At 39.2% G+C, this 72,089-nt stretch overlaps 4 protein-coding genes across 5 annotated transcripts; all 4 read left to right on the top strand.

The window, feature by feature from the left end:
• Positions 1-18,794: 18,794 nt before the first annotated feature.
• LOC131524694 (extracellular calcium-sensing receptor-like) lies at positions 18,795-22,486 on the top strand. Its single transcript, XM_058751962.1, has 6 exons — positions 18,795-19,119; positions 19,235-19,526; positions 19,687-20,485; positions 20,712-20,920; positions 21,343-21,466; positions 21,591-22,486. Exons 1-6 carry the CDS (start codon positions 18,836-18,838, stop codon positions 22,484-22,486), a joined length of 2,604 nt encoding a protein of 867 aa, XP_058607945.1. The 5' UTR covers positions 18,795-18,835.
• A 13,153-nt stretch (positions 22,487-35,639) lies between these two features.
• LOC131524701 (extracellular calcium-sensing receptor-like) lies at positions 35,640-42,120 on the top strand. 2 transcript variants are annotated; one of them, XM_058751969.1, is made up of 6 exons: positions 37,698-37,918; positions 38,023-38,314; positions 38,744-39,532; positions 39,613-39,846; positions 40,530-40,653; positions 40,807-42,120. In XM_058751969.1, the coding sequence occupies exons 1-6, from the start codon at positions 37,698-37,700 to the stop codon at positions 41,718-41,720; spliced, it is 2,574 nt and encodes an 857-aa protein (XP_058607952.1). In that variant the 3' UTR covers positions 41,721-42,120. The 2 variants fall into 2 exon arrangements, with proteins under 2 accessions (XP_058607951.1, XP_058607952.1); XM_058751968.1 differs by lacking the exons at positions 37,698-37,918; positions 38,023-38,314 and adding an exon at positions 35,640-36,007.
• A 6,670-nt stretch (positions 42,121-48,790) lies between these two features.
• LOC131524697 (extracellular calcium-sensing receptor-like) lies at positions 48,791-52,110 on the top strand. The gene is made up of 6 exons (XM_058751965.1): positions 48,791-49,011; positions 49,112-49,403; positions 49,650-50,438; positions 50,509-50,736; positions 50,950-51,073; positions 51,215-52,110. Exons 1-6 carry the CDS (start codon positions 48,791-48,793, stop codon positions 52,108-52,110), a joined length of 2,550 nt encoding a protein of 849 aa, XP_058607948.1.
• Positions 52,111-60,764: 8,654 nt separating this feature from the next.
• LOC131524442 (extracellular calcium-sensing receptor-like) lies at positions 60,765-64,529 on the top strand. Its single transcript, XM_058751569.1, has 6 exons — positions 60,765-61,444; positions 61,555-61,846; positions 62,095-62,883; positions 62,957-63,181; positions 63,369-63,492; positions 63,634-64,529. The coding sequence occupies exons 1-6, from the start codon at positions 61,113-61,115 to the stop codon at positions 64,527-64,529; spliced, it is 2,658 nt and encodes an 885-aa protein (XP_058607552.1). The 5' UTR covers positions 60,765-61,112.
• Positions 64,530-72,089: the final 7,560 nt, after the last annotated feature.

Raw genomic sequence — 72,089 nt, 5'->3', positions numbered from 1 at the left:
GGCCAGGTATTAAGGAGCTGCCGCAAATAACATTTCCATACATGATTTCCTTCTATTAGTGGTGTGAGCTTACAGTTTAATGCAAATCACTGTATCTATAATATATTAAATCTACAGAGATGAATTAGTACTTAGTACTACACGGTATCAGTCAAAGTTGTGGAGACACTGGTATTGTTGGTTTTGTTGTAACTCTTTATGTTTGTGATAGATGCTATGGGTTGTATATGTTGTCTACTGTCTTTTTTAAATCCTTGAGTCTGTAATAAAAGTTTGATTGATTGATTGAATTATAAAGCCACATTTTATTTTAGATGTTTACCATAGGAGTTTCGGTTTAATTTTCATCTGAGTTCCGTAGTGAATGTAGACATATTTAATGTTTATTATTCAACTTAGATCGCGTTGGAATGATCAATTGCCATAGCCCTTATCATCAATGTCTGCAGGTAAAACCTCTGCTTTTTCGGCTTTCTAACGCGGAGAAAGCACGTTTTTCACACCGGCCGTGCAAAGGGATGTGGCAATTGATGATACAGTAAGCCTTAACCACTGCAACACGATCTTAAGTAGATTAATATAAACATTAAATAATATAAAAAGTCTACATTCACTACCACTCAGTCTCCGCTGTAGCTCCCGTGACCTAAATTCCCAGAATGCATTGCCGCTGTGACGACACATTCCCAGACTCTATAGAGTGGGGGAACTATGATGTCACTTTGTAGGCGAAAACCCGGAAGCGAGTTAGCATTTTAGCACTTCCGGTGTTCTGACGATCTGTCCTACCCGCTCAGGATGTGCTACCAGTAGTTCAAGCTGTTGTGCAAATCTAACGACATGAGCTTCTTTATCAGAATGAACTACCATCTTAATAAATGATAATAAATGATGGAGAAACAGAGGTAGCACAACTTGTCAGCTATAAACGTCTATCAGAATGAACTACCATCTTAATAAATGATGGAGACACAGAGGTAGCACATCTTGTCAGCTATAAACGTCTATCAGAATGAACTACCATCTTAATAAATGATGGAGAAACAGAGGTAGCACAACTTGTCAGCTATAAACGTCTATCAGAATGAACTACCATCTTAATAAATGATAATAAATGGAGAAACAGGTAGCACAACTTGTCATCAGAATGAACTACAAACCTAATGGTACCTTAAGGTACAATAATGAGAATATTTTGTCAGACAAACATAACATTTTATTTTCACAAGATAATTCATTTTAATTAATTTGTTTTAATTGAGCATTTAATGCTCGAAAAGTGTAAGCATAGTATATTATGGGAAAAAAAAATTAAAATCTGTACACAACAATTGTCACGGTCCTGCTGGAGCCAGGGAAACGCGGGGACCAAGAGTTTCTTCCAACATAGACTTTATTTTTGAAATAACAGGAACACAGGAATGCAGGACCCACGGAACACAAGAATGACAATTAACAGCTGACACGGAGACAGGGAAACACCGGGCTTATAAACATAAGGAAATCAGACAAGGAGAACTCAAACAGGTGGGGAACAATCAAATACGTCTGGGGACAAATCAACTAGTAATCACGGGAACAGGAACAAACCAAATATGGGCACGAGAGGAGGGGAAACACAAGACAGGACTGACATTACTCCCCCCTCCCACAAGGCGCGTCCCGCGCCTTGCAACATCCAACGGGGAGGGGGGGTGGGCGCTCTGGAGGCCTCTAGGGACCAGGAGACACAGACGGCCTCCAGGGCGGCGCCCGTTCCAGGAGCCATGGCGGATCAGGGGAGTCCGGCGGCCATGGCGGATCTGCCTCCGAGACCTCGGCCCCAGCCCGAGGACCAGCGGGAACTCTGGAGGGCTCTTGCAAGGGGCCGGCACTGGCTCTGGGCCGCGAACTGCGGCGGGCGAGCGTTGGCCGTGAACGGTGGCTGGTCAGAGGAAGCCGTGGCTGGTCAGAGGAAGCCGCGGATGGCGGCTGGCTTACGTGAGCTGCGGCTGGCGGCTGGTGAGGGGGGGCCGCGGATGGCGGGCTAGTTCCGGCTCGGGCCCGGACGCTTCCCAGACACCGGTAAATAGCCTCTCTCCAACACAGTCCCGTGGTGTCTGGGAGCTCCATGGGATGGTGGAGATTGGCTCCGAGCCGGAAGATGGCGGAAGATTGTTCCGAGCCGGAAGATTGTTACCCAAGATGGCGGCGCGAGTACATCGCGAGGCTCTGGGTCTCTCCAGATTTTGCAATTTTGCAGTATTTTTCTTACTCATCTCGGGCCTGTTCGTGCAGAACAGTTGTGCCTTTACATCGTACACCCGTTGTGAGCTTTTGGATATCGGTTTGCGAATTTCCGACACTTTTATGGACAATCTTCGACTCCTTCCTGAGATCGCTAGGACACCCGAGGCTATGCACCCTACCCGGCCGGGCGGAAGTGCTCGCAGGCGGCGTCGAGATCGTAAACAAAGGCAGGGGAAGCGCGGAGGACTAAGAGCTAAGCTAAGGCTAACACCACACCGGCTCTCTTTACCCAGCATTTTCCTTGCCAATGTACGGTCGCTAGTGAACAAAATGGAGGAGATTCGACTCAGCATCACACACAGCAAGAAACTTTTGAACTGTAACGTCCTAATCTTCACGGAAACCTGGTTAAACAGCGGAATACCGGACACCGCTATTGAGCTAGCGGACGCCACACACCGGGCGGATAGAACATTAGATGGCTCCGGTAAGACCAGAGGTGGTGGATTGTGCATTTACATTAACAAAGCTTGGTGCACAAACTCTGCTATTGTTGGGAGTCATTGTTCAGCTAACCTTGAGTTTCTCATGGTTAAATGTAGACCGCTTTATCTACCGCGGAGTTCACTTCCACCATTATAACTGCAGCCTATATTCCCCCGGATGCTGATGCCAAGCTTGCTATGAAAGAACTTCACGCAGCCATCAGTAAACAACAGACTGATCACCCGGAAGCGGCTTTTATTGTTGCAGGTGACTTTAATCACTCAAACTTAAAGTCAGTGCTACCCAAGTTTCACCAGCATGTTTCCTGTCACACCAGAGGAAACAAAACCTTAGACCATGTTTACACAAACATGGCTGGAGCTACGCTATGACACCCTCCCCACCTGGGACAGTCAGATCACCTTTCTTTGTTCCTCACCCCAAATATGCACCCTCATCAACCGTGTGAAGCCATCAGTGAAGACCATCAAGGTGTGGCCTGCGGGGGCAGATTCCACACTCCAGGAAAGGTTTCTACACACAGACTGGAGTATGCTTGCTTCTCAAGCCACCAGTGGCGCTCACACAGACATTGACTCTTACACCTCCTCTGTATTGGATCATATCAATATCACCATTGACAGTGTTACAACCCAGAAACAGATCACCACATATCCAAATCAGAAGCCCTGGATGAACAAGGAAGTGCGTCTCCTGTTGAAGTCACGCAACACTGCCTTCAGATCAGGAGATGCACAAGCCTACAGCACATCCAGAGCAAACCTGAAGAGGGGCATCAAAAAGGCCAAGCACTGCTACAAGCTAAAGATAGAGGGACACTTTTCCAACTCTGACCCTCGACGCATGTGGCAGGGCATTCAGGCCATCAGTGACTACAAACCCACCCACTCCACCCCCGCAGCCACTGATGTCAACTTCCTGAACGAGCTAAATTACTTTTATGTTCGCTTTGAAAGAGACAACAGAGAAACTGCCACCAAGCTCAATCCCTCAGCTGACCACCCACCAATCATACTCTCCTCCACAGATGTCTGCAAGGCACTGAGCCGGATCAGCGCGCACAAGGCTGCTGGACCAGACAACATCCCTGGTCGTGTTCTCAGGGCATGTGCGGAGCAGCTCGCTGGGGTTTTACAGACATTTTCAACCTGTCTCTTGCCCAAGCAGCCGTACCAACACGCTTTAAATGCACTTCCATTGTGCCAGTGCCAAAACACTCTAGTCCGAGGTGCCCTAATGACTACCGCCCTGTAGCACTCACACCCATCGTCATGAAGTGCTTTGAGCGGCTGGTCCTGGAACACCTAAAGACTCTCTACCATCCACATTGGACTCACACCAGTTTGCCTACCGTAGCAATAGGAGCACAGAGGACGCAGTTTCCATGGCACTGCACTCTGTGCTCACTCACCTGGACAATAAGAACACTTATGCACGTATGCTGTTTGTTGACTTCAGCTCAGCATTCAACACTGTCATCCCAACCAAGTTAATAGCCAAACTTGGAGACCTGGGCATCAATACCTCAATGTGTAACTGGATTTTGGACTTCCTGACCAACAGACCCCAGAATGTTCGATCAGGATTCACCTGCTCCACATCCATCACACTTAACACTGGTGTACCACAGGGCTGTGTGCTAAGCCCGTTTCTCTACTCCCTCTTCACCTCCAACTGCAAGCCTGTGTATGGATCTAATTCCATCGTCAAGTTTGCAGACGACACCACGGTGATTGGCCTCATCAGTAACAACGATGAGACTGCCTATAGGGAGGAGATCCAGCACCTGGCCACATGGTGCACTGAAAATAACCTGCTCCTCAACACCACCAAAACGAAGGAGCTCATCGTGGACTTCAGGAAGGAGTCAAGAGGCACACGACACCATCCACATCAATGGAATGGCTGTTGAGCGTGTCTCCAGTTTCAAGTTCCTGGGGATCCACATCTCGGCGGACATGTTGTGGAAAACCAACACCTCCAGCCTGGTCAAGAAAGCTCACCAGCGCCTCTTCTTTCTGAGGACACTGAGGAAGAATCAGCTCTCCTCAGCTATCCTGGTGAACTTCTATCGCTGCGCAATAGAAAGCATCCTGACCAACTGTGTCACAGTATGGTATGGGAGCTGCTCTGTTGCGGAGCGCAAGGCACTGCAACGGGTGGTGAAAACTGCCCAGCGCATCACAGGGACTCCACTACCTGCCATCGAACACATCCAGAGGAAACGCTGTCTGCATCGAGCTCGCAGCATCCTTAAGGACTCCTCTCACCCAGCCCACAGACTGTTTTCTCTCCTGCCCTCCGGCAGGCGTTTCAGGTGCCTCCGGACCAGGACCAGCAGACTAAAGAACAGTTTCTTCCCCAGAGCTGTCTCTTTACTGAACTCTACCCCGTTGATCCACTTCCTCATATATTATTAACTCTTCTCTCCTACCTCACATCTGCCTTATTTGCACTACTGAATGTAAATTTTATCACAGTAACAACTGTTTACTTTTGTATCTTGCACTACCATACCTAAATTGGATTATGCTCATTTGCACTGCCGACTGTTGTTACATTATCAATGCTTACATTAATATTTTGCACCGTATGTCTAATTGTAATACGCAATCACTTCCACTGCACTTTTACACCTTGTTTATAGTAACAGTCATCTGTATATATATTATATTGATAGTACATATCACCTGTAAATTCTGCCTATAGTAATAGCCATCTGTATATTTATTCACTATACATATTCACCTGTAAATTCTGTATATTTATTCACTATACATATTCACCTGTAAATTCTGTATATTTATTCACTATACATATTCACTTGTAATTTCTGTATATTTATTCACTATACATATTCACCTGTAAATTCTGTTTATATTAATAACCATCTTTCTATATATATTTATACATATACTCAGTACATATCCTTGTCCTGCACTTATTCAACCATTGTATATACTGCACTTGCTACTATTGCACTTCTGGTTAGACCTAAACTGCATTTCGTTGCCCTGTACCTGTACTTGTGTAATGACAATAAAGTTGAATCTAATCTAATCTAATCTAAAAAGGTGGAGGATGCCCGCGTCTTCCAGCGGCATTCCCCTCGCGAGCTTACAGAACTCGGCCGCATACTCATAGAAATGGAGATCCCGTTGGGCAAGGGCGAAGACCTGCGCGGCGACCTCCATCGCCGCGGGAAACAAAAAACAGGAACAAAAAAAACTGACAAAAACGTGGAAAACAAAACGGGGTAAAAACGGAAGAGGTTACGGTTTTGGTCAGCTGTTCTGTCACGGACAAATCAACTAATAATCACGGGAACAGGAACAAACCAAATATGGGCACGAGAGGAGGGGAAACACAAGACAGGACTGACAACAATATACACTACATACAGTGAGGAAAATAAGTATTTGAACACCCTGCTATTTTGCAAGTTCTCCCACTTAAAAATCATGGAGGGGTCTGAAATTGTCATCGTAGGTGCATGTCCACTGTGAGAGACATAATCTAAAAAAGAAAAATCCAGAAATCACAATGTATGATTTTTTAACTATTTATTTGTATGATACAGCTGCAAATAATTATTTGAACACGTCTATCAGCTAGAATTCTGACCCTCAAAGACCTGTTAGTCTGCCTTTAAAATGTCCACCTCCACTCCATTTATTATCCTAAATTAGATGCACCTGTTTGAGGTCGTTAGCTGCATAAAGACACCTGTCCACCCCATACAATCAGTAAGAATCCAACTACTAACATGGCCAAGATCAAAGAGCTGTCCAAAGACACTAGAGACAAAATTGTACACCTCCACAAGGCTGGAAAGGACTACGGGGAAATTGCCAAGCAGCTTGGTGAAAAAAGGTCCACTGTTGGAGCAATCATTAGAAAATAGAAGAAGCTAAACATGACTGTCATTCTCCCTCGGACTGGGGCTCCATGCAAGATCTCACCTCGTGGGGTCTCAATGATCCTAAGAAAGGTGAGAAATCAGCCCAGAACTACACGGGAGGAGCTGGTCAATGACCTGAAAAGAGCTGGGACCACCGTTTCCAAGGTTACTGTTGGTAATACACTAAGACGTCATGGTTTGAAATCATGCATGGCACGGAAGGTTCCTCTGCTTAAACCAGCACATGTCCAGGCCCGACTTAAGTTTGCCAATGACCATTTGGATGATCCAGAGGACTCATGGGAGAAAGTCATGTGGTCAGATGAGACCAAAATAGAACTTTTTGGTCATAATTCCACTAAACGTGTTTGGAGGAAGAAGAATGATGAGTACCATCCCAAGAACACCATCCCTACTGTGAAGCATGGGGTGGTAGCATCATGCTTTGGGGTGTTTTTCTGCACATGGGACAGGGCGACTGCACTGTATTAAGGAGAGGATGACCGGGGCCATGTATTGCGAGATTTTGGGAACAACCTCCTTCCCTCAGTTAGAGCATTGAAGATGGGTCGAGGCTGGGTCTTCCAACATGACAATGACCAAGCACACAGCCAGGATAACCAAGGAGTGGCTCTGTAAGAAGCATATCAAGGTTCTGGCGTGGCCTAGCCAGTCTCCAGACCTAAACCCAATAGAGAATCTTTGGAGGGAGCTCAAACTCCGTGTTTCTCAGCGACAGGCCAGAAACCTGACTGATCTAGAGAAGATCTGTGTGGAGGAGGCCAAAATCCCTCCTGCAGTGTGTGCAAACCTGGTGAAAACTACAGGAAACGTTTGACCGCTGTAATTGCAAACAAAGGCTACTGTACCAAATATTAACACTGATTTTCTCAGGTGTTCAAATACTTATTTGCAGCTGTATCATACAAATAAATAGTTAAAAAATCATACATTGTGATTTCTGGATTTTTTTTTTAGATTATGTCTCTCACAGTGGACATGCACCTACTATGACAATTTCAGACCCCTCCATGATTTCTAAGTGGGAGAACTTGCAAAATAGCAGGGTGTTCAAATACTTATTTTCCTCACTGTATATATGTACTACTGTGTTTTTGATTTTTTTTTTACCCCTGATTTAGAACAAGAAAGTCTTCCCCCAAAATGTTTATTATAAGATGGCTATTTCTATCTTTTGCTTTAGTGTGCCAGTGTAATTATAATTATTACAGTAAATGGAAAAATGATTGTTGGGAAATGTAAACTGGTATTTTCTATTGGCACACTAAAGCAAAATATAAAAATAGCCATCTTGAAAATAATTAAACAACACTAGATTATGATTTGCAATGGCTGCAATTGTATTCTGTTGGAAAATCCTCCGTAGTCACGACACCAGGGATGCAAGTTAGGTGTTCCCACCTTGAACACAAATTGCACTGCACCTATAAAGAGTCAAGTGACTTAATTAAATCAACAATACATCAAGTATGTTAAAGTTTATCCTGTGAACATAGTGGGAATCTACATGTTATTTACCATGGTAAAGCTGTCAGAAATATTTTCTGGGTTTGTCTTGTTGCAAGCTGTGCAGATGTAAGAGATATCACCTTGTGGAATAAATGGGTATTTATCAAAAGTACTTTATCAATATGTTTCACCTTATTATTAAATTGTGTTTCGGTATGGAATCCTGATAATAAAGGGTATTAGCAATGCAGAGTGTATGCTGTTGAAACACAAAAGAACCTCAACAGACCATCATACCAGTCTCCAGCTATGACTTTATAATGCAAAAGTAAATTTGATTACAAATAAAAAATAAAACTTACCACCATATTCAATTATTGTGCATGCTATACATAATCTGGCCCTTTCCACAGATGTGTATCTGTGTGGATGTTCAGAGCTCCGCCTGTGCTTAAGTAATCCTCTGCAAACTAGCAAATCAAGTTATGAAAGAACATTGTTATACACAACAAACAAAATCTTCACTGAAGATAAATACTTTTGTTTCCCTACTTTTAAAATCGAGACTCCACAGCTGCTCCCATCTTTCTGCAGCTCATGATGTAAACTATGTGTAGCCCAACTTGCATGCATCTCATTGTGGCATCGCATCTTTAGGAAATTTCTTTAAAAAATAAATAAAACATTAATAAACTTACAAGCATACATCACATTTGGTGAGAGCATACGTAAATTATAATAAACTCTAATACGCTCTAATTATTATACACTGCTTATAAAAAGTCAATCTTTTCAATGTTGATGTTTTGTTTTGTTTCTCTGCAACAGTTAAAGATGCACTGCCCAATATGAAAGTGATCTACTTAAAGCTACCAGCATGGATATAAAATAACCCAAAAAACGTTTTGGTTTGATTGCAAGTTTACTATAGTACTGGTCTATGCCACTCAGTTAATTTACTACATGACTAACAGTAATTTGCTTTCTTATCGGTGCACCAAGCCTCTCTGTATTTCCCAGTAAAACAACCATGAATTTACTTGTGCAAGCACTGACCTCCAGTTCCTATGTAGCTTCCTTTTATAAGAATCTTTGTGTCCTTGAGGATCTGCAATTATAATCTTTCTTTCTGAAAATTTAATAATCTGAAACAAATATATGCAAAAAAACAAAACAAAAAACAACAACGTGGCATGTAAATGTAAACATGGCATACATATTCAAATACAACAGCTATAAAAAGTATACAGCCCTGTTAAAATAGCCAGTTTTGATGTAAAAAAATAAGTCAGTCAATTATCATTTTTAATAAGTTGCCTATTATCCTGAATTTTACTAGCATATTGGCTGTTTATTTGTACTTATAAGGTCATATTAATGCCTTACATCCCCTAATCCTACCCCATACCAACACCTAAACACTACAACAACTACCTAACATGGTATTAATTTCCCATACTAAAGTATTACAAAATATATTGTATACGTTCAATACAGTTCTCAGTGGATAAATGTGTCTGCCAAATGAATAAATGTAAGTGTAATCAGTATTACAAAGACAAACTGAAATGTAATAATTTCATGCAGTCTGTTATTTAGAACGGGGTCCCCAAAGTCGGTCCTGGTGGGCCGGTGTCCTGCAGAGATTAGTTCCAACCCTAATCAAACACACCTGAACCAGCTAATCAAGTCCTTACTAGGCAGGCTAGAAACTTCCAGGCAAGTTGGAGCTAAACTCTGCAGGACACCGACCCTCCAGGACCGACTTTGGGGACCCCTAATTTAGAACAAGAAAGTCTTACCACAAGAATCCAACGCACCAATGAATTCATGGTGTTGAATGGACATAACCAGATATCATCATTTGGGATGGCCATCTAAAGACATTGAAACCACTGTATGTATTTTCATTATAAATGAGCAATGGGTCAGCTGATACATTTTGAAGTCACTAAATGTATGGATTTATCACCTTGCATACAACTCCAAATCGACCTCCAAACAGTGCAGTAGACACCACAGAGGACAGAAGAAATACTTTGGCCTATATAAAATATACACACATTTTTACCTCAAAATCACTAAATAAATATTTCCCAAACAATATATTACAGAAATGAAGTATTAAAACACATTTCTTCTAATAATTACCTTCATTTTCTTTTTAAGTATATGTAGGTAACTATCGATTACCTGTTTGAGAAAGCAGACACAATTTGTCACAATTTCAAAACATTATGTGCAAAGCAATCTTTGTTCCTAACTTCCTACCTCATCTGATAGTGTCACAAATCTGGTCTGCACTTCCGTTCATTCACCACCAGAGGTCACTCGCTCATTATATTGACTTTCACACCACACATCACAATGGACTGCGTTTCCCATCGGCCATCTCACCAATCACACGCTCACCTGATCACACGCACACAGCTGTAACCAATCACACACTCTATTTAAGCCATGGACTTTCTCTCCCTCGTTGCCGAGTATTGTATGTGTTTACCGCTCCCCTAGCCGTAGCTACTCTACTGAGCCCCTGGTAGTTTTCCCCTGCCTGTTTTGTATTGTGTTTTCCCGTGTTTGTTTTCTAGCCCGTGTTCCCTGGATTAACTCTTGCCTTGCTGTTTGGACACTTTGCACCTCTCTTGGATTCTTGCTCGTGTACCTGGATTAGCTCTCTGCCTTGCTCCATTGGACACTGTTCGCCGATCATCGACCCACGCTTGCCCTAGGATTACTCTTTGTCTTGTCCCTGCCATACCTGTTTGCCATTGTTTTGACCCTGCCTGTTATGACCACGTCTCTTGTCAATAAAAGCTTGCACATGGATCCGCACGTCTCACGTCTCGTCAGCCACGTTACAGATAGCCAGTTACTCCCTTGCCAAGTTTTCCAATTTGTATGGCCCAACCACAGCTTCAACTCTATCAACAACATTGTCTGACCAGATCTGCTGAACTAATAAAAATAAAAACATATCTAAAACCTGGACATAATTACACTCATAATATGAACAGTTCTTCCATATCTTTTTAGCAGGGCAGGAGGAATAGGTTTCAATGCACCCGCTTGGCAGTTTTTTGGAACCTGTTTTTTTTTTTTGAAACCCTAATGGTGTTTAGTTAAACATTTTTGATGTTGCCGAGGTCAACTAACGTCCCATGGGGTTCGTTTGGCAGCCATCTTGAAATGTCATTGTGAGTGGCAAAAAACACAAATTTTCATAACTGCTGTCCTGAACCATACAACAAAGACAAATTAACCCACTTTTTCATATAATTGTGACACCAGAAAAAAGATAAAATGTTTTATGCCTGGTGTCAGAATTATATCAAAAAGTGGTTAATTTGTCTTTGCATGTTGTATGGTTCAGGAGTTATGAAAGTCTGTATTTTTCACCACTTGCGATGACATAATTTCAAGATGGCTGCCAAACATACCCCATGGGACGTTAGGTTACAAAAAACTGCCAAGCGGGTGCATGGAAACCTATTCTTCCTGCCCTACTATTTGACTTCCTTGTACTACAATACATCTTTACAATACCTCTCTCCTCAGGGTTCTTAGCTACAGCTGCACTGTTTCTTGTTTTTATGCTGCTCTTCTTTCCCCTCTCTTTTTTCCCATCAGAAGTAATGGTGTTCTTGTTGTCATGTCTTTTCTTTCCTACTTTCTGTTGTCTTGTTGTCTTTTCTTTTCCTCTCTCTCTCCCTGTCTGAGGTAACCTTTCTTCTTTCTTCAAAGCTTGACCTCCCTGCAATTCCAACTTCTCTTCCAGTACCTGTTCAACTTCTAACTTGACGTGTTCTTTCACAGTTTGTGACTGTTCTACTTCAAATTCGCTGCACTTCTCTTCCAGTCTCACTTGTTCAACTTTTATCTTGACAACGTGTTCTTTCACGGTTTGTGACTGTTCTCTTTCCAATTCGCTAATGTTCTCTTCCAGTGTCCCCTGATCAATATCCAGCTTAAGTTGGCCAGTCACTGACTGCTGCTGTTCAGCTGCTTCTTTTGTGTCCCCGTTTTCCTGTCCTTCCTTGTACGGCTTTAAATGGTTTATGGTGTAGGTGGTTTTCAAAATGTGCCCTTCCTGATTTTTTAGAACAACTGCCTTGCCTGTGACATTGCAAATGGTGTAAGGCCCAGAAAAGTCTGGTTGGAGCCTACCCCCCTTCCGTCCTATTTTTCGTGCATTGAACAGTAAAACCTTGTCACCAACATTGAAGGTGATGTTCTTGTCTTTTTTTTTGTATGCGTTTTAAATAGGCTTCCTGTTAGTTTGTCTGGGATTTCACTACATTTTCACTTGCCTTCTCTTTCACAAGTTCTGTTTGTTCTGCTCTTGTTTCAACAAATTCTTCATATGTGTGGGGGAGAACAATTTGTGAAAGCTAAAATTTAGAATAATTTTCATGTTAGACCACTCAACACTGTAAATTGTTTCTAAAATTTCTAAAAAATTTTAAATAGGGTTTGTGGTTGCTATTTTAGGGGTTAACGCGATATAGTAATGCATTACTTTTAAAAGTAAATTTCCCCAACACTGTCTATGATTGGCCTATTATGCTGTTCACACATTAAATCCTGACTCTGTGAGCATTCTGCATAAACAAATTGGTCTAAAACAGGGGTTCTCAAACTAGGGGGCCCCCAAAATGGATCCATGGGGGCCACGTTTCAAGCTGATGTAAATGCATAGACTGACTAAAAAGTAAGAATAGTATTAGCCTAAATGGTCAATCTAAAGACAAAAATAACACTTGCCGGCAATTCCTCTGGTACTTCAGATGGAAATCTTGCTTCTCTTCCATAAATCAAGAAGAAGGGACTGTATTTAGTAGGTGTGTGGATTTTTGAACGCAACGAAAACAAAACTGCATCAAGAAAAACCTCCCAATTATCCTGATGTTTGTTGACCAGTTTTCTGAGGGCCCTAAAATGGATTGTAAAAAAAAATTATTAATTGTATAACACATGAGCCATATCACCCGGCAGCCCAAGACTGGTTGCCCACTGAAGCTAAGCAGGGCTGAGCCTGGTCAGTACCTGGATGGGAGACCTCCTGGGAAAACTAGGTTGCTGCTGGACGAGGTGTTAGTGAGGCCAGCAGGGGGTGCTTGCCCTGTGGTCTGTGTGGGTCCTAACGCCCCAGTGTAGTGACGGGGACACTATACTGTAAAAAGCACCGTCCTTCGGATGAGACGTTAGAAACTGAGGTCCTGACTCTCTGTGGTCATTAAAAATCCCAGGATGTCCTTCGAAAAGAGTAGGGGTGTAACCCCGGCATCCTGGCCAAAAATTTCCCCTAATCATCCCCATACACTGATTGGCTTCATCACGGTCTCCTCTCAACCAGTAAGCTGGTGTGTGGTGGGGCAATATGGTGGATATCATCCAGGTGGATGCTGCACATTGGTAGTGGTTGAGGAGATGCCCCCATTTCATGTAAAGCGCTTTGAGTACCCAGAAAAGCGATATATAAATGTAACTAATTATTATTACTACATGACATGAAATAAAATATTTAACCCTCAGGTATAAATCTCTTGTTATGCAAGGAATATCTGTGGAGGATCGCACAGACCTCCACATGTTAGCCAATGGTTCCCTTAGAAAGGCCAGGACTAGGCCTTTGTTAAATAATGAAATGTAAGTAGTTTTTTACAAACATATCTTACGAAAACAATGGGTCTCCTTCAACAGGTTCCGTATCGCAGCTATATAATCTATATAATCGTATCGCAGATATATAATCCATGGTTTATATGGAGTGTGTGATTGTGCGATAGTTCTCAGGTGTGAGCGTGTGATCAGTGCAATCAGCTGTGTGTGTCGTCAGTGCAATGGATGATGGGAAATGTAGTCTGGTGAAGTGCAACAGTAGTGTGGTGCAAGAGACCATGTGATGAGCGAGTGACCTCTGGTGGTGAGTGAACGGAAGTTCATAGACTGGATTCATGACAATATGTTACTTAAGTTAACAGGTTTTTATGCAATCGGCCTATAGTCCTACCTTACCTTTTTATGTTGTCATTTGTCTTTTCATCCAACCCATTGGTTTGGGGATGGTAGGCAGCTGTCACGCTCCTTTTTATGCATAGTAGGTCACAAAGGCACCTGCTTATCTAAGAAAGAATATAAGAATTTTGCATTTAATCATGTGGGTAGGTCACTTATATGCAAAGAGAATTAGGCATTATAATAGTTGTTATATATTGATTCACCTCATTAACGAACTCTCTGCCTTGATCAGACAAAATCCTGACTGGGCAACCATGTCTGTAAATAACAGAACACAGGTGCCTTGAAACTTCTACAGCTGATTTGGACTTGGACTTGATTTGTCAAAATGTACACATGCCCATCAACTGTCTTCGGCAGTGGTCCAGTCAAATCAATCCCCAGCAGTTCCCAGACTGAGGAGACCTAAAAACAGAACGGCAAGCAGTCTAATAAAAATTATAATCAAAAAATAATAAGTTTGCAGATTAGAATACATTATGCTTAAAATAGTATAAGAGGTTTTCCCACCCTTTGACACTGGTCACATTCACTCACCTAGAAAATATGACAAATAATGCCCATAAAAACTATTAAGTACAAGCTATAACAATAAACCATATTTATTTGTCATCCAAAAATGTAACTAATCTTAACAATAACTCATCAACGTATAATTGATTACCTTATAAACACAATGCACCAATGCAACACATTAGACAATTATGCCATATGGACAAAAGTATTGAGACACCCCCTTTTATTGAACACGTTTGACTACTTTTGTCATTGCCAAGAGCACAAATATACATATTACAAGTAAATAACCTTCTCCAAGTATTAAAAAGAAAAAAATGAATGGCATATTAATTAATGGCATATGAATATATAATTGATATATAATTAATTACCCATTTCTCAACGTCGACAGTCATCCCTGGCCAATAATACCTGGCACACAAGGCATTGCGAGTTTCAAATACCCCACCGTGGCCTCCCAAAGGGATGCTGTGGAATTCATCGAACAATGCCCTGCATTCGTCCTTGGTTTTAACCGCCTTCCTTCTCCCATAATACAGCAAACCATCTGTAACATTGACTAAATATGTCATATAAATTAACCTTAGAGACTTTTTGCAAAACACTGCCTTCACACTAACCTGTGACTCTGAACTTTGATGAGTATCGCCTCAAGTTTTGACGTTCCATTTTATTACACATATTACATTTGAGTACCCGGTCAGCCCGGTTCTTGACGCGTATGGCCCTATGATTTCCGCGATGCAGAAAACGCGGACGGAATCTCGGAATGCAGTTATAAAAACGGAATTTACAGTTTAGCACAAAATGTCACGGAATCTGTCAAAGTTTGGATGAATTGATCAAAAGTAGGTCATTACACTTAAATCAAATCGCGACACGGATCTGTAAATATTAAGCCGCAGTCGGTTCAAATATGAATCCTGTGCGTCTCTGTGTGAGTGAAGGAGGCAGAGATGCGCGTTTTTTTCTTTTTGTTTTTTTTTAATACATACACTGAAGTGTGCGTGACGCTCGCGGTGATTTCAGCATCTGCCGTCTCAGTGAGGACATAAATACATAAACAACATCTATAGAACTGCTCTAAGAGTCACTTCATGAGCATTTTACCGTTTCATTGAGTAAAACCAGCGTCATATCATATAGCTACACACAGAAATTTAAAGGTATTCACGGCAACCCGTCAAAATAAACGTTTATCTTAACCCTTAATCGGTCCTTGGGGTCTATCTGACCCCAATGGAATTTTCCTTTATTTTTTAAAAATGTTCCCTTCATCTCAGGGGCATGAGACTCTGTGACTTTTCCTAAATAATCTATCTAAACACACACACAAAAACTGGACTTGATTTGGTTGTTCTAAAGGTGTGTAAAACATTTTTTACCGTTTAAGGTCCTTGGGGTCAGATTGACCCCACATTGAAAATGAATGGGAAAAAAAATGAAAAAAAAAGATTTTTTTTTTGTTTCATTTGTCAAAAAAAAAGTAGTAAACCCAGTATAAATCTGAAAAGTTTTACATTTTTATAAAGGCCTGGATCTAGAGCACAAATGCAAATTGGAATGAACATTCTATCTCATACGCAACACACACACACACACACACACACACACACACACACACACACACAAACACACACACGTGTGTGACTGCAATAGAGTGCATTTTTATAGAAATTGGCATATAAAATCAACAAATTTGGCATACATCTGAAAATTTCCACTCATAAATGAAGGACTGGTACTAGAGCACAAATGCAACATGGAACAAGCATGTTCACTCACTCTCTCACACTCACACACACACACACACACACACAAAGACACACACACACAGGTGTGACATAGGTGTCCAGTGCATTTTTTAGATTTTGGCAAATAAAATGCACAGAACATAAATGCATAACAATGTGACACACACACACACACACAGAGAGAGAGAGAGAGACATTTCTGCAAATTTATGTAACATAATTTGCAAAAGCAGACCATTCAAAAGACACCAGACATTAACAACAAATTCTAACCTTTGACAAAAATATGGATTTTTTTTATATATTTTAGAATTTTTAAATATATTTTCACAAAATATATATCATAAAGTTGCAAGGAGAAGCTGAAACATGAAGAAAAATTGACTTGAAACCGAACTGAAAATGAATGAGTCCCTATGGACCTCTGCTGGATATATGTGGTCATTGCACTTTCTTTCTTTAACTGTAATTCCTAAAGTTTTTATTCTAACCTGCAGATGGCAGTATTATATCCCTAACACATTGGCCAATATCTAGAAACCATTTATTTTTAATTTAGGTCATAATTTAAGTGATTTTTTAATAAAAAATACATTTTTCATAAGCCAATTTATGGCGTAGTTGAATAATTGTGCAGTAAATAGGTAAAAAACTATCAAATATCCACAAAAACGCAGCATAAATGTATAGTTGAGAAGTAAATAAAAAAAATGATATATAGTTTGTCATATAAAAAATTTATATTTCCTTATGCAATCGCTCTGTAAAAGTTTGGGGTCTATCTGACCCCAAGGACCTTAAACGTAAACCCGTTAAAGACATTGTGCCAGAAATATATTACTATTATTTAGTAGAATGTATGTGATACTATTACTACTGTTGAACATTTTTTTATAAATATTTATTTTTAAAGAAATCACACAATATTTCTTCCATATTTTAATTTTAATAGTAAATCCCCTTTATTTACCCAAAAAATAAAATGTGTTTAAATTTAATTAATTAAAAGACAAATCAAATTTGGGTGAAACTTGTTTACAGTTTTTCATACTTTTATTACTTGCGGAAAAACTTGAAACACAATTTTCATACATTTTATATTTGTTTGACTTTATTATTAAAAATAGTGTGTTTTTTTAATTAGCATGTTCCCCCACTCTATTGGGGCGTACGCCGCACATGACCTTGATTATAGGTTTAAAACGCTATATCCAACGTTCACCATATATACAGTATATATATATATATATATATATATATACACTGAAAATTATTTAGTATTATTATTTTCATGAGAATTTTGCTGAAATAACTGATGTTTATAAATGGATTAGGAAGATGCAGGTCAAACGTTTACATACACCTTGCAGAATCTGCAACATGTTGATTATTTTTCCTAAATAAGGGGGATCATACAAAAAGCATGTATTTTTTAGTACTGTCCTGAATAAGATATTTCACATAGAAGACTATAATGTCTTTTATGTGAAATATCTTATTCAGGTCAGTACTAAATAAAAAATAACATGCATTTTGTATGATCCGTCTTATTTTGGTAAAATAAAATAAAAAACATTCTGCAGATTCTGCAAGGTGTATGTTGCAGCCTGCGCAGTTCCGAATGAAATGTCCCCATCTAAGTAAAAGGGAACTGTATGGGAACATTCTGTTAACGTCCCAAATGTTCTCTTTATAACGTTGCTATGTGACCATAGAATAACCAATACAGAACGTTCCCCTTAAGTCATATCTGGAACGTTGAACAGCATAACTTTCATAACCAAAAGAGGACGTTTTAGGAACGTCCCTAATGTTCTCTAAAGGTTTGGGACTTTTGTCACCTTTACAGAACTTTTAGGGAACGTTGCGCAAGGTCGCGAGAACGTCCCCTCATATGTGGGCTTCCCTAAATCGCCTTTTTTTCTTGTCATTTTCACTTTATTTATGAAACTGATAATGGCTAAATCAGTGAGTGAAAGGCGTTGCCTAGAAATGCACAATGTTAAAACACAAGCGGCAAGAAAATGACAGCGCGAAAATACATGCATTATATAGGGGTAAATTTGACCCGCGTGGCGCTTATAGGTATAAATGCTCCGTTTTTTTGATCTGGTTTTATCAAAATAATTTTTAACAATATTGGGTTGTAAATTACATAATTTTAGTAAAAGTCAATGACTGGGAGACTTGAATGTTTTGTTGAAAATCTGTTATGTACATTTGAATAACAGCCACGGGTAAAATTTACCCCGTGGCGGTTCTAGTGTTAAAGCCATAATTATATTCTTGTCTTAATTTAAACCCTCTCTAGGAAACAAAGTCATTTCAAATAAAACTGTTCAGACTCCTTTTTTTTTTTGGAGTGCAACTTGAGTGCAAAAAGTGAATTAGAGTGAATTATTTATTATGCCATCCCCAAAGGACATTTTAATATATGATAAAAGGCAGTGTTACCCTTGTTCTGCCTCAGAGGTTCCTGCCCTGCATACATATTGGCATGGCTAAGAGCACTATGTCACTGCTGCTAAACTTGCTGGTGGTGTATATCGTCTGTGTATCATCCTCAGCACAAGTCTGCAGACTGCTTGGTCAGTCTGCCCTCTCTCTACTTTCTGCAGATAGAGACATCAACATTGGGGCAATTTTCTCACTCCACAAAAGTGCTCTTTTTAAGATCCATAATTTCACTTCCAAACCAGAGCAAACAACATGTGGAAGGTCTGTATGATAATGACTCTGTAAGGCCTGTCATTGACAAAATGTAGTGATAATAATAATAATGAACATGCAATGATTATTTGCAACACTTTTAGCTGATGCTTTATTTTCACAGCTTGAACTTGCGTGAATTTAAATTTGTTCAGACTCTGATTTTTGCTATTGAGGAGATCAATAACAGCACACAGCTGTTGCCTGGTGTTTCTTTGGGCTATAAAATATATGATTCCTGTGGCTCAATAGCTCAGGCTATTTTCTCAGGCATGGCTTTGATGAATGGTTATGAAGAGACACTGAGTGATACGTCCTGTTCTAGACCACCAGCTGTACATGCCATTGTTGGGGAGTCAAACTCCTCTCCCACCATTGGCTTGGCATCTTTAGTTGGTCCATTCGGCATACCTGTTGTAAGAGCTTGTTATTATGTTTAAGTAAACACAGAAACCAATGTGTTCAGTTTATTTAGTCTGTAGCAGTGATCATGCTTTTAAGATATATATGTGAAATATATGTGAATGCACTTAACATACTCTGTTTTTTTTTTTGTTTTTTTTGTATCTGTCGTAGATAAGTCATTTTGCCACATGTGCATGCCTGAGTAACAAAAAAAGGTATCGATCCTTCTTCAGAACAATACCCAGCGATTATTACCAAAGCAGAGCTCTGGCTCAGCTTGTCAAGCACTTTGGCTGGACCTGGGTTGGGACAGTCAGGAGTCGCAGTGACTATGGTAATAACGGTATTGCAGCATTTGAGGAGGCTGCAAAACAAGAAGGGATTTGTATTGAGTACTCAGAAGCCGTATTTAAAACTGATCCAGAAGAGCAATTTCTGAAGACAATAGAAGTGATAAAGAAGGGCACTGCCAGGGTGGTGCTGGCTTTTATGGCATTTGGAGATTTTGTCCTCCTCCTGAAAGCAATTGCTCAACACAACATTACATGGATACAGTGGGTTGGCAGTGAATCCTGGATTACTTCTCAAAATCTGGCAGAAACAAAGGAATACAGTTTCCTTTCTGGAGCTGTTGGTTTTGCTATAGCAAATGCCAAACTTGTGGGCCTGCGAGAGTTCCTAGTGAATGTGCACCCTGATCAAGAACCAAACAATGAACTTTTAAAAGAATTCTGGGAAACAGTTTTTCAGTGCTCTTTCAGGAACACTGGCAGTGGTGACTGTACTGGCACAGAGAGACTTGCAGAGCTGCAAAATGAATATACTGATGTATCTGAGCTACGGATAGTAAATAAGGTGTATACTGCAGTGTATGCTGTTGCACATACACTACATAATGTCTTCAGATCCTCCACCAACACCAGCAAAGGAGAACGACCCACTCCACAAAAGGTATGTAAGAGCATGAAGAGTACAAAAAAAAAAAAAAACAGTCCTTGTTACACATTATACTGTATATTCATATGCATGACCAGATGCAACCAAACCTGATCATAACTCTGACCCCACACATGTTGTTAATTCATTATTATTCTTTGCTTAAATGTATAATTAAGCTGTAACAAGGACACTTAAAAAAATAAATAAATGAATAATGTTTCTGCCATTTTTTACTCAGATGTTGGAATATATGAAAGATGTGAGCTTCACTGTTAAAACAGGTGAGAAAATCTTCTTTGATGCAAGCGGTGATCCAATAGCGAGATATGATCTGGTGAACTGGCAGCCTGCTGGGGATGGAAATATTCAATTTAAGCATGTGGGCTTCTATGACAGCTCACTGTCTTCAGAGGAATGTCTTCAAGTCAATCAGGAACACATGCTATGGACAGGAAACAGTGGACAGGTACGTAGATACTATATACACCAGGGGTAGGCAACGTCGGTCCTGGAGTGCCGATGTCCTGCAGAGTTTAGCTCCAACCCTAAAAAAAAAAAACTAATCTGCCTGTAGCCCTAGTAATTCTAAAGACCTTGATTAGCTTGTTCAGGTGTGTTTGATTAGGGTTGGAGCTAAACTCTACAGAACAGCGGCACTCCACAACGTTGCCTACCACTGATATACACTAACAGCATTAAAGGCATGTCAAATAGGCGTTTGAATTATGAGAAGGAGAGCCGTCAAGAAACATAATTTATCAATATACCTGAAAATATATGAAAGCCAGAATGGTGCAAAAGCTGGAAAAGTAATTCCATGTGGTTAAATAAATAAATGAAACAATCAAATCATCATTTGGGATTATTTGAAAACTTATTTTTTCTTAGTTGCCTGTGTCCGTGTGCAGTGAGAGCTGCCCCCCCGGCACTAGGAAGGCTGTGCAAAAAGGTCGACCTGTCTGCTGTTATGACTGTATTCCATGTGCAGAGGGAGAAATCAGTAATGGCACAGGTAAAATAATACATGCTAAATAGCTCTTGCGATAAAGTGCAATAAAATGAATTGTAAACATAGGTCAAGTGACCTCATGATTCATTTTCCATTCAAGTAATCTGTTCTTGAAATTCCTTTACAGATTCTAGTGCATGCTTTCCTTGTGATTCAGAGTACTGGTCAAATGAAAGCAGAGACAGATGTGTATTAAAAGTGGTTGAATTCCTTACCTATACAGAAATCATGGGGATGGTGCTTTGCATTTTTTCCTTCATTGGGGTGCTACTAACAGCAGTTGTATCTCTTATTTTTTATCTTCATAAAGAAACACCTATTGTTAGAGCCAACAACTCAGAGCTGAGTTTCTTGTTGCTCTTCTCACTCTCACTGTGTTTTGTCTGTTCATTTACATTCATTGGTCAGCCCACTGAGTGGTCCTGTATGTTGCGTCACACAGCATTTGGGATCACTTTTGTCCTCTGTATCTCCTGTGTTCTGGGGAAAACTATAGTGGTCTTAATGGCTTTCAGAGCTACACTTCCAGGAAGTAATGTCATGAAATGGTTTGGGCCTCTTCAACAGAGACTCAGTGTTGTTTCCTTAACATTAATACAGGTGATGATCTGTGTGCTTTGGTCAACATTATCTCCTCCTTTCCCATATATGAATTTGAGCTATTACAGAGAAAAGATCATTTTAGAATGTAACTTAGGTTCAGCTCTTGGATTCTGGACTGTTCTGGGTTATACTGGCCTGCTATCAATCTTGTGTTTTGTTTTAGCCTTTTTTGCTCGTAAGCTGCCTGATAACTTCAATGAAGCCAAATTTATCACATTCAGTATGCTCATATTCTGTGCTGTCTGGCTCACATTTATTCCAGCTTATGTCAGTTCTCCTGGAAAATTTATTGTAGCTGTGCAAATATTTGCTATTTTAGCGTCAAGTTTTGGTTTACTATTTTGCATATTTGCCCCAAAATGTTACATTATTTTGCTAAAACCAGAGAAAAACACTAAGAAACAAATGATGGGGAAATGACGAAGCAATACAGATGATGCAATAAAAAAATATTTAGCTAATGCTGTCAAGCAAAACACAGGCTATGTGATTTTGGCCACTGAAGCAGTGAAGCATTAAAGGCTGTTTCAAAATAAATAGGACATGCTCAATATTATATAACTGTATAAATAAAATAAACAAACAAATAAATAAATAAATAAATGATTAATATATATATATATATATATATATATATATATATATATATATATATATATATATATATAGTCACTAAACAGGTGGATTTCCATGTTTCATAACAATAAAGCCTACATTATAGCAGCACTTTTTCAGGGCTGTTTGACCCATTAGTTCTACTCTCCACAGGCTGTGGCAATCTCTGCAGTGTAGGCCGGGTCAGCACTAGACACAGTGGACTCTCGGTGACCATCTTCATGACAGCCATGTTATGGATCTGCATTATATACTTCCTAATAAAAAATGACATAGACTTTTTGCATTTAACAAGAAATGGAAATTTTATTTAATAGCCTTTATTCTTTATAGCTTTCTGTATTTCCTCGAGTAAACCATAATGCAATTTATTCTGTTCATCATTTGAATGTACACAATTGTATGCATCTTAAATGTATTTTATGTTCCGCCTCATACATATGTCATATTAAATGCAAATTGTAGATTTAGGTCAAGTTATTTAAATTAGCAGTTTGTTAGTCAGTCCATTCAATTTCATCCTCCAGTATACATGCTCCAGTCTTGTTTTTGTTGCATCCATCCATTTAAACCATTTCATAGTACTGAAATTGCACTCATCAGAGTTACAAATAATTTGTCTTTATCATCCGATCGTGGTTACATCTAAGTTTTAGTTATCTTTCCATAATCAATTCGTAGCAGTAAATAAAGGGTTGTCATATTGATCACGAGTTTGGTATGGAGTACCACAAGGCTAAGTACTAGGACTGTTGCTTTTTACCCTGTACATGCTATCATTTGGAAATATTATTAGGAAAAATTGAGACCGCTTTCACAATTCACAAAACTAACAGAATGCATAGCTGATATATATATAAAAATAAATAAATACTGCTAACAAACAAACAAATCAATCAATCAAATCAATCAATTTGGACCAAAAACCTTTGCATGTAATAAACTAGAACACTGTCTAACACTTGGTGGCTGCCCTGTTAATTCATCAGTTAGGAATCAAGGTATGCTATTTGAAAGCCACATTTCTAACATTTGTAAAACCACATTTTCCATCTTATAAAAATATATCTAAATTACGACATATGAGCTCAATGTCAAATGCAGAAATGTTAATTCATGCGTTATGACCTTAAGGCTATATTACTGTAATGCTTTACTGACTGGTCGATGTGCATGCTTAACCCTTATGTACTGTTGGGGACGTTTTCGTCCACTATGGGGTGCTATTGAGTCTTAATTTGGCCACAACTTTCTCTGTGTTTAGCAAATGGAATGATTTTTGGTGACAAATCTTATTTTGACACATATTTTGGGAAAATGCTTTGACAATTTTCAAAAACTCAACAATACACTTTGGGCAAATTCACTACCCTTTCTTTATGTTCAGGATGAAAACATCCACTAAATTAAACTGCTGTAAAAATGTATCAGATAATTTTATTTTATTTTTTTCAAATTTTTTGCATTAATCAACCTCAGTCCTGATAAAAAAACAACTAAATGTTTTTTTTAAAAATCCAGGATTTTTACTCTATAATTGCCAAGTTCATAAATGATGTCACTGATTTGAGGGGGGGGGAAACACACACAAAATGACTTATTTTCAATCTAAAAAGTGATTGTGGACAATTTTATTTTTTTTACCTTTTATCACAGTCTTGGGCATGTCAAAGATTAGTAACAACATTGGCTTAGATGCATTGTTAGTTTTTGTGCAGCATCAGATTTAAATTTTTTCTCCCTCATTTACTGTTCGTGGCTGTTTTTGCCCCATTGACTTCCATTATAATGACATTTTTTGATTGCAAAGCCATGACACCATATAACCATGCATTCTTGATTGTTGGTGATTTTCCCTGTTGGGAAGAGGTAAAATTATAAATTTTTACTGTTGATCACCAGGCAGCACCATTAACCCTTTAGATAGGACTGTTCAAAAAAAAAAAAAGCTTACTTTCTGGCTTTCATATGGAGTTATATGGAGTATAACAGCATATTATAGTGTGTGTGTGTGTGTGTTTGTGTGTGTGTGTGTGAGAGAGAGTGTGAGAGAGACCTTTGCGCACTTACCTTGATGTATCTGAGAAAATCAAAATATGCACCTCAGCTCTCACAACTACATGGAGTAAACAAAAACAAAGTAAGTGTATTTATGCACCTGCTGCCTTTTGATGGTGAGAAGTACAGACTAAACAAAATGCCATCCGGCTGGTCATTTGATGGTGAGAAGAGCAGCAATCAACATGAGAAAGGGCTTGACTTGTACCAAAGTTTTAGAAATGATTATGCAGCCTGACCCCTCCAGCGAGCTGCGGGATGTATTGTCTTCTCTCTCTGACACCACAGACTCAGGAGAGTCAGATCCTGATTTTGTTGTGGCACCCTCATCATCCTCTCCAGCTTCCACTGGAGGCGAGGAGGATTCAGAGGATCCTGGAACTCCCTTTCTTCAGTCAGCACTTGCATCTGTTGTGGTGGACACACTTGCAAAGAGCACCAAGTGATATGCCGCAAGTCCTGCTGGAAAGACTGAACACACACAAACACACACTAAAGAGTTAGTTTAATTGTTTAGTTCTCCATCTATCCTCAACTCTTGCACCATTGTTCAGTTTATTTGAAGTTGTTGTTGCATTTTGGTTCATAATAAATTATGTTCATAAATCTCATGCGGAGTGGATTTTTTACAGAAAAAATGTAAAAGTGTATCACTGAAGGATTTTAAGGTTTTAAACTGGCTTTACCATCAAGAAAAGACAAGCATTTCACACATAGGCCGTCCGTACTTCTCACCGTCAAAAGGTAGCAGATGCATAAATACACTTACTTTGTTTTTGTTTATTCTATGTAGTTCTGAGAGCTGAGGTGCATATTTTGATTTTCTCAGATGCATCAAGGTAAGTGTGCAAAGGTCTCTCTCTCACTCTCTCACACACACACACACACACACTATACTGCCCTACAAAGGCAAAGTGCAGTAACTAGGCAAACACTGAAACTGAGAAAAATGCCTTTAAAGTTTTTACATCAGCCAGTCAAACATGTTGTGGCTACATTAGTGGCAATGCATTCATATAAAACCTTCTTAGGATGAAATTTTTTATAGATAAAAACCATGACCACTGATGTGACCTTTGACCACCAAAATGCAGATACTGCACTCTGCCTTTGGATGACCTTACACAACTAAAACACTATTGCAAAAGCCAAGTGCAGTATCTACAAACTAAATGTGTTCATCCAGCTTTCCTTTTGTGTTTCTTACTACATGTTGATTGTTTTTAATAACTTTAATAATTGTATTGATGTTTGCATGTTGTGAATGTTAAAATTGCTCAGTAGTAAGCCCCAAGATTGTCTTATCGCAATGCTCCTTTCACCACAAAGAGTGTTTTTCTCATTTTATTTAAAAAATAATTCATTACAGACCAAGTAGTTAAAACAGTAGTTAAAAATTCACACAATTTCAGCTTTGCCTAACAATATAACTAGGGATGCCATAAAAGGAAAATAAGGGATAATTGTGATTCTTTATAGGAAAATAAGGGACAGTTGGGTATGTTTTTTGTTTTTTAAATGTAAGGTTTTATTTGTTTGTTTGTTTTAAGTAACGACCAAGCGGCTAGCCAGCAGTCATCAATTTAGCCTTCTCAAATCATCACGACTTGCTTAAAATACAATCTATAGATATAAACAGTTCAAGCATATCACAATGTTAGTTTAAATGTTTGAACTATATAAATGTGCGCCAAGGTGCATCTAATCGTTTGTGTGAAGAGTGGAAGCTGAAGTGCACTTTGCAGGACATGGAGGCGCCAGAGCAGTCACTTGCATTTTGTTCTTGATAGTGGAAACAACTTTAAATATGCCGTAATTTTTGCTTATAAAGGTAAGAGTAATACATCATTCGGAACTGTAAAGGGTCTACTGTTATTTGTGTGCATTCACAATATCAACAAAATGTTGTGCTTTTATTAAAATAAATAGGAAAACAGAGGATGCGCTTGCCGTCTCATTTTGAACAGGAGCGCTTCACAATGATGAACTGAAACTCAACGAATTGAGTCACAAATATGATAAATATATCTATAGAAAGCTTTAAATTACTACTTTAAAACGAAATAATTCAAATCGAAAACAAAAACTCTTTCATTATGTAATCCGTAAAGATGCATTTCTCTCTAAAGGCACGTCCAATGAGGAGATGGCGAGTCATTTTTCATCACCGTCTAAAATATAAAAATAAGGAAAAGCCTAAAACAGGCCCGATTATATTTTTTCTGATTTTTATGTTGCTCTGCTCTGAATTCCTTAGAATTTCCTTAAAATTTGAAGGATTTTCTGCAATGCAATTTTGTCTGATATGTGAATTATTTATTAGCCAATTTTTTAATCCATGCAGCAAAACAGCTTTAAAAATTACTTTATTGCATTCCAGATGATTTTAAAGAACTTTTCACTATAAATTTTACGGGTAGCTTGAATGTAAAACATTGTCATGAATTCGTTGTATTCCCATTTGTAAAATAGGCTACAAATTAATTGTTGTAATCTAACCCGATCTCATGAAAGTGCGTGTAGCACGATTTTCTATTTGACGCAATGTTTATAAGCAGAAATTGACTTTGGCATGCAAAAGACTGATACATTCATTATTAATGGCATGGCTGGTTCAGTTGACAGAAATACGGGACACGGGCCTATAATTTACTGCTGAAATGTATCCAAAGCACAACAACTGGTCACTGGTGTTCCTCAGGGATCAGTTCTTGGACCCCTCCTCTTCACCATATACACTACATCACTGGGTCCCATCATACAGGCACATGGCTTCTCCTATCATTGCTACGGTGATGATATACAGCTCTATCTCTCATTTCAACCAGATGATCCAACGGTAGCTGCACAGATCTCAGGCTGCCTGGCGAACATCTCGACATGGATGAAAGAACATCACCTACAGCTCAACCTGGCAAAGGCTGAGCTTCTTGTCTTCCCTGCCACTCCAACTATACAGCATGATTCCACCATCGAGCTAGGTTCTTCTACAATTACCCCATCAACTTCGGTCAGAAATCTTGATGTAATCTTTGATGACCAGCTGACCTGCAAACACTGCTTGATCTTGCAGGTTTGCATTGCACAACATCAAAAAGATCAGGCCCTTTCTAACGGAGCATGCTGCACAACTTCTTGTCCAGGCCCTTGTCATTTCTAGGCTGGGCTACTGCAATGCTCTTCTGGCTGGACTTCCATCATGCACAATCAAACCTCTACTAAGGATTCAGAATGCAGTGGCATGACTGGTCTTCAACGATCCCAAAAGAGCCCATGTTACACTTCTCTTTATCTACTTGCACTGGCTACCGGTTGCGGCTCGCATCAATTTAAAGACATTGATTCTTGTATATAGAAGAACCACAAGCTCAGCACCCGCCTACTTCCACTCACTATTGCGAATCTACATCCCCTCCAGAAGTCTGATATCTACGAGTGAGCGACGCCTTGTGGTACCATCACAGAGATGCGCAACATCACTTTCCAGAACATTCTTGATCACCGTCCTGGCTGGTGGAATGATCTTCCAACCCCTATCCGGAATGCTGAATCCCTGACAATTTTCAAGCGACAGCTGAAAACTCATCTCTTTCGACTTCATCCTAAATTAAAAAATAAAAAATAAAACTGTCTTTCTCTTCATTTTCTAGTTTGTACTTCAAACAATCCCTGAAACTTGGTATTACGAGCACTTCCTGTGTCTGCTTGCCTCTTTAAGAATAATCGCTTTATGTATTCCCCAATTGTAAGTGGCTTTGGATAAAAGCGTCCGCAAAATGACTAAATGTAAATGTATACAATCACCCCATATATGGTATTATTTGAAAGCTTAATATCTCAACTTTACAAAGAATATCATGACTTTTGTCTTTGTTACACAGAGAAGTAAGATAAAGCTTAAATGTTATTAAAAAAAAAAAGAGAGAGAGAGAAGCTTTTAAATTCCAGTTCAGGCAAATTTATGGAAGCTTGTTTCCACCACTGAATTAAAAATAAAAAAGGCAATTGCTACTTATTAATTATCTAAAGTAATTATCTCATAATTCTGACTTTCTTTTTCAAAATTGTGAGTTTATATCTTACAATTCTGACTTTTTTCTCTCTCAGAATTGTGAGATATAAACTCAGAATTGTGAGATATAAAGTTGCAACTGTGTGTTATAAAGTCAGAATTGTAAGATATAAATGTCATACCTATGTTCCGTTCTTCTTAGGTTTCATGGACTTGTTGTGTTTTCATTCCTCTTGTGTTCTGTGACTCATGTTGCGTCCCAATGTGCCTACTTATACTACGCCCTTAAAGTATGTACTCTTTTGGTGAAGAAAAAGTACACACTTTTGAGTGTGTAGTAGAAGTGTGTAGTGCACTTGTTACATGCACCCTGTCACTGTAAACTGGCCTGTCAATCAACTTGTCACTGTTAACATCCTCCACATTTCATTTAACTTCCTACTGTATTGGAGAGAAAAGAAGTAGCTCGATGACTGCCAGTCACGGGTCTTTCACGCGGAGAACTCTGCTCAGATTTTCTGCGTAATAATGCATTTAAAAGTTAACAACCAAATGGATGTTTATAAAAGTTCACATTGCTGTTGCAGATGAAATATAACACGGATAAAAATAAATACAGGTGCTGGTCATATAATTAGAATATCATCAAAAAGTTGATTTATTTCACTAATTCCATTCAAAAAGTGAAACTCGTATATTATATTCATTCATTACACACAGACTGATATATTTCAAATGTTTATTTCTTTTAATTTTGATTATTAGAGCTTACAGCTCATGAAAGTCAAAAATCAGTATCTCAAAATATTAGAATATTACTTAAGACCAATACAAAGAAAGGATTTTTAGAAATCTTGGCCAACTGAAAAGTATGAAAATGAAAAGTATGAGCATGTACAGCACTCAATACTTAGTTGGGACTCCTTTTGCCTGAATTACTGCAGCAATGCGGCGTGGCATGGAGTCGATCAGTCTGTGGCACTGTTCAGGTGTTATGAGAGCCCAGGTTGCTCTGATAGTGGCCTTCAGCTCATCTGCATTGTTGGGTCTGGTGTCTCTCATCTTCCTTGACAATACCCCATAGATTCTCTATGGGGTTCAGGTCAGGCGAGTTTGCTGGCCAATCAAGCACAGTAACACTATGGTCATTGAACCAGCTTTTGGTACCTTTGGCAGTGTGGGCAGGTGCCAAGTCCTGCTGGAAAATGAAATCAGCATCTCCATAAAGCTTGTCAACAGAAGGAAGCATGAAGTGCTCTAAAATCTCCTGGTAGATGGCTGCGTTGACTGTGGACTTCAGAAAACACAGTGGACCAACACCAGCAGATGACATGGCAGCCCAAATCATCACTGACTGTGGAAACTTCACACTGGACTTCAAGCAACATGGATTCTGTGCCTCTCCACTCTTCCTTCAGACTCTGGGACCTTGATTTCCAAATGAAATGTAAAATTTACTTTCATCTGAAAAGAGGACTTTGGACCACTGAGCAACAGTCCAGTTCTTTTTCTCCACAGCCCAGGTAAGATGCTTCTGACGTTGTCTCTGGTTCAGAAGTGGCTTGGTAGCCCTTTTCCTGAAGACATCTGAGCGTGGTGACTCTTGATGCACTGACTCCAGCTTCAGTTCTCTCCTTGTGAAGCTCTCACAAGTGTTTGAATCGACTTTGCTTGACTGTATTCTCAAGCTTGCGGTCATCCCTGTTGCTTGTGCACCTTTTCCTACCCAAATTCTTCCTTCCAGTCAACTTTGCATTTAATATGCTTTGATACAGCACTCTGTAAACAGCCACACCTTTCAGTAATGACCTTCTGTGACTTACCCTCTTTGTGGAGGGTGTCAATGTTCGTCTTCTGGATCATTGCCATGTCAGCAGTCTTCCCCATTATTGTGGTTTCAAAGAACAAGAGATGCCCAGAATTTATACTGTAGGGATGGTCATTTATTCAAACTCAAATGTAAATATTCTAATATTTTGAGATACTGATTTTTGACTTTCATGAGCTGTAAGCTCTAATCATCAAAATTAAAAGAAATAAACATTTGAAATATATCAGTCTGTGTGTAATGAATGAATATAATATACAAGTTTCACTTTTTGAATGGAATTAGTGAAATAAATCAACTTTTGATGATATTCTAATTATATGACCAGCACCTGTAAATAGTTTTTACCAGGTTAAATGTTGGTTATTGGTAACTCAAACCCCTTTTTGTCAACCTCTACGTAACGGTCGATCGCGCGCATCCACCACGTTTGTAGTTTTTCTAACGCTTTTTATTTGTGTTTGTAGTTCTGGACCGAATCCTTCACCAAAGCGCAATGGATTGTGGGCAATTTTAGCCATTAGAGTGTGCACGGATCCACACTTCAAAAATCGACCTGAAATAGTAGACCATCCGGGGACTTTTGGCATACTCTTTTCAACATACTATGCTTTGGGACAGACTTACCCTGCTGGAAAAACCAGCATAAACCAGCATAGGAATTACGCTGGTCTATGCTGGTTTTTCCAGCAGGGTATTGTAATCTCACGTATTATTTAGGATGGATAGTATGAACATTGGGACGCAGGGTTAGTTTTTCCCCGTGTTTGATTATGTTAGTCAGTTCACCTGCGTCCTCATTAGTTGATCCTCCTCACCTGTCTGTCCCTCATTAGCACCCCTACTTGGTATTGTTCACCCTGGGATTTACTCGTCTTGCTGTCACCGGCCCTTTCGATGACAAGACCCAAAAAAAACTTTTCCTGTTCGGGCCACGACCAACGAGCCATCGCCTGAGAGAGTGACAGAGCCGAGGATCGCCCCGGAGCCATAGCCTGTCAAGTCAGACCATGTGCGAGAGCTTGCTACAGTGCTCGCCACGGGGAAGAGCGCTATGGACAGTGAGAGTGTGGAGGGAAGCTCCGCCCACTGTACTGTAGCTGAGGGTGAGCGTCCCCAGGACTCTGAGGACTTAATTACAGTATATGTCAGTATACCGACCAAGGAGGTCGTTCCCCTGTTGTTGCCACTCACGGTGCTGGAAGTGGCCTTGTGGTGTGTGTGGGCAGCACACACCGTTTCAGATCCCCCTGATCATTCTGAACTCTCACCCAGCCTCCCTCTCCCACCACCTCTACACCGGTCCTCACCATCGCCTCTGCTGTCTCCTGGCAGCCCCTCTGCTCACCCTCAGTCCACCATCTGCGCGGTGGGATCGCAGCGGGTCTGCCAGTCTCCATCGGCGCCGTGGCTGGAGGATCCCTTGTCTATGCCTCCAGCCACTGAGTCCCGGACTCCGCCTCGACCCGTCGACCCAGCGGCTCCATCATGGCTCCTAGCTCCCTCCTCTCCGCTCTGGCCCGCCAGTCCACCAGCTCTGCCGGGCTCCCTCATCCCCCTGGCTCCACCTTGGTCAGTCGTTGGCCATCCTCCGCCTCGGGACTCCACTCCTCCAGCTGCGCCTAGTTCCTGTCATCCATCCATCCCTCCGGCTCTGTAAAGGCCTTTCCACACTGAGCGCGATGCAAAAAAATGAGGCGAATCATCCGCGAATGTTGCTTTCACACCGAGCGTGAAACGAATGTTCGCCTTCAGATAATTCACGCCTGTACGCTAGGTGGCGCCGACCAACAATGCATCTTTCCTTCATGTATCTCGTGTGGTTTACATCATCAACTGCTCAATAACATGTTTCTTCATCAGCAACACAAAATATACATAATGCTTACAAGAATACATCTGAAATAATTAGATGTACAATTAGCATCAAGCTACATTGAAAATCTATGTAATTATTAACGTTTTTGCTCAAAACACACTTTAAATCATCGAGTGCTTGTAATAACTTCCAATTGTGATCTAAAATCTATTTTGATTCTATAATAGGCTGACATGCACTCTTTGTATGTTTTATAATGGACTGATCGATACCTGCTTGCCATGTGTCATAAACATCCTTTGTTCTAAAAAAAAAATAGATAAAAAAAATACCATGAGCTGCATAAAAAACATATAACTTCATAATTATAGGTCTATTTGCTTTCATATTTTGTGTGTAGAAAAATGTTTCTCTTTTTTATATATATACGGAAGGGCAAGAGATATGATTACATGATTGACAGGTCTAGAGTGATCGAGCTCTGACTCATAAACACTCTCGCTCATGGAAGATGATGGATGGTGCTCTTCAGATCACATAATTCAGTGGAGAATTAATAGAAAGAGTCCTCTACTTCAGTGTTTTTACGCTCGTGCTCAATACAGTCTTCTGAGCTTTTAGCACCACCGCGTCAACCTTTTAGGTAACAGCAGTTGCTCTGGCCATATGATGTAATGCTCAAATCTTATTGGACGGCCCATGTTTTCGCTTTGCGAAACTGAAAAGATTCGTCAGACTGGACAAAAAAAAAAACATTCGCATTTTCGGTACGCGAATGTTCGCGGTCTATGTGGAAGCATCCATAGGAAGCTGTTGTTTTATTCCAGCACGTCATCGCGTCCGAAATTAATTTTGCTTTTTCATGCTCAGTGTTCTCCGGCTCCACCACGGCCTTCCGGATCCCCGTCTCCACCTTGGTCTCTGGAGCCATCTGCTCCGCCTTAGCCCTCTGGCTCCTCCCTCCATCTGATCCGCCCTGGCTCCTCCTGTCTCAATCCTGGCTCCTCCCTCTGTCAGCTCTGCCCTGGTCGCTTCTGCCTCCAAAATGGCTCTTCCCTCCATCTCATCCACCCTGGTCTTCTGCTTACCTTCCTGCCTGCCCTTCGCCATTTCCTTGTCACCAGCTCAAACTCCCTCCTAACCTTCTTTGTCCGTTCTGCCTAGGTGCAAGTGCGCGCCTTCGGGAAGGGGAGTACTGTCACACCTATGTTCCGTTCTTCTTAGTTATCATGGACTTTTGTTGTGTTTTAATTTCTCATGTGTTCTGTGACCCAGTTTTCCCTGTGTTTTATTATGTTATTCAGTTTACCTTTGTCCTCATTAGTTGATCCTTCTCACCTATCTGTCCCTCATTAGCACCCCTACTTTAGTTCTAGCCTGTTCAGTTGTCCCTCGTCTGTTATTGAATGCATGTTAACGTTGTGTTGTGCATGTGTTGCCTGCCTTCCTTCTGTGGATACCCTATACCCAGTCAGCAAACAAATTTGGCCCAGATTTGGCATGCATCTGGCATAGCTGGCATTCATCCGGCACTGGCATACAGCATGTGGGCCAAACATGGCCAGGGTTTGGCAGAGATGGTACCGGGTTTAAGACGGCACACAAGACATGGGCCAGATGTCAAATGCAGTATTTGGCCTAGATGTCAAATATAGATATGTGGGCCACATAAGTATTGCCGATCTTGACCCACATTTAAAATCCATTTCAAATATTTTTGAATAAAATGCCAATGTTTTCCCATACAGAAAGGTAATATATTCACATATATGTGAAACACTGTTAAATATATTTTGAAAATATATTTTTAAAATGCATAACATAAAGCTCATGTTGTGTGTTATGTGTTTACTTGTATGCAAAATTATATTCATGCCTCATATGATATTATATAATATATGATATTATATAGCATATTATAGAATAGTATATTCTATTGTTTATATATATATATATATATATATATATATCTGCCATTCATCTGGCACTGGCATACAGCATGTGGGCCAAACATGGCCCGGGTTTGACAGAGGTGGTACCGGGTTTAAGACGGCACACAAGACATGGGCTAGATGTCAGGAGTGGTTTAGTGTCTTCAAAAAGACTGTTACCATCACAACCTTTAACTAGGCTAACAATTAGAGGTGAGCTAACTTATAGATTTGAGCTCTTATTTAATGAACGTTTGAGCTTTTAAGCACCTTTTATGTGTAGATGAGCGGCTTTGATAATTTTGTAAATGTTTTGCTGATACTATATCAATAGATAAATAGAAGTCACTATAAGCTAATTAATTTAACCAAAAGTCTGCACTGTGGGGGTCAATAGGTGACGTCACTTACATGAACTAATGGGCTGAAACTATTTCAAACACGTTTTGAACTTTCATTGCAAATAAATATTGATAAATTGTACTGTGATTTCAGGAGCGTCAGAAAAAAAAAAAACTAAAACAGGGGAAGTTACAAGAAAATTTGTAATGAGAGCTGCTGACAGAGATGCAGGAAACACAGGTGATCTGAGAAATCTTATTAAATAACTTTATATTAATTTTTCACAATATATTTCAACTATATCATCATGCATCTGTAAAACCTAAAAATATGAATTCTGGTATCTTAAGATTTTTTGTATGTTTTGTATATTATTATTATTATTGCATTTCACCTCTGCTGTAGTTTGTTTATTTCTAATAATCCTGACATTGTGTACTACATTTTGTTGGCTGTATGACATATTGTTCCTATTCTTCCATGCTGATGGCTGTGCTGCAGAGCTGGAGCGGAGCGGATCTCCTGTCGAAGAACATCTCCAAAGCGCCATGCACCATCTGACTAGTAAGTAAAACCTCAAACATTCAAAAGTTTGTCAAATATTCAAAAAAAAAAAAATCTAATAAATATCAAATATTTCCCAGACAGCAAGCAGTGTCGGCCCAAATCGTGAAATCCATGCGGGCCAGATGTGGGCCGGAACTGGGCCAACACTATGTTGCTGTCTGGGTTCCTGTATGTCCTACAAGGCTATCTTGTTTAACTCTGTTCTAAGGACACTTCATACACAACAACCTACAGAGGGGTCAATCATAATTAAAAAAAAAAGATGACAGATGATAATAAAAAAGTTCTTTGAAATTAAAATTAATAACGCTAAGACAGAACCAGTACTGTGAATGCACCTCACTTCAAACTGTAACAGTCTGTATGTATATTATTTTCTAAACTTTAAATGTAGTGGCATTTTTGTTCAAGCAGACTTTGTTGCTTGTGGAAACCTCACGCGAGCCTGAAAGATACTTAAAACTTAAAATAATATTTGCACTCTTGAAGACTGTTCACCAAAGACTACATTTCAGTCCAGCAGAATTTTCTGCACACTTCACCACCGAGGCCAAAATGAGCATTGTGAATGTAAGAGCCTCACACTACATTGTTTGTTTGAATTGTATTTCAGGGCAGTTCGTGAAGACCGATAACCTGGACAGAAGTCAGTTCAAGATCCAGCCTCCTGTTACGGGGCTGACGAGACGAGAGGCGTGCGGATCCATTTGCAGACTTTATTGGCAACAGAGACATGGTCAAACAGGCAGGGTCAAACAATGGCAAACAGGTATATAAAGGCAATGCAAAGAGTAAACTGAAACAGGCGTGGGTCAGGCGACAGCGAACCTCCACACCAGACTTCTCACTCACAAGGATTGCTGTCTACTAGATATTATGTGTACTCTTCAGACTTAGGTTCATGCAGATATTATTCAGGGACATGAACACTTGAATATTGCAAAAATAGAGAAACTACCTTTAAGAATTTTGTGTTAATTGCGTGAACATTAAACAAATATATATTTCTTTTACTGTTTTTTGTTTTTTCCAAAGCACCTAAAAGCCAATTCACACTGCCATACTCCAACAGGGTGAACACACTGACCAAGCAAAACAAATAAGCATGTTTTTTTAATAGTTTTTTATAGTTTTTGTGAAAGTGTGAACTGACCATAATGCTGTGTGTTAGGTGTGAGATTCATTCAACTTGGTTTGCTGATTAAACATGATTAAATATTTGTTCAGGATATTGTCATTGTTGTGACTATTCATGGGAGGGGTGTGAATCAAGTGGCTTGGTTATGGTTTTGTTGAGGCTGACATGTGGAACCCATCTGGTCCAGCATATAGGGCCAGCTATGGTCATACAGGACCTCAGATCCCACATAGCAATTTTTCTCTGGCCCAGCTCCGGCCCACACAATCAGCTTTTGCTTGGCCCACATACCGCAATGACTTACGGTCCTAGTGTGGACCAGGTCTGGATTCCAGACAAGGGCCACACATGTGCCATAACTGGCCCAAGTCTCAGCCAAGTTAATTACCCATAACTGGCCCTGAATTGGACCAGTTATGGCCCATGTGTGGCCCTTGTCTGGAATCCAGACAGGCAGAGCTGGGCCATAGAAAAATTGCTATGTGGGTATGTGGATTGTTAAATACTGTTTGACTTCTTCGTGCGCTTACTATACACTGCACCCATGACAATAAACTTGCAATTCTGAGAAATATACTGAGAAATATTTTTCTCAGAAAACAAACAGAATTGTGAAATATAAACTTGCAATTGTGAGGTATATAGACAGAGTTGTGAGATATAAACTCGCAAATCTGACTTTTTTCTAGCAATTGCGAGTTTGTATCTTGCAATTCTCACTATTTGCATGTTGTTTTGTGAATAAATATTTCCGGGCCATCGGACAGTCCTTTGCACCCTGCACTGAATCCTTATCCTGCCCTGAATTCAACTTCCCAATTTCTTTGCTTTTTTCCATGTAATATCAGTGAGCCCACTCTATTCTGTTCACACACTCGATTTAAGTATTCTGACTGGTTCTAATTGCACACTGAGGGCGTGGGGAAATCATATTTTCTGCTTTTTTCTCTCTCTCTCTCTTATGATTTATATTAATGGTACAGCCCTGCTCTTTAGCCATGAAAATGTCTCTAATTGCCAGTGCATTATGTAGGAGTATGACATACTATAATTATGTGTAGTTTTCCTCTTAAGTTTTACCATTAAGTTCCCCTAAGAGATATAGCAACATTACTGACTTCCATTGTGCATCCATGTACTAATTATATCACCATCTACAATTCAAACAATAAGGTTTTAGCACCTTCTATGCTTGAATACCTAAATATGTAGCTACGCTACTGTTTCTTCCATAATGAGTGAATGATTCAGCCCCAGAGCAATAAAAGGTACCAATTTCCCTGTAATGCCTCAGAGGCTCCTGCTCTGCATACATATTGACATGGGAAAGAGGACTTTGCCACTGCTGCCACTGCTGATGGTGGTAGATGGTATGTATCTCACAGGGTTAGTGCAAGCTTGCCATCTGCTTGGTCAGCCTGCCCTGCCTCAACTTTCTGCGGAAAAAGACATCGACATTGGAGCGATATTTGCAATCCACAGAAATGCTCTGCTAAAGGTTAATTCTTTCACTTCCAAACCAGAACGAACAACATGTGTTAGGTCTGTATGATGATATTATGATAAAATATATATGTAGTTGAATCTGACATTGTGATTATTATTTGCAGAATATAACACAGTCAAACTATGTTTTATTTTCACAGCTTGAATTTGCGTGAATTTAAATTTGCTCAGACACTGATTTTTGCCATTGAGGAGATAAATAACAGCACAGAGCTGTTGCCTGGTGTTTCTTTGGGCTATAAGATCTATGATTCCTGTGGCTCTGTAGCTCACACTATCCAATCGGGCATGGCATTGATGAATGGCTATGATGAGACATTGAGTAATATGTCATGCTTTAGACCGCCAGCTGTTCTTGCCATTATTGGAGAATCAACATCCACTCCCACTATTGGCTTAGCATCTGTCATTGGACCTTTCAGTTTACCTGTTGTAAGAACTCTGATTAACTAATGGATTCATTTAAAATTTACCTAGAAAAATAAAAATCATCATCGTAACAATAAAATACATTTTGGTAACACTTTATTTTAAGGTGTTTTTGTTACATGTTACACATACTTACTATTATAATAACAATAAATTATGCATAATTACATGCAAGTAACCCTAAACCAAACCCTAATCTTAACCCTAACCATATAGTAAGTGCATGTATTATTCAGTACTTAAATGTATAATTACAATTTAACAAGGTGACCTTAAAATAAAGTTTAACCAACAGTTTTAAAGGTATTGTATCAGTCTGATTACAGTTAAAAATTGGAAGAATATACAGTAAAGGCATTGTGGAAGAATGAAATGTAAAAACAGTATTTGAGAAGTTGGTTAACATATGTGGTTAATATACTTCTTTTTCAGATCAGTCATTTTGCCACATGTGCATGCCTGAGTGACAGAAAAAGGTATCCATCTTTCTTCAGAACAATATCCAGCGATTATTACCAAAGCAGAGCGCTGGCTCAGCTTGTCAAGCACTTTGGCTGGACCTGGGTTGGGACAGTCAGGAGTCGCAGTGACTATGGTAATCATGGTATTGCAGCATTTGAGGAGGCTGCAAAACAAGAGGGTGTTTGTATTGAATACTCAGAGGCCATATTTCGAACTGATCCACAAGAACAGTTTCTGAAGACACTGGAAGTGATAAAGAAAGGCACAGCCAGGGTGGTGCTGGCTTTTATTGCACTAGGAGATTTTGTCCCCCTTTTGAACTTAATTGTGCAACACAACATCACAGGACTGCAGTGGGTTGGTACGGAATCCTGGATTACTTCTCGAACTCTTGCAGAAACTATGGAATACAGTTTCCTTTCTGGAGCAGTGGGCTTTGCTGTAGCAAATGCCAAACTTGTTGGCCTGCGAGAGTTCCTAGTGAATGTGCACCCTGATAAAGAACCACACAATGAACTGTTAAAAGAATTCTGGGAAACAGCTTTTCAGTGCTCTTTTAGAAAGAGTGGTAGTGGTGGCTGTACTGACTTAGAGAAATTGGAAGAGCTCCAAAATGAATATACTGATGTGTCAGAGCTGCGAATAGCAAATAAAGTGTACACTGCAGTGTATGCTATTGCACATACACTACATAATATAATAAAAGACATTAAATCCTCCACCAACAGCAGCAAAGGAGAACGGCCCACACCACAAAAGGTATTTCAAGAACATAAAATAACATTACAAAAATCATAATGAAACAAATTAAAATATAAATAATGGATCAATCCTCTCAGGTGTTGGAGTATATGAAGGATGTGAGATTCACAGTTAAAACAGGTGAAGAAATCGTATTTGATGCAAGTGGTGATCCAGTTGCAAGATATGACCTGGTGAACTGGCAGCCTGCCAAGGATGGTTCTCTGCAGTTTAAGCATGTGGGTGTCTATGACAGCTCACTGCCTTCAGAACAACATCAACATCTTCAAGTCAATCAGGAACACATGTTATGGGCAGGGAACAGAGGACAGGTACATTGATACTTTATAACACACTACTGAAAGCATTTGGAATATCAATTTTGAAAAAGATAGCCAATGAAAAACAATCATTTACAGGAATATATCTGCAAATATTATAAAAGAAGAGTGGTTCAATTCTGGAAAAATTATTCAATGGTCTAAATCAGCGGTTCTCAATTCCAGTCCTCCCCCACTCCCCGTCTCTCTGGTTAACACACCTGATTCAGATAACCAGCTCGTTAAAATTGAGCTCCATGGATGAACTGTGTTCAGATTTACATGATCCCTACACAGTGTTCATTGCTTCCTATTCCCTGAGCAGGGGAAATCCATTGAAGTTTACTTCTTCGGAACATTCATTCACATATTTGCGCTACGCCACTGCCTGCAGCATCTTCACACATAGACGAAACTTACTTGAGTGTGAAATACAGTACATGCAATCGTAAATAAACACAATTTAAATTCACATCTCGTGCACTGTAATGACCTTTAATATATGCTTGCTTCAAATCTGGATCATGGCGGAATGTCCGTTGATGTCCACTTCGCAGGGCACTTACGTTTCTAATAGAACAATAGAACGTTTCTGAAGCGCAAGGACTGGAATTGAGAACCGTTGGTCTAAAGCAACTAATTTAATAATTCCAATAATCATTTAGGGTTTTATATGACAAATTATTTTCTCATAGTTGCCTGCGTCCGTGTGCAGTGAGAGCTGCCCCCCCGGCACTAGGAAGGCTATGCAAAAAGGTCGACCTGTCTGCTGTTATGACTGTATTCCATGTGCAGAGGGAGAAATCAGTAATGGCACAGGTAAATTAGTGAATGCTGGATAACTCTCATGACAGTGAGATAAAGTGAAGTAAAATACTGCCCATTAGTCAAGTGATTTCATGATGCACATTTCAATCAATATTTTATTTTTTTTATTTATTTATTTATTTATTTTTTCAAATTCCTTCACAGATTCTAGTGACTGCTTTCCTTGTGATTTGGAGTACTGGTCGAATGAAAGCAAAGACAGATGTGTATTAAAAGTGGTTGAATTCCTTTCCTATACAGAAATTATGGGGATGGTGCTTTGTATCTTCTCCTTCATTGGGGTGTTGTTAACAGCAATGGTATCTTTTCTGTTTTATCTTCATAAAGAAACACCTATTGTCAGAGCCAACAACTCAGAGCTAAGCTTCCTGTTGCTCTTCTCGCTCTCACTGTGTTTTCTCTGTTCTCTAACTTTCATTGGCCGGCCCACTGAATGGTCCTGTATGTTGCGTCACACAACATTTGGGATCACTTTTGTCCTTTGTATCTCCTGTGTTCTTGGGAAAACAATAGTGGTATTAATGGCTTTCAGGGCTACACTTCCAGGAAGTAATGTCATGAAATGGTTTGGGCCTCTTCAACAGAGACTCAGTGTTGTTTCCTTAACACTAATACAGTTGATTATATGTGTGCTTTGGTTAACAATATCCCCCCCTTTCCCATATATGAATTCAAGTTATTACAGAGAAAAGATCATTCTAGAATGTAACTTAGGTACCCCTTTTGGTTTCTGGACTGTTCTGGGTTATAACGGCCTTCTATCAATCTCATGCTTTGTTTTAGCTTTTTTTGCTCGGAAGCTCCCTGATAACTTCAATGAAGCCAAGTTCATCACATTCAGTTTGCTTATATTCTGTGCTGTCTGGCTCACATTTATCCCAGCTTATGTCAGTTCTCCTGGAAAATTTACTGTAGCCGTGCAGATATTTGCTATTTTAGCTTCAAGCTTTGGTTTACTGTTTTGCATATTCACCCCAAAATGTTACATAATTTTGCTAAAACCAGAGAAGAACACAAAGAAACAAATAATGGGGAAAGCTCCATCTCAAGCTTTTTAAATCCATGGTTAAGAATGTAATTGATCAACAAAGATGGAGAAAAACAAATGCAATTCTGTATATTCTAAGATTTCAGATTCAGAAAAGTAACATAAATGTATCCAATATTCTTTTCACAGAAGATCAGTCAGTCAGTCAGTCAGTCAGTCAGTCAATCAAGATATATACAGTAATCAGCATTTGAAGTGGACCAAAAAAGTTCATCAAAGTTGTCTTAAGATAAGAACACATTTTGGTTTTAGGTTTTAGGACAACTTTTTGATCCACTTCAAATTTGTACTAGTGTATATATACATACTGTACATACATAAACTCTGTTGAACTGGTGTATTCTGTTTTCCCATGTCATATCATGAGTAATGATGCCTACACAATAGCAGCCCTACTCTCAGGGCTCTCTGACCCATTAGTTCTGCTCTCCACAGGCTGTGGCAGGCTCTGCAGTGTAGACCCGGTCAGCACTAGACACAGTGGACTCTCAGTGACCATCTCCATCACAGCCATGTTCTGGACCTGCATTATGTTCTTCTTAATAAAAAATGACATTGACTTTTTGCATTTAACAAGACATGGAAATTTGATTTGATACCATGTATTACTTGGCATTTTTACAGTTAATTATGCATCTATTTGCAATTATTTGGTTTATTAATTACATTTACACAATGTGTCTTTATATGCATGTTATTAAACATCATACCTTTAATAAATACATAAATAAATAGACTCAAGTTACAAAATTGACTCTTTTTTTTCTCAGTAGGGTTGGAGAATGGGGAACAAATAAAATAATAATAAAATAATAATAATAAGCACTTCTTGCAGGAGTTTTCTCACATCTCTTCACTGTAAAAATATTGCTGTACATTTTACAGTAACTTACTGGGGGCTGGATGGCAGTAAGCTATTGTAAAAATGTTTACAGTAATATTACTGTAATTACATGTAAGGTACAACAATGTCTTTACTGTATTTTCATTTACATTATTATTACTCTATAGTTTATTTTCATTTAGTTTTCACCTGTAAAAAAACAGTCAAATTGTGGTACAGCACTGTAATACATGATTTGTACCACCCCACCCCCAATAACTCATGAGCATTAGTTCTGATAATATTATTTTTAATTGTATAACATTTATTTTTTAAAAGTACAACTTACAAATCTTGACCTCTAGGATGCACTAGCTTGAAAAAAGGGCATCACCACAGTCCCCTGGGGACTTTGTATCATGGCACAACATACACATACTGAACAGCAAAAATAAGTAAATAAAATGAAATAATACAGTAAAAATTAGTTTGTGTTGTTAAATTTCAGTAATTTTGACAGTCAAAGTTGACAAGCTCTCCGATAAGAAACAACAGGATGGAGTTAGGCTGATGCTTGTTCTTTGCACCCTCTTTCCAGAATTCCATTTGATCTGTGACTTTCAGTGCATTTGGTGCCACAAAGTATGATTGTCTGAATGAACCTGCAAACACATTAGTGTAAAAACAAAAAAAAAAAACATTATTTTTCAATGCAGTGTTTACAGAATTTGCCTCAACTGTAAAACTTGGTGCTGTATGCACTTTGACGTTAATAAAAATATTATATACTACATTGGAACGCACCTAAAAGAAAGGTACATAATTAGTTGATAATCCATCACATGCAAATTATTGAAGCTCCATGTTTTACAATGCATTCCCAATCAGTAGAGCAAAGTGCTGGAATGCTGAAATAATGGGTTTGATTCCAGGAGTGGTTCTAGGGTGAGTGGATATCCGGGGCTTAGCCCACAAACATTAAAGTGATAGTTCACCCAAAAATTAAAATTCTGTCATTAATTACTCACCCTCATGTTATATTATTATTATGTTATATTATGAAATTCATGTTTTAAATATAAAATGTAGAACACAGAAATATGTAATAATAGAACAAATATAGAATGATACTTTTAAAAAGGAGACTAAAATTACAAGTCGGTGACAGCAAGCCGCTGTCTTAATGAAAGTCGTTTATTCAATCGATTTGTTCAAAACAGCTGATTCATTCAGGAACGAAGTAAGAAACTGTTTTTATGAATGGGTCTGTGAATCACTGATTCGAGGCATTCAAAAAAGGCTAAATAATTCAGTAATGCAACACTGCTGTGTGCAGAGACGCACAACACGCTTTCTTTAGAAACACTTTTTTTTTGCGAAATATAGCAAAAATACAATATTTTTTCTATGATTTAAATCACTTAATATTTTTTTTTGTTTGTTTATTGAATTTTGTTGCCCTGACACTTAGTAAAATTTGCCACAGACCATGGATAACTCAATAAAATATTCACTTTATATACAATCTAACTTGCATAAATCATCTGGCAAATGCATTAATGTAAATGCAATGTAAAACAAAATGTATTTTGGGCTGCCTAATTCTGCATTTCTGTAAAATGGCCAGCTGGCTGTATGATGATTCTGCCCCTCATAGACAGCATCCTATTTTTGCTTGGAGAAATCTCCTGTAACAGACAGAGTCACAACACCCTTTTAATGTTACTATAGTTTATGATCAGGAAAAAAAATAACCCACTACCGTACAATAATAGAATTTACATTTTCAATAAAAATAAACATTTCCCACATTTATTAGCAAAACTTTCTATATTAATATATTGCTAGCCCGCTCCTATCTTTAAAGAGTCAGTCAACCCAATCTGTGAGTTAGTGGAGAACAGCAATATCTGTGGCTATATATTGGCCTGAAGCTCACCTGTTGTTAGCACCGCTACGACGGCAAACACAAGACTCCAATACACCTCATATGCAGTTTTGGGCTAGTTACTCAAATACTGTAATATATTACTCATTACTAGTTACTCCTTTCAAAAGTAATATTGTTACTTTACTTATTACTTTCTGGCAACAGTAATTAGTTACACTACTAGTTACATTACTTTTTCTTCACGCCCCTCAGAAGTTGTAACTGTGTATCTTCCACATAAAAGTCTTCTAGAATGTTACTAACAACATATTTCTGCCTCATCATTTGACCAAAATCCACATTGGATCGCAGTCAGAAGTTATTACAAACACTCAATAGTGATTGATAGTGACATTCAAGTAGAAGTGTTGTATTCATCTCAATTGTCATGTGTAGCTTGAAGCTAATTGTAATTTCTCCGTTACCCATATACAATTATATTTCATTATGCATTTTATCAAATCACATAAGCTTGTAAGAAAAATAAAACATTTTCAAAATTATTTTTAATTATAGTATTGTACCACATGCTGATCAGAGGGATGTGGGTTTGATGTAATGCCAGAGTAAAGTAAAGCCACAACTTACACAACAGTGTTCAAATCATTTTTTTCCTGACAAAATCAATATAATGCAATATTTCTATCTGCTAAATGTAAGCTTTTCCAAATTCCAAGCTTGCCTGCTGTACTGGGGACATCACATGCATGTGTGAGTCGTGAAAATTATGAAAATAAATCTAGGAATTATTTGATTGTTGGATTTTAAATCAGCGGGGTTGAGGCATCAAAAGTAACTAAGCTGTTTTATGGATGGTAACTGTAATATTATTACTGAAATCTTATTGGTAATTAGTTACACTACTAGTTACTGCAAAAAGTAATATTATTACAGTAACTAAGTTACTAGTAATTAGTTACTGCCCAACACTGCTCATATGCAGACGACATGATCACTAACTTGAAAATAAAGTACAAAAGACGTACTTAACTGTACGTAACTGTACTAACTCTGTACTTTCCTCAGCATTTCATGTTAGCTTGTTTTTTTTTATGTTACATCTGCCACTGAATTTAGGGACCTTCTCTAAAGTTACATACAACATTGGTACACACAGCATTTAAAGAGAATTACCTTGCTTGCGATAAAGAGGCAGTGCAGAAAAGTTATTATGCTTCTCTGTGTCCAATTAAGTTAATTAACTTCGGCTTACTGACATTATTAACTTGCCAGTTGATCATTGATAATATGGCATTCACAAGAAGAGGCTCCAAAATACGCATCCGACATTGCAGACGACATCCAGACTAGAAATTTGAAAATAACAAACAAAAGAAGTACTTGAAAATACTGTTTAAAATATCCACTGAAACAGTGGTGTTGCCGAACGCACTTTACCTCAGTATTTCACCTTAGTTCGCTGTTAAGGTTAAGTAACGACTCGTCAGACTAGCTAACTTGCATTAACCCTTTAACATGCATTGTAAATGCACGGTTGACCTTTTTTGCGATCGAATTACTGTAATTAAAACTCGCCAAACCCCATTTTTGTTTTTTTGTCCTTATACCCCTCATTGAATAGAGTGTGTTATTGCAATTATATCCACTGGGTGGCACTGCAGCAAAAATATATTGTTTCCGAAAAGCCGCGACAAAACCGAGAATGTATTGATGTGACGCCTCCCTTCTAACACTAGCTGCAAATGACGTTAAAAGTTGAGATTAAAAAAGAAAAGAATCGGATTTCATGTTCTAGACCTCCTAACAGTATATTTTGTTAAATGGCAGAAACGTGGTGATAAAATGTCTCTCTGTTTTTACTTTAGAAAAAGTGCTCAACCGCTCGGTTGAGTTGCCCAGTCAGGGTAAAATGAACTGAACGCTAGCTATACTCAGCAACGCGATCATAACTCGCACTGCACAAGATCATAGATGAAGTTGTTCCTTTGTTTGAACAAAAACCAATGCTTTGTTACATAGAAAAAATTATGAAAATTATATGGTGTGATATTATATTTCTGTTATATTGATAAACACATCTATATATATTGATATGCCTTTTACCTTACATTTTATCCAGATTGTCATTATTTAATCTATTATTTATTATTTTTATTATTTGTAATGCAATTTAATAATTATTTTATTATGTTTATTGTTTTTATTTTCATTATTTTGTTTTGATATATTTTTGGTTATTTACTTTAAATTATTAGATTTCTATTACATTTAATGTTGATTTTTTTTTTTACAGTGGATTGTTGTGTTATAATAAGAACAGGGTTTTTTATATATATATAATCATGGGTAAATCATGGGTATTGTTAACATATTCTACTGTCTGTAATGTTTTCATACACAAAAACCTTAAACTTCAGTTGCACAAATGAAAAATTCCATTAATGCGTTATACTTTTTAGTTCATGCTGAGAATTACCCTAAATGGGCAAGTCAACCGGATGGTTCACTCAGGAAAAAAGGCTCCAACTCCCAACATGAAAAACGACATGAATGTTAGTTTGTTGTCAACAAGTGAAAACATCTTAAAATATCTCAGTTTTCCATAAAACATAAATAATATACTAATATTTTGTCGAGTTAATCAACCTGATCTCACAGAATTCCGTGTAATGTTCACGGACTTAATTAACCCCGAATCTGTGGTGGCATCACGGAATCGCCAAAAATTCCGTGCTGGGCTCACAGAAGGCATCAGCCGTGGTCCATGCACGGATTCACTGGTTCAACACCAGCGCTACGTAAAAAGAGTGACTCCGATGCAGTTATACTTTCACTGGAGTACCTGACCCCACTCCTACCCTAAACCTACTCATTTCTGAACAATAATGATGACGATAAATTATCGCGTCGGCATATTGAAAGTGTTGAACCAGTGGATCCGTGGATAAAAAAAGAAATCTCCCCTGCCATTGGTCAGTTTTTCTCAGGCAAGTTGACTACTGTAGATTTGTAGTTTATTGTAAACGGATTTACAGTAGTGAAGAAATACAGTAGTGACTGTATATTTTCCCATAATCCTTTGATGATTACAGTAAAATATAGTATACATTTTACAGTATCTTACTGTACATATTGCAGTAAAATACTGTTCAAATTATATCGCTTACAGTGTTACTACACCAGACAGTCAATCAGGTCTGCATTTCCCAAAACCTTCTTAACGTTACATCGTTCTTAAATTATATCTTAATCTGTACATTATCATTAATATGTGTTTCCTGAAACGTTCTTAGTTAAGTATACCTTCTGTAAGTCATACTTTTGTAAGGTTAATCTGGACCACTCTTAGCTATACCTAATGTCTGCTGACAGTTCACATCTCAATCCAGGGCCGGCCCTGGCCAATTTGCTGCCCTATAGGCAAGATTTTACCTGGTGCCCCTTGCCTCTCATTAACATTAGTGAATATTGACTAACTTGAACTAACAATAAAAAATACATTTATAACAGTATTTATTATTGTTGTTAGTTATTGACAATTAACCTTATTTTAAGTACTGTAGATGATACACTCAAAAATATTTGGATGAACAACTTTTCTCTCTATTAAAAAAAAAAAATTAGTCAATTAATTAATTAATTAATTAAAAAATGTCAGACAACTGTTGTAGAATGTTATGTAATTGCATTTACTACAGCGTAGACTAGAGTCAATCAGATTTTTTTTGCAGAGACCTTGGGATTTGGAAAAATGCTACCAGACTTTTTGATTACATTTTCTCATCCCCAGACACTTTTTTTAGGCTAAAAGAAGAAAAAGACAAAGAAAAAAATGGTACACTTTATTTTTATGGTCCCTTTTGAACATTCTGTTGACACTAAGTAATGTTGCAACTACATGTCAACAAACTCTCATAAGAGTATTAGTAGACTGTCTGCTTCATATCTACTAACTCCTTATTGTGTTGGTCTCACAACAGATGTTCTACTGACTAGAAGTAACTTTGCAAGAACGTGTCAACTTAATCTAACCCAAACCCTACCAGTCAACTAATACACTACTAACACTCTAATGAGAGTTAGTAGAAATGTAGGTGCAACATTACTTATAGTCAATACAATGTGTTAAAGGGACCATCAAAATAAAGTGAAACCAAGAAAACCAATACAAACACAATAAGTTTCCAGCACACTCCTCCTTGAACCATCAATATCTCTTCTTACATAATGAAATATGAGTGCAAAGAGCAAAATAGAGTTTAAAGGATTTAATATGCCCCAAAGGACTTTTGATGATATGACAAAGGGCAGGTGTAATAAAAGGCAGCACTGTTTTGCCTCAGAGGACCTTGCCCCACATACTGGCATGGCTAAGAGCACTGTGTCACTGCAGCTACTGCTGCTCATTGTACATGGTGTCTTTATGCCAGCTTCAGCACAAGTCTGCAGTCTGCTTGGTCAGCCTGCCTTACCTTCACTTTCTGCGGAAAGAGACATCAACATTGGGGCAATTTTCTCAATACATAGAAACGCTCTGCTTAAAATGCATAATTATACTTCCAAACCAGATCCAACAACATGTGTCAGGTCAGTATGATGATACTGATAAAAAAAAAAGGTGTTAAGTATAACTCTCTGATGATTCTTTGCAGAATGTAATACAGCTGATGCTTTTTATTCACCACAGCTTAAACTTACGTGAGTTTAAATTTGCTCAGACATTGATTTTTGCCATTGAGGAGATTAATAACAGCACACAGTTGTTGCCTGGTATTTATTTGGGCTATAAGATATATGACTCATGTCGCTCTATCGCTCAAACAATCCTCTCAGGCATGGCTTTAATGAATGGTTATGAAGACACTTTGAGTGATACATCCTGCTCTAGGCCACCAGCTACTCATGCAATTGTTGGAGAGTCAACATCCTCACCCACCATTGGCTTGGCATCTGTAGTTGGTCCATTCAACTTACCTGTTGTAAGAATTCATTTTCTGCTGGTTTGTGTAATCAGACTATAATGAACCACTGGAACATGTACCAAAATATTTATGCTTAAAAATTTATGTTGATGAAAAAATTATGTTGAAAATTGAAAGAAACTGTTGAAAGAAAGCAATGTGTTGAACTAGAGCACTATACTTACATAGTGCAATAAGAACTGAAAAGTATTTTCTGAAAAATTATGTGGTCAACACATTATACACTGCTTTTTTATATTGCAGATCAGTCATTTTGCCACATGTGCATGCCTGAGTGACAGAACAAGGTATCCATCCTTCTTCAGAACAATATCCAGTGATTATTACCAAAGTAGAGCGCTGGCTAAGCTTGTCAAGCACTTTGGCTGGACCTGGGTTGGGACGGTCAGGAGTCGCAATGACTATGGTAATAATGGAATTGCAGCATTTGAGAAGGCTGCAAAAGAAGAAGGGGTCTGTATTGAATACTCAGAGGCCATATTAAGCAGTGATCCACAAGAACAGTTTCTAAAGACACTGGAAGTGATAAAAAAGGGCACCGCCAGGGTTGTGCTAGCTTTTATGGCATTAGGAGATTTTCTCCCCCTCCTGAAAGTAATTTCACAACACAACATCACAGGGATACAGTGGGTTGGAAGTGAATCCTGGATCACTTCTCGAACTCTTGCAGAAACAAAGGAATACAGTTTCCTTTCTGGAGCTGTTGGTTTTGCTATAGCAAATGCCAAAATTATGGGCCTGCGAGAGTTCCTAGTGAATGTGCACCCTGATCAAGAACCAAAAAATGAACTTTTAAAAGAATTTTGGGAAATAGTTTTTCAGTGCTCATTCAGGAACATTGGCAGTGACGGCTGTACTGGTTCAGAGAGACTCACAGAGCTGCAAAATGAATATACTGATGTATCAGAGCTACGCATAGTAAATAAGGTGTACACTGCAGTGTATGCTGTCGCATATACACTTCAAAATGTATTAAAAGACTTCAGATCCTCCACCGACAGCAGCAAAAGAGGACGGCCCACACCACAAATGGTAAATGAGAACTTTGTCTCATACAGAAACTAATTAATATAGAAATAATGTTACTGATGTTTCCTCTTAGGTGTTGAAGTATATGAGGGATGTGAGATTCACTGTTAAAACAGGTGAAGAAATCTTTTTTGATGAAAGTGGTGATCCAGTGGCAAGATATGACCTTGTTAACTGGCAGCCTGCTGAGGACGGAAGTCTGCAGTTTGAGCATGTGGGCCTCTATGACAGCTCACTGCCTCCACAACAACGTCTTCAAGTCAATCAGGAACACATATTATGGGTAGATAAAATTGGACAGGTACATTAATAACAGTTTGAATCATTAAATGGTCAGTGACTGAAGAACTGTCAGTTAGTTGAATATGACAAAAAAATATGTATGAAAGCAATGGCATTATAGTGATAAAAGTTATTTCATAGTTATTATTCAGTTATTACTGATGACAAGTTATTTTGCCAATTCAAACCATCATCACTGTGAGGTTTTATATGACAACTTATTTTCTTATAGTTGCCTGTGTCCGTGTGCAGTGAGACTTGCCCCCCCGGCACTAGGAAGGCTGTGCAAAAAGGTCGACCTGTCTGCTGTTATGACTGTATTCCATGTGCAGAAGGAGAAATCAGTAATGGCACAGGTAAAATAGTTCATGCGGAATAAATCTTATGAAACTTTGTTAAAGTGAAGTGTAATACTGTCCTCTTTGTCAAGTGACTTTATAAAGCACTTTACATTCACTAACATTTATTTTTTATATATTGGAATAATTTCTTCACAGATTCTAGTGACTGCTTCCCCTGTGATTTGGAGTATTGGTCGAATGAAAGGAAAGACAAATGTGTATTAAAAGTGGTTGAATTCCTTTATTATACAGAAATCATGGGGGTGGTGTTTTGCATTTTCTCCTTCATTGGAGTGTTATTAACAGCAATGGTATCTTTTCTGTTTTACCTTCATAAAGAAACATCTATTGTAAGAGCCAACAACTCAGAGCTGAGCTTCCTGTTGCTCTTCTCGCTCTCACTGTGTTTTCTCTGTTCACTTACTTTCATTGGTCAGCCCACTGAGTGGTCCTGTATGTTGCGTCACACAGCATTTGGGATCACTTTTGTCCTCTGTATCTCCTGTGTTTTGGGGAAAACAATAGTTGTGTTAATGGCCTTCAAGGCCACACTTCCAGGAAGTAATTTCATGAAATGGTTTGGGCCTCTTCAACAGAGACTCAGTGTTGTTTCCTTAACATTAATACAGTTGATTATCTGTGTGCTTTGGTTAACAATATCCCCACCTTTTCCATATATGAATTTGAGCTATTATAGAGAAAAGATCATCCTTGAATGTAACTTAGGTTCAGCTCTTGGTTTCTGGGCTGTTCTGGGTTATACTGGTCTGCTATCAATCATGTGTTTTCTTTTAGCTTTTCTTGCTCGGAAGCTCCCTGATAACTTCAATGAAGCCAAGTTCATCACATTCAGTATGCTCATATTCTGTGCTGTCTGGCTCACATTTATCCCAGCTTATGTCAGTTCTCCTGGAAAATTTACGGTAGCTGTACAGATATTTGCTATTTTAGCATCAAGTTTTGGTTTACTATTTTGCATATTTGTTCCAAAATGTTACATAATTTTGCTAAAACCAGAGAAAAACACAAAGAAACACATGATGAGGAAATAGTCATCTATAGCTCTTTAAGCTCAGCAGTACTCATTCAGAGGAAAGAAAAAAAAAGCCTTCTGAGAGCCTTCTGCATTCTGAGAACTGAACTTGAGGAAAACAACATATCTAAAATGCTTTAGTATGTAAAAAAAATAAACAGAATACATTTAAGCTAATTCACAGGCTTTGTGCTGTTGCGCACTGAGACTGGCTTTCATAAAAACTGGAAAAAAAGTTCAATATTACATTATGCTTAGACTCACAGCAATAATATATCCATGTCCTCTGAATGGACATGGGTTCCCATGTCATCATAAGTACTGAATGAAAGCACTTCTGTAAAGTCTTTCTAATTCTCTGACTCTTCTGGTTCAGCACTCTCAGTGTCCATCTCCATGAAACCCACCAACCCCAGATTCTCCTTGTGCCCCTCAATCATCCCCAGGATACGTTTTTTTTTTTTTTTGTGATAGCACACGACATTTAAAAAAAAAGGAAACTAAACATTAAATTAGTTACATATTCAAATACTAGATTCCGACTTGTAAAAAGCATTCCCATCCTCGTCCTTTTAATGAGCAGTTTTCTAAGGCTTTTGCACACTCCAACATCTTTTTTTTTTTTTTTTCTTTTCAGTCATGCAAGTACAGCTCCTTATCTCTTTGAATCAGGGAAAAATAAATTATCCAAATCTGTTTACCAAGCTTATGAAATCAATTTCAAATTTGAAATGAAATCTGACAACAACTGTCTCATAAATGTTGTTTCATTATGTACTGTAACCCTCGTTCCCTGAATGAAGATGTTACGTTGACACTGACATTAAGGGTCTCACTTGGAAGCCCTAATCACCTTCTAAGCATTACAAGATGTCCTATTACTACTGGTGTGTGGAATTTTATATATGTGTGTGTGCGTGTTTATGTATATGGGTGATTCTTAGACTATGGGCACTTTTATGTTCTTTGGTCATATTTTTAAAAATACATATAATTTTGGACAAATTCCTCTTTCTTTGTCAAACTAACAATAAAAGTACCTTAAAAACTTTTTACTACCTTTCTATCATGTTTTTTTTTCATACTTTTCAACCTCCTTATAGGTGTCAAAATCACTGTTTTCTCCTTGTCGCACACCCAGACTTTTAAACTTCAACAATGAAAATACAGTTTAAAAATATGACTTATCTGGTAACTATTAATGTACCTGAATTAAGCACTAGTAAAATAATTAAAATGCATTATAGTATTTACTTTTACTTTTTATACAAAATATAGCTGTCGCACAGTATTGGTGTCATTTCCACCACAACACTGTAATGTCCCTTTAAAAAGTTTGTGTGAAAGGTTGTTTAGGTGGTTTCTATGGAAATGTTCAGTGAAATCAGAGCACATGTTGGACATGGAAGGAATTTAAATTTTCATCAACAACATATGAAGAAAAATCAAGGTAAATATTGCTTGATTACCTTTATGGTTACAAAGTACAATTGATATGTTTAATGACTTTGTGAATTGAGTTTAATGAGTGTGATGAGTTTAAGACTTTTTCTAATAAATATCTCTGCTGTTTCTCTACATTCACGTTAATTCATTGTCATTTCCACAACACCCTGTCATTTCCATCACCACACATTTTTAAAAAATATTTAAAAAGTTCTTATCACACATTAAAAATTTATGAGATCATGCTCTACTTAATATAAAAATCCAAGTTATTTATTTTCTAATAAGCTCTTACCCAAACCAATATTAAATTTCAGAGTGTGACAGGTGTACAGTTCAGCATTTGGTCTTTAGGGCAGTTAATTTATCTCATTGACAAATGTATAATTATTTTACATTGTGGAAAAACTGGTAAAACTAGTTACAAAAATGATCTTAGACAATTCTTGAGTGGCATAAGTTATTGTATATTTAAATAACAGCTGTATATTGAGATGTGGTGGAAATTACATTTGTTCATTGCAGGTCGGCTGGCCACAATAAAAGGCCACTCTAAAATGTGCAGTTTTACTTTATTGGGGGGGTCCGGTGGGATCCGAAAACCAGTCAGTATCTGGTGTGACCACCATTTGCCTCACGCAGTGCAACACATCTCCTTCACACAGAGTTGATCAGGTTGTTGATTGTGGCCTGTGAAATGTTGGTCCACTCCTCTTCAATGGCTGTGCGAAGTTGCTGGATATTGGCAGGAACTGGAACACGCCACCAATTGTGCAAGTTCTCCCACTTAAAAAGATGAGAGAGGCCTGTAATTTTCATCATAGGTATACCTCAACTATGAGAGACAACATGAGAAAAAAAATCCAGAAAATCACATTGTAGGATTTTTAAAGAATTTATTTGCAAATTATGGTGGAAAATAAGTATTTGGTCAATAACAAAATTTCATCTCAATACTTTGTTATATACCCTTTGTTGGCAATGACAGAGGACAAAGGTTTTCTGTAAGTCTTCACAAGGTTTTCACACACTGTTGCTGGTATTTTGGCCCATTCCTCCATGCAGATCTCCTCTAGAGCAGTAATGTTTTGGGGCTGTCGCTGGGCAACACGGACTTTCAACTCCCTCCAAAGATTTTCGATGGGGTTGATATCTGGAGACTGGCTAGGCCACTCCAGGACCTTGAAATGCTTCTTCTGAAGCCACTCCTTCGTTGCCAGGCGGTGTGTTTGGGATCACTGTCATGCTGAAAGACCCAGCCACGTTTCATCTTCAATGCCCTTGCTGATGGAAGGAGGTTTTCACTCAAAATCTCACGATACATGGCCCCATTCATTCTTTCGTTTACATGGATCAGTCGTCCTGGTCACTTTGCAGAAAAACAGCCCCAAAGCATGATGTTTCCACCCCCATGCTTCACAGTAGGTATGGTGTTCTTTGGATGCAACTCAGCATTCTTTCTCCTCCAAACACGACAAGTTGAGTTTTTACCAAAAAGTTCTATTTTGGTTTCATCTGACCATATGACATTCTCCTAATCCTCTTCTGGATCATCCAAATGCTCTCTAGCAAACTTCAGACGGGCCCGGACATGTACTGGCTTAAGCAGGGGGACACGTCTGGCACTGCAGGATTTGAGTCCCTGGCGGCGCAGTGTGTTACTGATGGTAGCCTTTGTTACTTTGGTCCCAGCTCTCTGCAGGTCATTCACTAGATCCCCCCATGTGGTTCTGGGATTTTTGCTCACAGTTCTTGTGATCATTTTGACCCCACGGGGTGAGATTTTGCGTGGAGCCCCAGATCGAGGGAGATTATCAGTCATCAGTCTTGTATGTCTTCCATTTTCTAATAATTGCTCCCACAGTTGATTTCTTCACACCAAGCTGCTTACCTATTGCAGATTCAGTCTTCCCAGCCTGGTGCAGGTCTACAATTTTGTTTCTGGTGTCCTTTGACAGCTCTTTGGTCTTGGCCATGGTGGAGTTTGGAGATGGACTGTTTGAGGTTGTGGACAGGTGTCTTTTATACTGATAACGAGTTCAAACAGATGCCATTAATACAGGTAACGAGTGGAGGACAGAGGAGCCTCTTAAAGAAGAAGTTACAGGTCTGTGAGAGCCAGAAATCTTGCTTGTTTGTAGGTGACCAAATACTTATTTTACTGAGGAATTTACCAATTAATTCTTTAAAAATCCTACAATGTGATTTTCTGGATTTTTTTCCCTCATTTTGTCTTTCATAGTTGAGGTATACCAATGATGAAAATTACAGGCCTCTCTCATCTTTTTAAGTGGGAGAACTTGCACAATTGGTGGCTGACTAAATACTTTTTTGCCCCACTGTATACGCTGATCCAGAGCATCCCAAACATGCTCAATGAATGACATGTCCGGTGAGTATGCTGGCCATGCAAGAACTGGGATGTTTTCAGCTTCCAGGAATTGTGTACAGATCTTTGCAACATGGGGCCATGCATTATCATGCTGCAACATGAGGTGATGGTCGTGGATGAATGGCACAACAATGGGCCTCAGGATCTCGTCACAGTATCTCTGTGCATTCAAAATGCCATCTTGTTCGTTGTCCATAACATACGCCTGCCCAAACCATAACCCCACCGCCACCATGGGCCACTCGATCCACAACCTTGCCATCAGCAAACCGCTCATCCACACGACACCATACACGCTGTCTGCCATCTGCCCTGTACAGTGAAAACCGGGATTCATCCGTGAAGAGAACACCTTTCCAAAGTGCCAGACACCATCGAATGTGAGCATTTGCCCAATCAAGTCGGTTACGACGACAAACTGCAATCAGGTCGACACCCCGATGAGGATGACGAGCATGCAGATGAGCTTCCCTGAGACGGTTTCTGACAGTTTGTGCAGAAATTCTTTGGTTATGCAAACCGATTGTTGCAGCAGCTGTCCGGGTGGCTGGTCTCAGACAATCTTGGAGGTGAAGATGCTGGATGTGGAGGTCCTGGGCTGGTGTGGTTACACGTGGTCTGCGGTTGTGAGGCCGGTTGGATGTACTGCCAAATTCTCTGAAACGCCTTTGGAGACGGCTCATGGTAGAGAAATGAACATTCAGTTCATGGGCAACAGCTCTGGTGGACATTCCTGGCTCATCGGCTCCCTGTCTCCGCCTCGGGCTCCACCTCCATCTGCTCTGCTGCCGTCGGTCGGCCCCCTGGAGTCGTCAGCCCTTCCTCCACCATGTCTCCTCCCTCTGTCGGCTCCACCGTGGAACGCTATCACGGGTCCTGCCTGGCTCCTCCTTCTCCCTCCTGTCTTCTCCTTGGCTCCTCTCTCCATCTGATCTGCCCTGGATCCTCCTGTTTCCTCCATGGCTCCTCTCTCCATTGTCTCTTCCCTGGATTCTGTCCGTCGTCCTCCGCCCTAACCTCCAGCTGTATTGTCCGCTTACCTTCCTGCTAGCCTGCCGTCCCCTGTTACCATACCTTCTCCACTCCTTGTGTCCTTCTCCTAAGTCCCCCTCCGTCCCTCCCTTTGTCTCTATGGCATGAGGATGTGCCTTCCGGGAGGGGGGTGAACTGTCACAACCCTGGACTGTTTTGTTGTGCTTTCTCCCTCATGTGCCCGTGACCTAGTTTTCACATCTCTCTGATTGTGTCATTTGGTTCAGATGTGTCTTGTTAATCATCTTCATTTGCCTGTGTATTTAGTTCTAGTCTATCCTGTGTTCCCATGTCTAGTCTACTACCTCTCTACGTGTTTATCCTGCCTTTCTGTTCTGTGGATTACCCTGTGTGGATTTATTAACCCTTTCCGTGGTGAGTTTAAAATACAGGTGCATCTCAATAAATTTGAATGTCGTGGAAAAGTTCATTTATTTCAGTAATTCAACTCAAATTGTGAAACTCGCGTATTAAATAAATTCAATGCACACAGACTGAAGTAGTTTAAGTCTTTGTTTCTTTTAATTGTGATGATTTTGGCTCACATTTAACAAAAACCCACCAATTCACTATCTCATCAAATTAGAATATGGTGACATGCCAATCAGCTAATCAACTCAAAACACCTGCAAAGGTTTCCTGAGCCTTCAAAATGGTCTCTCAGTTTGGTTCACTAGGCTACACAATCATGGGGAAGACTGCTGATCTGACAGTTGTCCAGAAGACAATCATTGACACCCTTCACAAGGAGGGTAAGCCACAAACATTCATTGCCAAAGAAGCTGGCTGTTCACAGAGTGCTGTATCCAAGCATGTTAACAGAAAGTTGAGTGAAAGGAAAAAGTCTGGAAGAAAAAGATGCACAACCAACCGAGAGAACCGCAGCCTTATGAGGATTGTCAAGCAAAATCGATTCAAGAATTTGGGCGAACTTCACAAGGAATGGACTGAGGCTGGGGTCAAGGCATCAAGGGCCACCACACACAGACGTGTCAAGGAATTTGGCTACAGTTGTCGTATTCCTCTTGTTAAGCCACTCCTGAAACACAGACAATGTCAGAGGCGTCTTACCTGGGCTAAGGAGCAGAAGAACTGGACTGTTGCCCAGTGGTCCAAAGTCCTCTTTTCAGATGAGAGCAAGTTTTGTATTTCATTTGGAAACCAAGGTCCTAGAGTCTGGAGGAAGGGTGGAGAAGCTCATAGCCCAAGTTGTTTGAAGTCCAGTGTTAAGTTTCCACAGTCTGTGATGATTTGGGGTGCAATGTCATCTGCTGGTGTTGGTCCGTTGTGATTTTTGAAAACCAAAGTCACTGCACCCAATAAATTTTGGAGGACTTCATGCTTCCTTCTGCTGACCAGCTTTTTAAAGATGCTGATTTCATTTTCCAGCAGGATTTGGCACCTGCCCACACTGGCAAAAGCACCAAAAGTTGGTTAAATGACCATGGTGTTGGTGTGCTTGACTGGCCAGCAAACTCAAAAAATGCAGATGAGCTGAAGGCCACTGTCAAAGAAACCTGGGTTTCCAAACCACCTCAGCAGTGCCACAAACTGATCACCTCCATGCCACGCCAAATTGAGGCAGTAATTAAAGCAAAAGGAGCCCCTACCAAGTATTGAGTACATATACAGTAAATTAACATACTTTCCAGAAGGCCAACAATTCACTAAAAACTTTTTTTTATTGGTCTTATGAAGTATTCTAATTTGTTGAGATAGTGAATTGGTGGGTTTTTGTTAAATGTGAGCCAAAATCATCACAATTAATAGCACCAAAGACTTAAACTACTTCAGTCTGTGTGCATTGAATTTATTTAATACACGAGTTTCACAATTCGAGTTGAAATACTGAAATAAATTAACTTTTCCACGACATTCTAATTTATTGAGATGCACCTGTATTCTAGCGGTCAACCCAGAGTGAGTTTTTTTAAGGTGACCATTATTTTAGAACGTTTGCCCTTACTGTTTCCATGGCAATGCGTCATGATTGTCACCTGACACACCGCGGGCACAATAACACTGTATGACAGATGGATCGCTTTTATTTAGTTTTTCCTTTTTTATTTAATATATTCACAAACTTGCTTACCGTGTCATGAACAATCTGATATTCCGATTCACAAATATGCGTAAATGAGTGTGTTTTGTTGTTTAAACACCTTTATAAATGATCTTGATCGTGATCTGTAACGTGAGATGGGTGCCGCCATGTTTGTTTGCGCCGCAGTTCAGAGAGTCCTGTCAGTCAGATTTACAGCATGTGAATAAATCAATTTCTCCCGAAATACATGTAAGTAAGTGGCCGGTGAACTGCGTGAGGAATAGAGTGAACTTTATAGTTACTTACACTATGTGTATCTGATATAAATAAAACGTAATTAAACTTAAGATTAACGGCAAATTAAATTTGAATGGATTGTTATTGTTGCTTCCATAGACATCTGCGTGTATTTTACAAGCTCTAAATGTATTGTTTTGCTAGTACTTATGTGTATTTAAATGTCTGAAACCTAAAATATGCATTATGCGGTTTAGAACACTGCATAGTTGTGATAATATGACAAATCGCAGTGCACGTCTCTCTGGCTCAGAGCCAGTCAACGCACGAAACCACCGTTTGAATTTGCCAGTTATATGACGTCACTGAATGTTCTAAATCCCATACGTGGGACCGTACTCCCAGGTGCACGGAAATAAAAATCCCATATGTGGGACCATACCGCTCAAAAGGTTAAAAGACGTTTTGCCTTCATCTTCTTCGTGAGAGAGTTTGTTATTCACTGTAGAGTGAAAGATGTACAATTGATTTGTGATTAATTAATCACCAAATTTTAATCATTTGACAGCTCTAGTTTTAACTAGACATGTGCTGGTATTCGGTAATGTGATATATCACGATAATGATATCATGCACAATATTGTTATCGTGGGCACTTCAACGTGCCGTGAATAATTATTTATTACAAATTATTCCGATTTTTTGAATGCATTTTAAGAATACTTTTCCTATCAACTGGTTCAAATGTACAACACTGCTATATGCTGTATCAGCATGCGCACTCTGATGTCAACAAGCACGAGAGAAGGGCATGGCGGAACGCGTGAGAGATGCTCTGGATGAAAGCGCACATTCACTCTCTGACAGCAGATGGTGCTGAACAGCAGAAATACAGCTGTTACCTCGGAAACCTCATAAACAAGGCAGCTGTGCTACTTTCTGAAACATATTTAAATGTTTTAAATAACCATTCTGTGTTCATCACAGTGCCAAATACTTAAAATATTTAGACTTAATTGGCAGTTTATTTTCAAACTTTTTACATTTTAATCTGGATTACAAAATGCCCTAGAAATGTTTTGATTCTATATTGTTCAGTCACACTTTACATTAAGGCTACATTAGATAACATTAGTTAATTCATTAGTTAACATAAACTGGCAATTAAAAAAATATTCTAAACATTCACTAATCTTAGGTAATTTCAGTATTATAACATGTTTTTAAATTCAAAAGTTGCATCTGTGTTATTTAATGAACTCGAGCAGACATGAATTAACCCAATGTAGCTATTGAGCATTGTTAATGTAAACGTATTAACTAGGTTAAGTCAGAGTGGCTGAAGTGAGGGCTTATAAGCTGGGGTTGATGACTGTGGTGATAAGGTGCAGGTGAGCGTGATTAGTACTCGGGTGAAGTGGATCGTTGTGATTGGTGGAGACCAGGGCCTGGCCGATCCGTGACAATAATACTGTATACCGTGATAAAAGCATTAGCAATTAATCACAACATGAAAATTTGATACCGTCATATGACTAGTTTTAACCAATCAGGATGGCTTTTTGTCATTAAAGACTAAGAATACATATGTATGTATATATATATATAAGGAATGACTAAATAAATAAATAAATATGTCATGAAAAATGTTATAGAATATTATGTAATTGTATTGACTACAGCATTTACTAGAGTCGATAAGATTTGTGTGAGTAGAATTGACATTTTCTCATCCCCAGACACTTTAAGGTAAAAGAAAAAAAAAAAGAAACAAAAAGATGAAGGAGAAAACCAATACAAAAACACTAAATGTCTCTTCTTCCATAATGAAACATGAGGGCACAGAGCAAAATAGAGTTATGGATTTAATATGCCCCTGAGGACATTTGAATATATGACAGACAAGGCAGACATAATAAATAAAAGGCAGCACTGTTTTGCCTCAGAGGATCTTGTCCCACATACATACATACATACTGGCATGGCAAAGAGGACTGTGTCAATGCAGGTACTGCTGCTCATTGTACATGGCATCTTAGTGCCAGCTTCAGCACAAGTCTGCAGTCTGCTTGGTCAGCCTGCCTTCCCTTCACTTTCTGCAGAAAGAGACATCAACATTGGGGCGATTTTCTCAATCCACAGAAATGCTCTGCTAAAAATGCATAATTATACTTCCAAACCAGATCCAACAACATGCGCCAGGTCAGTATAATGATACTGATGAAAAAAAATGAAAAAATGTTTTTGTTAAATATAACTCTGTGATGATTATTTGCAGATTGTAATACAGTTGATGCTTTTATTCACCACAGCTTAAACTTGCGTGAGTTTAAATTTGCTCAGACGCTGATTTTTGCCATTGAGGAGATTAATAACAGCAGACAGTTGTTGCCTGGTATTTATTTGGGCTATAAGATATATGATTCATGTCGCTCTTTCACTCAAACAATCCTCTCAGGCATGGCTTTGATGAACGGTTATGAAGACACTTTGAGTGATACATCTTGCTTTAGACCACCAGCTGTTCATGCCATTGTTGGAGATTCAGCATCCTCATCCACCATTGGCTTGGCATCTGTAGTTGGTCCATTCAGCTTACCTGTTGTAAGAACTTACTTATCTGCTGCTGGTTAGTGTAATCAAAATATGATGAAGGTTTGGAACTTATATGAAAAATTATGCTTCGGATCAAATGTTGAAAATTGAACGAAACTGTTGTAAATAGAAAGCAATGTATTGAACTGTGTAGAAGTCTGTAGAGTATCATACTTATATAGTGGTATAAGAACTAAAAAGTTGGTTTTTTTGGGATAAATTATGTGGTTAACACATTATACTTCTTTATATTGCAGATCAGTCATTTTGCCACATGTGCATGCCTGAGTGACAGAAAAAGATATCCATCCTTCTTCAGAACAATATCCAGTGATTATTACCAAAGCAGAGCGCTGGCTAAGCTTGTCAAGCACTTTGGCTGGACCTGGGTTGGGACGGTCAGGAGTCGCAATGACTATGGTAATAATGGAATTGCAGCATTTGAGGAGGCTGCAAAAGAAGAAGGGGTCTGTATTGAATACTCAGAGGCCATATTAAACAATGATCCACAAGAACAGTTTCTGAAGACATTGGAGGTGATCAAAAAGGGCACCGCCAGGGTTGTGCTTGCTTTTATTGCATTAGGAGATTTTCTACCCCTCCTGAAAGTAATTTTGCAACACAATATCACAAATATACAGTGGGTTGGCAGTGAATCCTGGATCACTTCTCGAACTCTTGCAGAAACAAAGGAATACCATTTCCTTTCTGGAGCTGTGGGTTTTGCTATAGCAAATGCCAAAATTATGGGCCTGCGAGAGTTCCTAGTGAATGTGCACCCTGATCAAGAACCAAAAAATGAACTTTTAAAAGAATTTTGGGAAATAGTTTTTCAGTGCTCTTTCAGGTACAGTGGCAGTGATGGCTGTACTGGTTCAGAGAGACTCACAGAGCTGCAAAATGAATATACTGATGTATCAGAGCTACGAATTGCAAATAAGGTGTACACTGCAGTGTATGCTGTCGCATATACACTACATAATTTATTAAAAGACTTCAGATCCTCCACCAACAGCAGCAAAATAGGATGGCCTATACCACAAATGGTAAATTAGGAGCACATAGGTTTATACTGAAACTACTTAATATAGGAGTAATATTACTGATGTGTCTTCTTAGGTGTTGAAGTACATGAAGGATGTGAGATTCACTGTTAAAACAGGTGAAAAAATATTTTTTGATGAAAGTGGTGATCCAGTAGCACGATATGACCTTGTTAACTGGCAGCCTGCTGAGGATGGAAGTCTGCGGTTTGAACATGTGGGCCTCTATGACAGCTCACTGCCTTCAGAACATCTTCAGGTCAATCAGGAACACATACTATGGGCAGAGAAAAGTGGACAGGTACATTAATATTATATAATTAATTATTAATATCAAATAACTGCTTGAATCATGCAATGCACAGTGACTGAAGAACAGTCAGTTGAATATGTGTAAAAGCAGTGATAAAAGTTATTAAGATAAGTTATTTTACCAATTCAAACCATCATCACTGTGAGGTTTTATATGACAACTTATTTTCTTATAGTTGCCTGTGTCCTTGTGCAGTGAGACTTGCCCCCCCGGCACTAGGAAGGCTGTGCAAAAAGGTCGACCTGTCTGCTGTTATGACTGTATTCCATGTGCAGAAGGAGAAATCAGTAATGGCACAGGTAAAATAGTACATGCAGGATAACTCTCATGAAATTATGTTAAAGTGAAGTGTAATACTGTCCTCTTTGTCAAGTGAATTTACAATGCACCTTACATTCACTAATGTTTCTTTTTTATATATTGGAATAATTTCTTCACAGATTCAAGTGACTGCTTTCCTTGTGATTTGGAGTACTGGTCAAATGAAAGGAAAGACAGATGTGTATTAAAAGTAGTTGAATTCCTGTCCTACACAGAAATCATGGGGATGGTGTTCTGTATTTTCTCCTTCATCGGGGTGTTATTAACAGCAATGGTATATTTTCTGTTTTATCTTCATAAAGAAACATCTATTGTAAGAGCCAACAACTCAGAGCTGAGCTTCCTGTTGCTCTTCTCGCTATCACTGTGTTTTCTCTGTTCACTCACTTTCATTGGTCAGCCCACTGAGTGGTCTTGTATGTTGCGTCACACAACATTTGGGATCACTTTTGTCCTCTGTATCTCCTGTGTTCTCGGGAAAACAATAGTTGTGTTAATGGCCTTCAGGGCTACACTTCCAGGAAGTAATGTCATGAAATGGTTTGGGCCTGCACAACAACGACTCAGTGTTGTTTCCTTAACGTTAATGCAGATGATTATCTGTGTGCTTTGGTTAACAATATCTCCGCCTTTTCCATATATGAATTTAAGCTATTATAGAGAAAAGATCATCCTTGAATGTAACTTAGGTTCAGCTCTTGGTTTCTGGGCTGTTCTGGGATATACTGGCCTGCTATCAATCATGTGTTTTGTTTTAGCTTTTCTTGCTCGGAAGCTCCCTGATAACTTCAATGAAGCCAAGTTCATCACATTCAGTATGCTCATATTCTGTGCTGTCTGGCTCACATTTATCCCAGCTTATGTCAGTTCTCCTGGAAAATTTATTGTAGCTGTGCAGATATTCGCTATATTAGCATCGAGTTTTGGTTTACTATTTTGCATATTTGCTCCAAAATGTTACATAATTTTGCTAAAACCAGAAAAAAACACAAAGAAACAAATGATGAGGAAATAGTCATCTACAGCATCTACAGAAAAAGAAGAAAAAAGCCTTTGCTTTCTGAGAACTGAACTTGAGGAAAACAACATATATCTGAAAATCTTCTGTTTGTAAACAATAAACCGAATACCCTTAAGCAAAATCACAGGCTTTGTGCTTTTGCATACTGAGAATGGCTTTCCTATAAACTGGAAAGGGTTCAACATTGCTGCTTAAACTCACAGAAAGAATATATTTCTGTCCTCTGAACTGATAGATTCCCATGTTAACATGAATACTGAATGGCAGTGCTACTGTCAAGTCTTTCTGACTCTTCTGGGTCAGCACTCTCCATGTCCATCTCCATGAAAGCCATATTCTTGACCTTCATTGTTCACTTCCTAATCAAAACTAACTGGGGGCATTTACTTAACAAGACATGGAAATTTGTTGACGCCAATAGCCTCGTGGGCAGCGCCGGCATACAGTATAGCACCGATGTGCTTCAGGGATCCAGAGTTCAATCCCCTCCCCTTCTTTCTGTCTGAGGACTGTCCTATCATAATAAAGGCAAAAACGCCACAATTAAATATTTAAAAAAAAGAAGTAAATTAATGGACACAGGTTTAAACCTTTTATGCGCATGTTCCATTTTATTAAATGCAATCAAGTTATTCAAGTCAAGTCAAGTCAAGTCAAGCTTTATTTTTCATTCCGCTAAATGTTTGGTCATACAGTGGAATGAAATGTCGTGTCGTTGCCTATTAACATGCTGAATCACTGTATTATAAATCACTGGAATGTGCACAAAATGAATGTTTTATCCATTTAAATTCTGAAGGCATTTTTGCCTCCCTGAAGGTGTTTTTTTTTTTTTTTCTGAGTGACATACACAAAAATAATGACTCATAAGTCCAAGATTGTAGTAAGGAGAGTCAAAAGGTTGGTATCGTTTGATAGAAGACTTTCTGTACTTTCCGCAAGGTGCTGCTGTCAGGGGAGTCAAAAGATAATTACGCCATCATTAGGGTTGTCAATTAACTTCAGAAATGGAAAATAAGGAACAATTGTGATTCTGTTTTTTATTCTTTAAGAAAATAGTGCTTAGTGTTGTATTTTTGTAGAAAATAAGTGTTTATTCTTTAAGAAAATAAGGGACACTCCAAATATTTGTACTGTACCATAACATAGGCCATGTCTGCCTGCAGTTAAAAAGTTCTCAGAAATAATCACAATTGTTTTGCTTAACCTATTTATGTACAATTATTCTAAAAATAATTTTAATGTCATACAAAAAATGTCATTGGCCTGAGTAAATTGTACCAATATAGAATTGTGAAATCACAAGTGTAGTAATTTAGAAGAAAATACTGTGAAATTACAAATGGCATGGAATTTGAAAGTAACAACTGAAGGTCTATGAAACGTTAGTCAATAAAGCATTTTAAACAATGGCACTTAAAGTTTTGGACTAAAATATTACTGCAACCATATAGCCTTTGAATGAACGAAAATGCATATTTTACATATTTATGCATATTTTTTTCAATTAAAGAAAACTTAGAGAGTGTGGGCTGCTTCTGGTGCTTGGATTTGTACTTCAATAATGAGGTCCAAGCTTAAGAATATGCTAGAAGTGTTTTTTTTTTTTTTTTGTTTTGTTTTGTTTTTTTTAATGTATTTGTTTCTCTCTATTTAACAGCATTAACTTACAATGGAAGATGTTTTCCCTTTGGGTAGATTGAGTGTTTTCCTGCCTTTCTGGATGTTGGGCTCATGATCAATAAGTTACTTGCATTTGCCCAAACCGATTTGGCAAAATCAAAATGCGGATGGTGATGATTATTCCCGTTAGCATGAGTTCTGCTCACTGTGACGCGGGAGCAGCCGGAAGAGGATTCCGCTTGGTCTTAAATCCTTCCTCAAATGGCTACTTCAAATAAAACAATGATTTGCACAAAAATAATGATTAATTATCGATATGGTCTATTGAAAATAATAACAATGGGCTGTGAGAAAATAATAAATAAAAAGAGTGGGGCTGCTATGAGTGCAGGCAGTCTAAGGACAGCATCCATATTGCAGCCCAGTGGCATGACTACACCAGCCCTCTTAGCCCAAAAAAAAAAAAGACCGGCCCACCGGGAATCTTCCTGGTGTTCCCGATTAGCTAATCCGGGCCTGCTTCCTTCCTCCATTTATTGACTGAGAAAACAGCATAACACTGACGGATAAACTACAACTACGACCAAACCATCATGCCAAAATAAACACTGAAAGCAAAGATTAAACTGTATTATAGCGAATCGACAGGATTTTACCGTCTTTGATTTGACCGTTTTCATCCACAGTCCTCAAGCACTATTTTGCCTAGTTCAGTTCCTGGTTTTACCGCATCAGTTGCCGCTAGCTCAATGTTGTGAGAAAATACTCAGACAAAACCCTCCCTTTTTAAAAAAATATTCCGGTCAGTTTCAAAAATGTCTCTACTCTTCGCTTCGATTAGTTTTCTTCTATTTTCCAAACAAATTCCTGTCAACACTGATTTCCACACATATTCCACACCGCAAACACTGATGGACTTGTCTCAAGTGCCATTCCAGCTGTTTCCAGTTCCTACTCACCACATTTACTGGTCCAGTTTTAAACAAAGACACTCCAGATAGTTTCAAAGTTGTCACTAATCTGCACTTTGATTAATTTTCTTCTATTTTCCACACATACTCTAAAGTATCGCGAACACAGATTTCGGTGCACACAGAACCATTTGAGTTTGAACTCGCGTGATTTGCTGCATACTCTCTTTCACATCCTCCACATTCCTAACCCAGCACCATCCGGGTACTTGGTACTATTATCAACCTAAATTGGGTCAAGCCAGCTTCCATACACAACATTTTCAACTGAGCGTTTGGAATGAAACAATAAGCCAGGGTTTTTTTTTTTTTTTTTAAATGTAGCCCGGTAAGTGAGTTGGCAATAACACCGGACACAGGATGAAGAATTTAAACAGGGATTTTTTAATCCAGACTGCACTTGAAATTAATTATGCAATTTTTGGGGAATCTGAGTAGGAGACTAAAGCTTGTCCAGTTATTGAAAACAATAAAGTTTGATTTTCACATCAAAATGAGTCTGTCTCTTTTTCCTCTTATGCTGCCTTCACGCGCTATCGGAAATTTCCTATTTCCCACTTCATGGTTCGTGGTTACAAGCTTGTCGTTTTCAAGTGCTTTCCCTGCTAACACATGACCTCGCAAGTGCTGGGGCCGGCACTGCTCCTCGAGAGTCCCCGCTGGTCCCGTCCAGCACCGCGCTTCCAGAGCGCCCCCCTGTGCCTCCGCCACGAAGGCGCTTCCAAGAGTCTCCGCTGGTCCCGTCTAGCACCGCGCTTCCAGAGCGCCCCCCTGTGCCTGCGCCACGAAGGTGCTTCCAAGAATCTCCGCTGGTCCCGTCCAGCACCGCGCTTCCAGAGCGCCCCACAGTGCCTGCGCCACGAAGGCGTCCCCAAGAGTCTCCGCTGGTCCCGTCCAGCACAGCACTTCCTGAGGCCGTCTATGATGTCTCCTGGTCCCTAGAGGCCTCCAGAGCGCCCACCCCCCCTCCCCGTTGGATGTTGCTAGGCGCGGGACACGCCTTCCGGGAGGGGGGAGTAATGTCAGTCCTGTCTTGTGTTTCCCCTCCTCTCGTGCCCATATTTGGTTTGTTCCTGTTCCTGTCATTATGAGTTCTTTAGTCTCCAGCCGTGTTTGATTTGTTCCCCACCTATTACAGTTCTCCTCGTTTGATTTCGTTCCGTTCATAAGCCCTGTGTTTCCCAGTCATCTTGTCGGTTGTTAATTGTTACTCGTGTGTCCTGCATTCCTGTGTTCCTGCAATTCCAAAATAAAGTCTATGTTGGAAGAAACTCCTGGTCCCCGCGTTTCCCTGGCTCCAGCAGGACCGTGACAATTACCATGCCATTACCAAATTCACAACGTCGTCAGTAAGTCCTCCTAACGTAACAAACTAACCAAGAACGTCCCAGATAGGTAATTTAATCGTAATATACAGGTGCATCTCAATAAATTTGAATGTCGTGGAAAAGTTCATTTATTTCAGTAATTCAACTCAAATTGTGAAACTTGTGTATTAAATAAATTCAATGCACACAGACTGAAGTAGTTTAAGTCTTTGTTTCTTTTAATTGTGATGATTTTGGCTCACATTTAACAAAAACCCACCAATTCACTATCTTGACAAATTAGAATATGGTGACATGCCAATCAGCTAATCAACTCAAAACACCTGCAAAGGTTTCCTGAGCCTTCCTGGTCTCTCAGTTTGGTTCACTAGGCTACACAATCATGGGGAAGACTGCTGATCTGACAGTTGTCCAGAAGACAATCATTGACACCCTTCACAAGGAGGGTAAGCCACAAACATTCATTGTCAAAGAAGCTGGCTGTTCACAGAGTGCTGTATTCAAGCATGTTAACAGAAAGTTGAGTGGAAGGAAAAAGTGTGGAAGAAAAAGATGCCCAACCAACCGAGAGAACCCCAGCCTTTTGAGGATTGTCAAGCTAAATTGATTCAAGAATTTGGGTGAACTTCACAAGGAATGGACTGAGGCTGGGGTCAAGGCATCAAGAGCCACCACACACAGACGTGTCAAGGAATTTGGCTACAGTTGTCGTATTCCTCTTGTTAACCCACTCCTGAACCACAGACAACGTCAGAGGCGTCTTACCTGGGCTAAGGAGAAGAAGAACTGGACTGCTGCCCAGTGGTCCAAAGTCCTCTTTTCAGATGAGAGCAAGTTTTGTATTTCATTTGGAAATGAAACAGTTGTAAACATGACGGCTTTCTTCTTTCGTGAGGAGTTCGGCGTCACAGTATCTTTGTTTCAAGGTGGAACGTTAAAGAACACAACACGCACGTCTCCCGGAAATCCTGTATAATTCAACCAGTCCGCTAACGACATTGAAACTTGAAGTGTTTCCACTTTTGTGTGCCATATGTATCAGACGTTTAGCCAACGGTCCGTGGGCGTGACATCTGAGACTGAGAATATGGAAAGCACAGCTCGCTTTTTCAGGGTTTGTTGACGTTTGTCAGGGCTTCCCTTTGGGACCCCATTCTTATGGGGTGTGACGGCCTGCATACCTGCCTGCTGTGTGGTTTTGTTTTTGTGTTTCAGTGGGGTGGGGCTGCAGTCCGAATGTAGAGTCTTTCCTCATTATAAAAGCTTCTTACCTTTTCCCCTGTTTGGTGGTGTGTGTGTGGGGAGTTTCTCTCTCGCACATCACCCTTTTGTGTTCTTTGTTTGCCAGCGCTTGTGTTCAATTATTATTTTGTTTGTTAAATAAAGTTGTTATATTTTGGTTAAATCCCCGCTTTCCTCTTATTTTGTCATGATCCTTTGACCCGGGTTATGACAATATACACAGCAGACTTTCCTCTGTTCATTGACAGTTTTCCAGCATTCGGTTTGCACCTTTTGCCATTATATCACAGACTCAACTTTTCCCGTCCAAACAACGAGACCTATACTAGGGATTTTTTCAGATCATCCGGCCAACCTGCCAGCCCCAGGCTCACTCCTTCTCTGCCAGACATGGCCACCGAGCTCCAGGATTGCTGCGGCCGCTGAGCTCTGCTCGACCAGCTACGCGCTCTCCATGCCAAGGCTTAACCTCGCCTCCACCAGCCTCACTTCCGAACTTCTTCCCCAGCATCCTCTTATCATTCGGCCATGCCAACAATTCCTCCGATCAGAAAATGGATTGTATTTAACCCTCTGGGGTCTGAGGGTGTTTTGGGGCCCCGGAGAAGTTTTGACATTCCCTGACATTTGTGCTTTTTTCAGTTGCTTATAAACATTTTAATGGCTAAAGTCTAAAAACACTGTATTCAGCACAAACTGGGCTACAATAATATGTGATCAGCATGTACGTACGTGATTGTGTTTTTGAGAAAACAACGTTTATGCGTGGTTAGAAAAAAACAAAAATTTTAAAGAAACTGAAATAAGGCCATAAAACACATACAAAACATTTGTTCACAAGACTTTAGAGAACTGGATCTTGTAGCCTAGAATATTTGCTTCAAAATGATCTGAAAATAATCTAACTCACTCATTCAGAGAAAACAATATATTGATTTAAATTTTCGAAGTCACTTTTTGAGTAGAAAGGGTCTATGCGAGAGGGCGTGAACTATCCTGGATAATGCTGTGACTGACACCTGAGAAGACAAAGGCCCGCATAATGAGCTCCATAATAAGCTATTCAGTCAGGTGTGTGACTGAGAGAGAAGAGTTACAAGAAAGAATGTGAGGAAAAAAGAAATGTGTATACATATAACTATCACATAAAATAACTTGAGATTCACTTGTGAGTGCAGTTAAACAGTTTATTAGGAACAAACAAACAAATAAACAACAGAAGAGTCAAGACATCGTGGGTGCAATATCCAAAACAGTGGCTGGAAACTGGAACCCAGGAAAACGGGAGACAGCAGAAACTGCATGAGAAAACACAAAACAGACGTGAGCAACACAATGAATGGACAAAGACTAAGCAAACATGGTGACAATACATACACTACCAGTCAAATTATTTAAACGGTAAGATTTGTAATGTTTTTTTTTTTTTTTAAGAAGTGTCTTCAGCTCACCAAGCCTGCATCCATTTGATCCAAAGTACAGCAAAAACAGTACATTATATTTATTATAATATATAGGCCTACATATTTTTACTATTCAAAATAAATAAAGCATAGAACATATAACTATCCTCACGTCGTACAACATTTAAATGCAATGAAAGGTTGCCTATCATATTTCAAATGTTGCACTCGATTTTACACATTTTATTCTGGAGTTATAGTTTGGGAAAAGTTCAACTATTAATTGCGTTCAACTTTGTCACAACAACGCATTATCGAATGCCAATAAGAAACATTACTTACTCAGTATAAAATATCTCCTCCTCCGCCGGCTCCAGCTGCTCTTGCGTTCTGTTTGTGAGGTAAACAAAGCTTTTTCCTCTCAGCGCGTCTTCTGGGGGTAAATACAAGGCTTTTTCCTCTCAGGAAACTTTCTGCAACCTGATCTCACAGAATTCCGTGTAATGTTCACGGACTTAATTAACCCCGAATCTGTGGTGGCATCACGGAATCGCCGAAAATTCCGTGATGGGCTCACAGAAGGCATCAGCCGTGGTCCATGCACGGATTCACTGGTTCAACACCAGCGCTGCATCGGACCACGTAAAAAGAGTGACTCCGATGCAGTTATACTTTCACTGGAGTACCTGACCCCACCCCTACCCTAAACCTACCCAGTTCTGAACAATAATGATGACGATACATTTCCCAGTATCGCGTCGGCATATTGATGCTAAGGGTTTCCGTGCGTGGAGCACGGCTGATGCCTGTCACTGACTTACATTGGTATCACTTCTGTGAGCCCATCACGGAATTTTTTCTGTGAGCCCATCACGGAATTTTCGGCGATTCCTTGATGCCACCACAGATTCTGAGGTTAATTAAGTCCGTGAACATTACACGGAATTCTGTGAGATCATGTTGGTTTCTGAAGTAAATACAAGGCTT

Source organism: Onychostoma macrolepis, chromosome 18 (genome assembly GCF_012432095.1).
Source record: "Onychostoma macrolepis isolate SWU-2019 chromosome 18, ASM1243209v1, whole genome shotgun sequence".
NCBI lineage: Eukaryota > Metazoa > Chordata > Actinopteri > Cypriniformes > Cyprinidae > Onychostoma > Onychostoma macrolepis.
The sequence above is the reverse complement of the archived record's forward strand: the minus strand, read 5'-3'. Positions and strand labels throughout refer to the sequence as shown.

Excerpts from the sequence above, each read along its gene's own strand:
- LOC131524694 (XM_058751962.1), top strand. The coding sequence starts at position 18,836 with ATGATAAAAGGCAGTGTTACCCTTGTTCTGCCTCAGAGGTTCCTGCCC. Across the intron at positions 19,120-19,234 it reads GAGCAAACAACATGTGGAAG|CTTGAACTTGCGTGAATTTA; the intron begins GTCTGTATGATA and ends TTATTTTCACAG. Across the intron at positions 20,486-20,711 it reads GGTATGTAAGAGCATGAAGA|ATGTGAGCTTCACTGTTAAA; the intron begins GTACAAAAAAAA and ends AATATATGAAAG.
- LOC131524701 (XM_058751969.1), top strand. The coding sequence starts at position 37,698 with ATGGGAAAGAGGACTTTGCCACTGCTGCCACTGCTGATGGTGGTAGAT. Across the intron at positions 37,919-38,022 it reads GAACGAACAACATGTGTTAG|CTTGAATTTGCGTGAATTTA; the intron begins GTCTGTATGATG and ends TTATTTTCACAG. Across the intron at positions 38,315-38,743 it reads GACCTTTCAGTTTACCTGTT|ATCAGTCATTTTGCCACATG; the intron begins GTAAGAACTCTG and ends CTTCTTTTTCAG.
- LOC131524697 (XM_058751965.1), top strand. The coding sequence starts at position 48,791 with ATGGCTAAGAGCACTGTGTCACTGCAGCTACTGCTGCTCATTGTACAT. Across the intron at positions 49,404-49,649 it reads GTCCATTCAACTTACCTGTT|ATCAGTCATTTTGCCACATG; the intron begins GTAAGAATTCAT and ends TTTATATTGCAG. Across the intron at positions 51,074-51,214 it reads AGAAATCAGTAATGGCACAG|ATTCTAGTGACTGCTTCCCC; the intron begins GTAAAATAGTTC and ends ATTTCTTCACAG.
- LOC131524442 (XM_058751569.1), top strand. The coding sequence starts at position 61,113 with ATGCCCCTGAGGACATTTGAATATATGACAGACAAGGCAGACATAATA. Across the intron at positions 62,884-62,956 it reads GATGGCCTATACCACAAATG|GTGTTGAAGTACATGAAGGA; the intron begins GTAAATTAGGAG and ends GTGTCTTCTTAG. Across the intron at positions 63,182-63,368 it reads GGGCAGAGAAAAGTGGACAG|TTGCCTGTGTCCTTGTGCAG; the intron begins GTACATTAATAT and ends ATTTTCTTATAG.